Below are 72089 nucleotides of genomic sequence, written 5' to 3' on the forward strand. Positions count from 1 at the left end.
ATTTAACCTCCTATCGTTTCTTAGGCAGGGTTATTACATTTGATCTAATGCACCAGTTCAGCTTGGAATCAAAAAGGCGTTACTTGCGTTTGGGTTTCGCGTGTCGTCTGACAAGGGGGATTCCCTTCTCCTGGCTGGACAGGGATTTTCCCGGATCTTTGATTCGCTGAAGGTCTGGTCGACGTCTGGGGAGGCCGAACACGTGGGGTGTTGGCGGCTGGATGAAAGTCTTGTGGGCGTTGTTTGAAGTTGGAGCGCGCTGTTAGAAACTCGTTGTTGAGAGACTTTTACGGCGAAACTTTAACAGACCCGAGACTTAGCGGAAATAAAATAAACTTTAAGTAAAAGAAAGGAAAGTGAGAGAAAAGCAGATGGCCTGAATGAAATCGTTGTTAACCCATTTTCTCTGATGTTGGTCTGTCACGATCGTCAGATCGTCTCCTGGGAACTCCGTTCCGAACTCTCTCTGGTCATACTGCTAGGACTGAGCTCATCTCTGAACTGCGAACAGGCCGCGAACCAGCTCGAACCGAACTGGAACCGAACTTGAGCTGAACTCTGCACTGCTTCTGGTCTGAACTGTACAGAACTGTAGAGAACAGAACTGTGAACAGAACTGAGAACTGAACTTGAGAACAGAACTTGAGAACAGAACTTGAGAACAGAACTGAGAACTGAACTTGAGAACAGAACTGAGAACTGAACTTGAGAACAGAACTGAGAACTGAACTTGAGAACAGAACTGAACTTTTCGTTCGTGTTCTGAGACTAAACTCAAACATTTGCCCATCCCCTGGATGGGTTCTGGCCAATTAGGCTTCAGGGGTGACTGTGTCTCCACCCCTCCCACAAAATTAGGTTATCTCTAGAATTTAGTTTCCTGCTCTTAAGCAGAGAGTAAATTTAGACCTAATTTCTTACTATAAGGACATGATCAATTCTATAAAGATTTCATTCAGCTCATCTGTTGGATTATACCCATACGAACGCACCGGTACCAAACACGATGCTTTTTCATCCACTCATTCAATAGTTACATAATTGCATGAATTGTGAGTAATATACATGCATGATAGTCATGTGTATTAGTTGTAAACACACTAACAAGTTATGTCGAAGGCTATTTGAATGAAAGTCCAATAATCAGTTATTTGATGTACTCCATAAGCTAACAGTTTCTGTGAGCTTACTCTGAGTTTTAGCTGTCACGTGGAGTTCATTTGCTGGTCATGCAAAGACAGAGGTCTGGTTGTTTCTTTGTCTTGTGACAACCACGAGCCTTTTGTCCTCTTTTAACTGAGTTTGGTGGCGAGTCCATAGGAAGTCAGAACTAGTAGCTCCGGGCAGAAACAAACCCCCCATCTCACTCGTGATGATGATGGTTTCCTGGAGCTGCATTGTGCTTTGTTGAAAAGGATGTTAATTTGATCGAATCATTGGAAGATTAACTCATCTATATGTCTGCGTCCATAATTGCTACATTGCCCTGACGGCCAGCTGTGACCAGTGCATCCGTGCCGAGGGTGCCCTCGGTCAGGGAATAATACAGGGAGCAATGGGAAGAGTCCTGGGAGGCAAACAGATCTACCTGTGCGTCGCCGAACCGTTCCCATATCAGCTGGATCGTCTGGGGGTGGAGTCTCCACTCTCCGGGGAGAGGCTGAAACCGTGAGAGCTCGTCGGCTGCACAGTTCAGGTCTCCAGGGATGTGGACAGCACGAAGGGACCTCAGGCGCTTCTGACTCCACAAAACGAGATGGCGGGCGAGTTGAGACATACGGTGGGAGCGTAGACCGCCCTGGTGGTTGATGTACGCTACTACGGCCGTGTTGTCTGTCCTGACTAGCACATGTTGACCCCTCAGCAACGCTCGGAAGCGGTGCAGGGCGAACCGTACTGCCAGTAACTCGAGGCAATTGACATGCAGAAGGCGCTGGGGTCCTGTCCAGGAGCCCGCGGCTGCTTGTCCATTGCACATGGCACCCCAGCCCGTGGATGATGCATCTGTTGTCACAACAACATGCCTGGAAGCTCGTTCTAAGGACACTCCGGTCCATAGAAAACTGAGGTTCGACCACGGGGTGAGTGTCTGTAAGCAGGCCCGAGTCACTTGTACCCGGAGCGTGCCAGACCGCCATGCCCATCTCGGGACTCGATCGCGTAGCCAGTGCTGAAGCGGTCTCATATGAAGCAATCCGAGCGGCGTTACCGCGGCTGCAGATGCCATATGCCCCAGGAGCCTCTGAAAGTGTTTCAGTGGAACCGCACTCTTGCCCTCGAGTTGTCGAAGGGAAGTCAGCAGAGACTGCGCGCGCTCGTTCGAAAGCTGCGCGCACATGGCGACCGAGTCAATATCCATACCGAGAAAAGAGATCCTCTGCGCGGGGCAAAGTTTGCTCTTCTCCCAGTTGACCCGAAGGCCCAGACGGGCTAGGTGATGGAGCACCAAATCTCTGTGTCCGCAAACCTGCTCTCGAGAGTGACCCAGTATGAGCCAGTCGTCGAGGTAGTTCAGGATGCGAACCCCGTGCTGCCGAAGGGGCGCAAGGGCTGCCTCGGCAATCTTCATAAAGACGCGAGGGGACAGAGATAGCCCGAATGGTAGAACTGCGTACTGATATGCCCGCCCCTCGAAAGCAAACCGTAGGAACGGTCTGTGTCGAGGCAAAATGGAGACATGGAAGTAGGCGTCCTTCAGGTCGATCGCTGCAAACCAATCGTGTGGACGAACGCATTCGAAAAGGCGTTTCGCTGTCAACATCTTGAACGGAAACCGGTGAAGGTAACGGTTCAAGACGCGCAGGTCCAGGATTGGCCGTAGCCCACCGGTCTTTTTGGGTACAATGAAGTACGGGCTGTAAAACCCGCAATTCATCTCGGCTGGAGGGACAGGTTCGATCGCACCCTTCGCCAGTAGGGTGGCAATCTCCGCTCGCATGACGGGGGCGTTGGCCCCGATCATGGTGGAACGGACTCCCCGGAAGCAGGGAGGAACCTGCGCGAACTGAATCGCGTAGCCGCGCCTGACGGTCCGCTCGACCCAGCGGGACAGCCCTGGAAGCTGAAGCCAGACATCCAGAAACTGCACCAGCGGGGTCATACGGTGTACAGACGTACCCGGTGTGGGCTTGCAGCGATGCAGCGTCACCGGCCCGGACATGGGAGGCTGTGGGGCGTCCCGGTGCGGGGGCACGGTTGACAGCTGCGTCCTGACAGAGGAGACCAGGGAAGGACGCACGTTCCACTGGGGTCTGCTCTGCCAGGAGGCTGGCGACAGAGTGGGATGCGAGTGGCGGGACCCGTGGGTGGCGCGCACCGTCATCACCGGACTCTGTGGGCTCAGGGATGGGAGTGTTAATTCTTTCTTTGACCAACATAGGGTGCTGCTGACCCGGGGGCCAGCAGCTGAACAAAGGATTCTCCCCCGGCCCTCCACCGGGGGAAGGAGTGGTCCTGCTACCATCTCCTGGAAAGAATTTCCCATCCCTGAGCCGTCCGTCTCAGGAGCGCCGCTTGGCCTGGCGTTTAGCGGGGCGCAGGGCGGCCTGAGGGGACTTGGACGCCTTCCTACGGCTTCCTCCGCGACCCGGCCCGGGTGAAGGCTGCTGCTTGGACCGGGTGGGAGGGGCGGGAGCCTTAGGAGGGCGTCCTCGGCGTGGAGCAGACTGAGGCGACTGTGCCGGCGGCTGGGTGGAGGCAGCAGCTGGCCGCCGGGGCAGTACATGTTTGATAGCCTCAGTCTGCTTCTGGGCGATTGAGAACTGTTGGGCGAAGTCCTCAACCGCCCCGCCGAAGAGGCCGGCCTGGGATATGGGGGCATCGAGGAACCGGGTCCGCTCGGTGTCCCGCATATCGGCCAGGTTCAGCCACAGGTGACGCTCCTGGACCACATTTGTGGACATCACTTGACCCAGGGAGCGTGCGGTCACCTTCGTCGCCCGGAGAGCGAGGTCGGTGGCGGCACGCAGCTCATTTAAGAGCCCCGGATCAACTCCACCCTCGTGCATGTCCTTGAGGATCCTGGCCTGGTAGACCTGGAGGATCGCCATGGCATGCAGCGAAGCGGCAGCCTGCCCCGCGGCTCTGTGCGATTTCGACACCAAGGTTGATGTGAACCGACAGGCTTTGGAGGGGTGCTTAGGATCACCACGCCAGGTTGAAGCGCTCTGAGGACACAGTTGCATCGCAACAGAACGTTTAACTGGAGGGATCCCAGTGTACCCTTTAGCTGCCGCCCCATCGAGGACGGAGAAGGCGGAGGAAGCCACCGAACGGTCGCGGGAAGACAACGGGGACTTCCAGGACCGCGTGAGTTCCTCATGCAGCTCGGGAAAGAAAGGTATTGAGGGCAAGGACTGACGGGTGTCAGCGCGAGCCCCCAAAAACCAATCATCGAGCCTTGAGCGTTCGGGACAGGGTGGAGGGTTCCACTCGATCCCTAAACTCGCGGCTGCCCGAGACAACATGGCTGTCAGCTCTGGATCTGACTCGGGCAATGCTGGCACGCCCGAGGGCGGCAGCACAGCCGAGTCATCATCTCCAGAGGACTCGAGCCCACCTTGTGATGCGGTGATCGACATCGCATCCTCCTCCAGAGCGCCAAACGAGATGCGCGGGGGGGCCGGAGCCGGCCCCGCGATCTGCATCTGAACGCTCGCGGGTTGCAATGTGCAAGACGGGGGTGTGGCCCGAGGCATGAGCGTCGGGGCTTTGTTCCACACCGTAACCGTCAAGTCACCCTGACCACCAGCCGAAGTACTGGGCCTCTGGGACTCAGTAGATCGGGGTGTGGTAGAGGGGACTCTCACTTCAGTACGAAGGTCATGGAGTCTTGACCGCAACACTGCGATGGTCATGTTCCCGCAGTGAGAACATGACTCATCCACGAACGCTGTCTGAGCATGCTGAAAGCCCAAACATACCAGACAGTGTTCGTGCCCATCAGAGGAGGAAAGCAACCGACCACACCCAGAAGTACACGGACGAGACATCCTGAAAAGGACGCGTCACGTGTAAGCTCTTTTATGAGAGGAAAGCCTCACAGAGAACGCCGAAGCGCCCAGGGACCACACACCAGCTGTCTAGCGGACCACTGCGCAGATCAGCAGGCAGGCAGTATGATGATCACTGGAACGCGCCGTAACACCAACGCCTCTGGAAAGCTGCTCGTCTAGAAAAGCTGTCGAAGACTCAGATCAGGCTTGTAGGAGTGAAGAGATCCTCTTGGCTCCAAAGCAGAAACATAATGCGATGTTGCCAGCGTACTTCCTGATATACCCACGAGGTGGGGCGGAGTTACGCATGCAAATTCCGCATGCCCATGGCATTGGCACTGCCATTGGGCGCTGTTGAATACGAAGAAGATGATTGGCTTCTAAGCGAAACCCCCATTCGTTAGTCACTAACGTACGTCGTAGTGACTGAACGAAAGGGAAATGCTTTTATAGTCACTCCAACACTTAATCAAGAAAATTAAGACTTAAAGGATCAACTGGAATAAATTGGTCATACACAAATGCTAGAAAGAATGTTCAAGGATATTTACCAAATATTAACTCCATAAACTGTGCAAAAACTCTCTTAAGCACCTGTAAAGACACTTAAGCAAATTATGACCCATAAACTGGATTAACTATACCCTCTACAAACAAAAGTGCTATTATTGATACACTGAACTTACCACTACAAAATTAAAATATATAAGTTCTTGTAGCTCTATCCCTATCTTAAATAATAAAAGATGAACAGTTGTTTCTGGCATTTCTATTCACCTTCAAAATTGACGCAGCATTAAAATTTGGCACGTCTGGATTTCCTTATTGTCAGTGAAATGCGTAGTAATATGTAGATAACTAGCTAGCTAGTGATAGCTTGGTAACAGCAATAAAACGTCCAATGCCGTCCAATATTAGTTGATAATATCGATAATACGAAGTACATTTATTTCGTTTGACACCTTTATGGCTGAGATGAGAAGACTTACCTCTATACTGGGCTTTCTTTTGATCATCTGCCTTTCTCTTTTTCCGTCCCTGTGCACTCGAGGGTTTAGACCGCTTCATTTTTGAAGAACGCGCCAGTGATGAACACTTGCCTGACCTAACGTCTGAACGCCTGTGCTCGACAATACTCTCCATCAATTCAATCTAATAATCAGGTTAAGTAATTAAACGTGCGGCTGAGGGGGCGCCCAAGGATGATCATGTTTAATAAACAATATGTTTTATTTCGCTTGTTTTAATTCTATGCTTAATGGGAAGTAAATTTAAGGGCGCCACTAGAGGGCGCCTGGCTGCGCCCCCAACACATTTGTCGCCCTAGGCAACCGCCTAGCTCGCCTATAGCAAACGCCGGCCCTGCTTGTATTGGTCACTTGCTTCTGGGTAAACTCTGATCTCTATTCTTCTGCCAGTAAGTGACAGGATATGCTCTAATTGATGTAGGAAATCCTCCTCACAAGGAAAAGCTCTCTGATCTCCCATCTTCATCTGGGAGAGGTATCCTGCTATATTCCCACAAAAAAAAAAAAAGAGTAATAACCCTAATTTCAACTACAGTTATACAAAACATTTCAACAATATATTATAACAATCTTAAAAAAAAATAAAAAAATAAGATTTAACTGTTGCATTAAAACTAAAGAAAACTAAGGTGAGGACTCAAGTGCAGGAAGGGATAGAATTTATCAACAAAATAACAATCAAAAACAAAAACCCACAAGGGGGAAAACATAAAACTCAACTTCAAAACAAACATACCAAAAGGTCACGGAGAAGGGAGCGGATCACAGGAAAGGGAGACGTTAAACAACGTACCGACAAAGACTGAGAACTTTTAAAGGGGAAGAAATCAGGAGGGAACAGGTGGGAGAAATCAAACACTAATCAGATAACAAGGGGCTCCACAAGACAGGACAGGCATGTGACACTTTTTATGTTACATTTTCTCTCTGCAGCTCCCATTGCATAAAAGACTTATGGGAGACTGAAATAATGTATCAGTATTGAACTACAGAGAGCCACAATGAAACAGTATTTCTAATGTACAGTAATTCTAATGTATTTCTAATGTTCTAATTAATCAGATGCCTCAGGCTCGTGATTAAAGTACAATTTTAAAACCACAACAGTAAAAAAAACCCCATGTGAAATTAATAACTCAACAAGAAAGAACACGAGCTGTGTGTTGATTTTGGAAAATACAACCAAATCTTTCTGACACGTAGTTTTGAAAGCAGAAGTATCTTTATAGAAAATATTAGAAAGAGAAAACTAGAAAGATTAGAAATGAGAAAAAACACCCCAAAATAATTGTAATAATAACAACCCCAAGTTAATGCAACTTATATACACACATATACACGTATGATGTTTGTTTAATCCTGTTTTAATAATGCAGAAGAAGAAAAAAAAAATCAGCTAACAAATTACTTTATTATTCTTTGGATTTCTTTAAAAACTGATTAATTTTTTTTTGTACACTCTATTCAAATAATAGATTTGTAAAAAGTTCTTAAGGATATCACAAACATATAACCTGTAATTGCTGAAATGATCCATTAATGACCTAATTTATAATTTCCAAAGCAAAGCTCTCAAAATTTAATTAATTAAAGTATTGAAGGTAATAGTGAAGCTGTCTTCAAACACTGTGAAGCCTTGATCAATCATCCTACTTCTTTCACCTGAGCCAGGTAAAATACTTTCATTTGCCTTGTTGTGTATTTTTGTTTCCATTAGGCATGTTGTCACAATGGGAACTTAAACCGCATACTTTTGAAAAGATGTAAATAGTAAAAAACACAAAACTTTTCAAGAAAAAAGCAAATCTATCAAACTAGGGCTGCACGATTATGACAAAAATCATAATTGTCGATTATTCCCTTGAAATTGTAATTGCGATTATTAATTATGACTATCACAATTTACATTGAATGATGTTTTGAATAGCTTTATGCCATTGTTTGAAGCGACTACATGCCATATTTTTATATCAAAATAAACAAGCTGAAAACACAACGTTTATTGTGAAAGTGAATCTTTTTTTTTTGAACGATTACATAATTGTGGAATCTGTAATATTAATCACGATTACAAATTTGATTAAATGTGCAACCCTATATCAAACCACAGCTTTGGTCAACAAAAATAGTAATTATGGAAACTGTAACATTAAATGGAAGTGACAACTTGCCACAGTATACTGTAAATTTGACAACCTGACATATGTTCTGAGAACACATATCCAGCTTAGTTGATCCTTGTCTTAATATTTATACAATGTTGCTTATTTCAATTATAATACCTTCAAGGAAATGTTTGAGAAAGTGAATTAAAGAAATAAAGAAAGGTAGTTTGTGATATAACCATACAATTGTCTTTTTTCCAATGGGACCAAAAAAACACATTTACGTTTTTTTATGGATGTCATGACTGATATTCCTATTACTATAATAGTTGCACTTTATTTTACAGAACACACACTTTTGTGCACTAACAATGTACTTAAAGGGGGGGGGGGGGGGGTGTGAAACACTAAGTTTCAGCCAATCTCATGTCAATCTTGAGTGCCTATAGAGTAGTACTGCATCCTTCATATCTCCGAAAAGTCTTTAGTTTTATTATATTTATAAAAGAAAGATACGCTGTACTGAGTCTTTCCGGAAAAAAACGAGCGGCTGGAGGCATATCAATCGGATCAATCGGATTTAGCCATACATATATGATCCAGAATCAGATCTAGAGGCTGAAATTGAACAGGAGAAGCAGCAATGATGACTACACCAGGACGTCTCTATGGTATGTACTGTAAAACGTATAATTTACAATGGTACCTGCTTATAGCGGCTTGTCATGCGCGAGTTTTGCAACATTTGTGTGTTTACTCGTGGTTTATGAGGACATAATTTGATTTATGGAGTATATGCGATTTAATGTTAGCAGTAGCAAGCGGAACGGTTTTGCAAGTCAGACTAGTGCGTGTTTACATAGAAAAACAATGGAATAGTCGCGCATTTGAATGAACGAGTCAATAGCTAATGTAGAGGAAAATTCTACGTCCAATTGTCCCCAATTCAGCACTTGAAGAAAAATATCTCAGAGTCGAAGTTACAGGTCTCAGGAAATGTTAACTTTATTGTGGAAACAACAAAGTGAGATGCCGGCCGAACATCTGACCAGCTTAACATCTTATACTGTTCTCTTATCGTTCTGCAGCTAGACTCCTCACAGTTTTGCCACAATTGTATGCAAACTCTATCATTTTTCAGAGCAGCTGAGTAATATTGTGCCCATTTACATACGCAAAGTCACTGGATTGATGTCAATGGTGACTGGATTGGCACAAACTGGGACATTCTAAATAGTGGAAAAATCCCAAACTTCACAGTTCATGACAAGTACAATTTTCCTGTTATTTTCCATACTTTGATGGACAACAAACCTTGTTGCCTAGTTCTACTTTAATGAATTTCTTCAACACTAACAACACAAAGACATTTGAAGCTTTACTCACCGCCTGCTTCCAACCTTAATCGATGGAACCGCTCCATCTTTCAGCGTTAGACGAGCTACAAATCCGGAGTTGAACTGGGCCTTGTTTATAAAACGATCGTCGCTGAAATGCAGGGATCCCATTAACGCTGGGTTCTTTGGGAAGCTGTACAGGGTTGTCTTGGGTTTCCCGGACAACCAAAAACACACATCTTTTATTGACATTGTTGATTTCGTGACATCCTATGACTGCAGCGCAGCCGGCTTCCCTAAAGCCGAGCACAGCGTTATAATGGGCGCGCATTTGCTCTCTCGCTCTGGTCGCGCGCGCCTTATCGAGAGAAGAGCCCGTACGGCCCGTACAAGGACATTCTTCCCCGTCTGATGTCACATATACCCATACTCTAAAAAAACTTTCCGAAACCGGAAGGAGTATTTTTGGCACAGAAATACTCCATCAAACGTCCAACTTTTATTTTTTTTTAACTTTGCCCATGTTTAGCATGGGAATCCAAATCTTTAACAGTGTAAAAAGCTCACTATGCATGAAACAGCATTTCACCCCCCCTTTAAGAAATTACTGTTTAATGTGAGGTAACTACATGGGCGTGCTGAAACTGCTGATGCACATTAAAATTGTATGCATACTGAGATTTTTACACTGTTAAAGACTTGGATTATCATCCTAAACATGGACAAAGTCCAAGTTAAAAAAATTAAGTTGGACGTTTGATGGAGTATTTCTGTGCCAAACATACTCCTCGCTCCTTCACAAGTTTCGGAAAGTTTTTTTCGAGTATGGGTCTGTGTGATGTCAAATGGGGCGGAATTTCCTTATACGGGTCCTAAGGGCACTTCTCCCGGAAGGGCGTGCGTGCGCACCCGTAGACCAGAGCGAGAGAGCGAAAGAAGTACGCCCATCAACGCGCTTTGCTCGGCTGCGCTGCAGTCACAGGACTTCACGACATCAACAATGTCACCAAAGAAGTGTGTTTTTGGTTGTCAGGGCAAGACAACCCTGTACAGCTTTCCAAAGAACCCAGCGTTAATGGGACAGTGGATGGAGTTTGGTTTTCCGGAGCAGCAGCGGAGTTGTGCAAGTGCTTTGTTTGTTCCCTGCATTTTGCGACGATTGTTTTATAAACAAGGCCCAGTTCGACGCCGGATTTGTAGCTCGTCTAATGCTGAAAGATGGAGCGGTTCCAGCGATTAAGGTTCACGGTCGTGACTTGAGTTTTGGAAGCAGGCGGTGAGTAAAACTGCTTCAAATGTCTGTGTGTTGTTAGCTATCAACTCGTTCATTCAAATGCGCAACTATTCCATTGTTTTTCTATGTAAACACGCACTAGTCTGACGTGAAAAACCGTTACGCTTGCTACTGCTAACATTAAATCACATATAGTCCATAAAACAAATTATATCCTCATAAACCATGAGTAAACGCACACAAATATTGTAAAGTTCGCGCATGACAAGTCGCGAAGCACATATAAGTGACAGTAAGTTACATATCATTGAGACATCCTGCTGCAGTCGTTGCTGCTTCTCCTGTTCAATTTCAGCCTCTAGATCTGATTCTGGATCATATATGTATGGCTAAATCTGATTGATAGTCATAGTTTATTTAGGATAACGTTTTCTTCCTCACGTTTAAGGATGTCACGGCTTTCAGATGCTCTCAACGCAATAGCTGCGTGCACTCGTGACTCTTTAGCCCCGCCCCCGCCCACACGATACGCCTCCAGCCCCCCCTTTTTTATTTCGGAAAGACTCTGTACAGCGTATCTTTCTTTAATAAATATATTAAAACGAAAGACTTTTCGGAGATACGAAGGATGCAATAGGCTACTACTCTATAGGTACTCAAGATTGACTGAAACTGAGTGTTTCACCCCCGCTTTAAAAAGGAGAAGCAGCTTGACCAGACACCACTTGAACCACTAGAGGTTATGGCTTAACCAGCAAAGAAGATACAGTATTAGATTGCAGTCAGGGTGTCGGATGTCAAGTACCCTGCCAGAGATTCCTTCAGTGCTTTTGTTGGGTTAGTTAGAGGATGAGCCACTCACCTAGCCTGGGAAAACCCAGACAACTTCCGGCAAATTTAGATTTGCTCTGCAAGTAGTCTGGCAAAGAGCCAATTCAAACCAATTTCTAAGCCCTAGAAATCGAGGCACCAATCAGAAACGTTGAGGCGGGCTTTACACGATGACGACAGCGCAGCGACAGTGAAGCAGATTCTGTACACTGACTACAAAGATGGATGCAGCAGTGGAACATCACTATCAGCTATCGCGGCTGTTTTAAGCGATTTAAACTTTTCCATTCCGTTAAAACCAGAGCAAAGAACAACACTAGAAGCCTTCATATCTAAAAAAGATGTTATCGCTGTCTTACCGACTGGATTCGGCAAAAGTCTGATATACCAGCTTGCTTGTCTTAGCGAGAGCCCTCTGGTAGTGTTAATGTTTCACAAAATATAGTTTTAAGTCCTTTTCAGGCGAGAATGTAGTTGTTTTTAAAGCTCAAATCTGTGGTTTATTTATAAAGAGAGCGCCTTTTTGAAAATTTGATCTGCCGTTTTCGGAGTTGTGAGCTACAGTGGACCAGCGGCGCTCAATTGCTCAACCCCACCGCGAGGCGCCTTTCCTCGGCCAGTCCTTCTGCCGTCTGCCGCTGGCTCTGATGTGAAGATATGATTCGTCTTGTGTAGATCTAACGGCTGATCTTTGCGCTCATTAATCTATAATTTGTTTCCTGACAGATCGTTTTGTCTGAGGGCAAAGTGAAGTTTCATAACATTATATTTGTAAGCTATTAAACTTTATCGTTGTAGTCTCCTAGCGCTGACTTTCTTTGACTGAATTGCTTTATGTATTGTATAGCTTCTTATACCTTTTACTTATTCTTTTAAAATGGATATTGATCACGCATTAAACTAACATTTAACAAAAAGAGACTGGGTTTTGTTTTGTGTCATATCTCATTGTATTACAATGATAATCATAGCCTATATTATGCACACATATTACATGTTTTTATTTTTTAATGTAAACGAAAAGAGGCCGTTTTTTTTTTTATATTTCGTTTTGTTATATACATGCATTGAAGATAATATGCATTGCCTTAATGCCTTCACTACATTTGTGTGGCTATACCGTCATCGGGAGTTCATTCTCCGGAGTCAAACTTGGTAAGTCACGGACGCAAGTCAGAAGTTCGCGTACAAAATATGTCATAAAACACCACTGCCTCATTTCATAAAAAAAATTAAAAAAAATAACTTAAACATATTAGCCACACACATGTGGTTCAGGCAATGCGTAGTTAGGCCTACATTCATTATCTTATATATTTATAATAAAACGAAATATAAAACACCCTGCCTCTTTTCGTTTACATTTTAAATATAATTAAACATTAATATGTTGTTTAGGTAAGGTGACCAGATTTCTGAAATGGAAACCGGGGACATTTCCTATTTGAGAACACAAGCGCAGACCATAGACAGTGGTACAGACAAGAACGCATATTGAGAAACGGCCAGAGTAGATGTTTCTCCGTCGCTCTGCATACGTCATCTCCCTCATCGCTCTGATTGGTTTTAGGTCTATCCAATTGCGCCCAGAGGCATTTGAGCGACGCCCGTTGGTGACGCCCCTTTGGAAATGATTTGTCTATGAAGCTTTGCCAGACCATAACTCAGTTACTACGGAGAATGGTCTGGTTTTAACCAGGCTACCACTCACCTAAATGGCATGCAACTAGGCCACAGGAAAATCCCTGTATCCTAAGCAGTGAAATCAAGGTGACAGACGGGGGAACAACATTTCTTTTTCATTGGGAGCCTTAAAAAAAGAATTAGGGATGAATAAAAAAGTTAACTACAAGATAATGCAATATTACCAATACATGTTTCTTGGGGGGAGGGGTGGAGATTTCATCAGAACATATGGCTACTTTTAAAAGGCTGTCAGTGAAGCAAGATGTTTTGTAGATCCAGAGTGTGCAGTTACACCAGCAGGGGGAACCATGTTAACCAGCCACATCCTAACCTTGTGGGGGTTTTATATATTTCATCATTTGGTTATTTCTGTTGTTTCAGCATAGCAGAATAGTTTATTGTATATGCTGTATACTGTTCATGGGTTTTTGTTTTGTTTTGATCAGCATATTAGCATGTGGGTTTTTTTTTTACGTTCACATAGATTATCCGACTTTGGTTCTGTTTATTTTTTAGAGTGCAGAGATTTTACGAATCTAACATTTATGAGTCTGTGGGTAAACAGATGAAGAGACTACTGGAACAGATGATCGAACTGAAATATCATTATGCCCTGCTATTTCACTCCCCAATGGATGGGGTGCGGAGCTGCTTTCATAAAGTCTTCAATATTTTATGGTGTTGGCTCATGGCCCTCTACTTGTGAGGATCTGATAAATAACCTTCAGTTTGTCAGCCATAAGCATAAATCATACCATGGGGAATTTATGCTTTAGTATTGAAATCATGATGAAAGAGAGGAAGTGAGGACTGAAAAAAAGACTTGACAAAACGTGTTTTGAAAGGTTACTGACCTCATAAGTGAAGTGAACTGGTTTTCATCAACTTCTATGTGGCACGCATGGGAAAAGCTTTGGAATAGTGATATTAGTTAAAGATATTACATTTTACATTTATTCTTTTGGCAGATGCTTTTATCCTAAGCGACTTACAACTGAGGAATACAGGAAGCGATCTCTCATGAAGAGACACTTCTTACCTCACTCTTTCAACATTAAAGGGTTAGTTCACCCAAAAATTTAAATTATGTGATTTATTACTCACCCTCATGCCGTTCCACACCCATAAGACCTCCGTTCATCTTCGGAACACAAATGAAGATATTTTTGTTGAAATCTGAAGGCTCAGTGAGGCCTGCATAGGCAGCAATGAAATTTACACTCTCAAGAGCCACTGTACACTGTACTCAAGATGTACTAAAAACATATTTAAATCAGTCCATGTGAGTAGAGTGGTTCAATATTACTATAACAAACCAACGAGAATATTTTTTGTGTGCCAAGAAAAACGAAATAACGACTTTTAAAGTGATAATCGATATCAAAACACTGCTTCATGAAGCTTCTGAGCACATCGATTCAGCGAGTCGAATCATGATTTGGATCGCGTGTCAAACCGCCAAACTGCTGAAATCACGTGACTTTGGTGCTCCGAACCTCTGATTCGATGTGCTCCGAAGCTTCATGAAGCAGTGTTTTGAAATCGGTTATCACTATACAAGTCGTTATTTAGGGTTTTTTTGGCGCACAAAAAATATTCTCGTCACTTTATAAAATTAATGTTGATCCACTGAACTCACATGGAGTGATTTAAAAAGGTTTTTAGTACATTAATGGATCTTGAGTGTAAATTTTTGCTGCCTATGCAGGCCTCACTGAGCCATCGGATTTCAACAAAAATATCTTAATGTGTGTTCCGAAGATGAACGGAGGTCTTGCGGGTGTGGAACGGCATGAGGGTGAGTAATAAATGACATTATTTCCATTTTTGGGTGAACTAACCCTTTAAGTTCACGCACTGCTTCTGTGAACAGTAAACCCTGCACACTTTGATTTGATTGGCCACCTCAAACATTGTGAAGATGTTTAAAGCGTACCTTTTAAACCTTTTTGTCATCCTTACAACATAAAGAGCACTGCAGTGCACCAGTCTATGGGCTGCTAAAATAAAACACGAATCAAAAACGGCTTGGCTTTTCATAAATACATTTAGTTAGCACATCACATTTACTGTACATTGATTAGTTTCACTAAACAATGTTTATATTGGTAACAATACCAAGAGATGTAAAACAGTCACAACTTTGTTATATTTGCATAATAGACTACTAGAGCCTAAATAGAAATCGTTGTCTAAAATCAGCAGTCAAACTTTTGTAATGTTATTTTAAAACGACTTTTCAACAAGTCAAACAAAAGCGATATAAGCTACTTACCTGCTCATAAGACACATTTTTCGTATACTTTGTATTTATTAATTAATTTGGACTTGGGAGTTTGATGTCGTTAGTGACATTTGCACCGATACGACGATCATTATCATCACCTGTGCTCTCAAGCCAGCCAACTCAGCAGATTCATCCGCGCAGAACAACGGAGCCGAAGCACAACTCGCGTCATTACCAAAACAATGTTCCTCCGCAAGTGACATGCAGTTTTATGCCTCACCCGCTAGAGGGCCAAAAATGACTGTCCAAGTTTTAAATCCAGAAGTTCATTTTCAAATAACTGTGTGGCTATGTGTGTTTAAGAACATCAATTTGCGTTATAGTGCACTGATGTGTTGTTTATAGGATGTTGGAAGGATGTTGTTCTCAACATTCACAACACATTTCTGTATTTCTGAGTGAAACAAGACATCAGTTTAACCGGACCTGAATGTGAGCTTTTAATTGTATGAGGCATCTAGAAATATCACATTATCATGCCAAAAAGCCAATGGCATTTTTTAAAAACAATGCAAACAACAATGTCATCCTCAATTATACCGAATTCAACATGATAATAGAGAAACACATTACCAAATCATCTTGTTAGAATACAAGACTGGAATTATTCACAAAGGCTCCTGGAGACATTCCTTATTGCTCAATAAACATTCTCTTATTGATCAAACAGTGTAATCATTAATTCCAAATCAAATGAAGTACATTTCTTTGGATTATCTGTCTGGCATGATGAAGGACAGACATGAGACGGTTGTAGCAGGCAGACAGCCTGTGTTATCTGCTGCTTGAATCTCATTAAACAGAGCATGCTCTTTATTCCCAGCTTTCCCAGTCTTCGCTTTCAGCTCTGCCAGTTTCTGTAGTATAATATGCCTTTCCCTGCTGCCTCTTTTAATTCCTCGGAAGAACAGCACAGCTGAGAGATGACTCTTTCTGCAATGGTTGAAACATTTGTTGAATCAAAGTAAAAGTGTGTTAAATTGTAAAGGTTATCTGTAGCACATAATATGACTCGCACCTGATGTCTGGATAGTTTTCAACCAGTGGCTTTAACTTTTCCTTTATATCTCTTTTTCCGCACCCAATGATTGTGCTCAGCTGGTCCCCGACTGGATGGAGCCATTCTGAGGTAGAATTCTATACAGAGAATGATGCAGTAAGGAATATATTAGCATGCTTTAAAGACCCCCTGAGGTGAAAATCAAGTTTTTAATGTTGTTTATATGTCTATGTGGAGTTCCCATTCAGTCGGTCACGTTCGACGTACGTCGGACGTACCGACGAATTGGGATCACTTCTGGGAGCCCCTATCAGCTTCGAGCTATCTAGAACCGGCCAATGAACAATTGGCGTGCGAGATTTGCATCTCGCGCTCCGCCCCGCGCCGCGGGTATAAACAGGAAGCGAGAGCGAATGCACGCTGTCATTCACTTCGGAGCCACACGGCAGATGAAGAGGACTCTCAACGCTACACTGCTTGAGTTTATCGCTGCTATCAGCAAGTTATTTAGAAGACCGGAGAATCCAGGAAACGCGTGTTGGAGAGACGGCACATTCCAGCGGGATCCGCGCTGACTCATCGGCTGCCTCTGCAAGCAGAGAAAAACTGCTGTTTTAACAGCAACAGCAAATCCTGTTGGTCTGGTTGGGCGTTTTTCCTGCTGAGTACAGGCACGGGCTGCACAACAATCCCGTGCGCTGTCGCGTTTCCCCCTGAGTGCTTCAGCACAAGAGCGTTTCCTCACAAAAAGAGTTCACGGGTGACGTGCCGTCCTTTTCAGGATGTCTTACCACCCGTGCGTTTCTGGATGTGGTCGTTCCCTGTCCCCTGCTGACGGTCACAATCGCTGTCTCACGTGTTTGGGCATACAGCACGTTGAGGCGGCGTTTGTGGATAGTTCATGTTCCCACTGCGGGAACATGACTATCGCGGAGCTTAGATCGAGACTCTCCTACCTCCGGGCTGGGGGAGTCCCCTTACCCATCCCACGAACCAGGGCTGCCCCTAACCCGGGTGGACCTGCTTCTTTGGATGGCCAGGGTGATCTGAGGATCACGTTTAGGGCAAACCCGCCGAGTCAATCTCCGCAGGCCCCTATTCCCTCTGCTCCGCAGCCGGTAGAGCCTCCAGGAGAACCCGCTGGACCCTCCCACGGGAGACCAGTGGTGACTTTTGGAGCTCCAGCAGATGAACAGATGTCAATCGCTGCATCGGAGGGGGAGTTTCAGTCCTCGGGGGATGAAGGTTCAGTTGTACTGCCTCCCTCTGGGAGAGTGGCAACGGCTGCACCGGACCCTGAGATGGCTGCTATGCTTTCCCGGGCCGCCGAAAGGGTTGGGCTCGAGTGGAACCCTCCACCGTGTCCCGAACCCTCTAGGTTGGACGATTGGTTCCTCGGGGTGGGTCGCGCTGGTTCTCAGCGTCCCGCCCCGACACCTTTCTTCCCGGAGGTGCATGAGGAGCTCACGAGGTCGTGGAAGGCACCTTTTTCTGCCAGAAACCGGCCGAGTGACTCCTCCCCCCTCACTACTCTCGACGGCGGACCAGCCAAGGGTTACGTGGGGATCCCGCCAGTGGAGCGCGCCGTCGCGATGCAACTGTGTCCGGCGACCGCCTCTAACTGGCGCGGTGACCCGCGTCTCCCGTCCCGGGCCTGTAAGTTCTCTTCCAGTCTGACTGGGAAGGCTTACAAGGCCTGCGGGCAGGCTGCGTCCGCCTTGCATGGCATGGCGCTGCTTCAGGTCCACCAGGCCCAAGCGCTCCTTGACATGCACGAGGGTAGGCCTGACCCAGAGCTCCTCCGGGAGCTCCGGACGGCGACGGACCTCGCCCTCCGGGCGACGAAAGTCACCGCCCGTTCCATCGGTCAGGCGATGTCCACGCTTGTGGTCCAGGAGCGTCATCTCTGGCTCAACCTGGCTGATATGAGGGAGACCGATAAATATCGGTTCCTGGACTCCCCCATCTCGTCAGCTGGGTTGTTCGGCGACGCGGTCGAGAGCTTCGCCCAGCAGTTCTCGGCCGCCCAGAAGCAGACGGAGGCGATCAAGCACATCCTGCCCCGGCGGCCCGCTGCTGCCTCCACCCCGCCGCCGGCGGCAGCGCCTCCGACTACTCGTCGCCGAGGACGTCCACCCGCCGCCGCCTCCGCCCCCGCCAAGGCACCGCAGCAGCCTTCCACCAGCCGACGGCGTGGGGCCGGCCGTGGGAAGGATGTCCAGCCCGCTCAGGCCGCTGCCAAGCCAGGTGGCAAGCGTCGTCGCAAGCGACCCTGAGACGGGCCACCCAGAGATGGAGGAAACTGCTCGGAGGGAGATGGCTGCAGCACCACTCCTTCCCCCGGAGGAGGGCCGGGGGAGAATCTTTTGTTTGTCTGTTCCGCCGCTGGCCCCAGTGCCAGCGGCACCCAAAACATCAATAAAAGAGCAGTTTCCAATATCTCTGGGTGCCAAGAGAGCGCGCTTGGCGGTGGTCGACGCTCCCATGCCTCGCCACCCTCAAGTACCTCTCCCTTCGCCAGCAGGGGACGCCGGCTGTCGGGACGCACACAAGCGGCCTCCCCACACTCGCACGTCCCCTCCGCGGATGCAGGTAAGTGTTGCACAGCACACTCAGATCCCGCTTCGGGCCGCTCCCATGCCGTCCGTGCCGGATCCCTGCGTTCCGCCTCGCTGCCCCGCTGCGGGTACGTCTGTGGTGCCGATGGTCCCCCTTGCTCGGAGTCTGGGAGCCTGGCTAGCGCTTCCCAGCCCGTCTCGGTGGCTCATCCGTACCATCAGACTCGGCTATGCGATTCAGTTCGCCCGGCGTCCCCCCAAGTTCAGGGGCGTTCACTTCACGACTGTAGTGGAGGCGAACGCCCCCGTGCTCAGGGCGGAGATCGCTGTCCTACTGGCGAAGGACGCGATAGAGCCGGTCCCTCAAGCCGATATGAGGTCCGGGTTCTACAGCCCCTACTTCATTGTACCCAAGAAAGGCGGCGGGTTACGACCGATCTTGGATCTGCGATTCCTGAACCGGTCCCTTCACAGGCTGCCGTTCACGATGTTAACGCAGAGGCGCATCTTCAGGTGCATCCGTCCCCGAGATTGGTTTGCAGCGATAGACCTGAAGGACGCGTACTTTCATGTCTCGATTCTTCCTCGACACCGGCCCTTTCTGCGCTTCGCGTTCGAGGGACGGGCATATCAGTACCGCGTCTTACCCTTCGGCCTGTCCCTGTCGCCCCGCGTCTTTACGAAGGTTGCGGAGGCGGCCATTGCTCCCATGAGAGAGCATGGCGTTCGCATCCTCAACTATCTCGACGACTGGCTGATCCTTGCCCAGTCGCGAGAGCAGTTGTGCGAACACAGGGACAAGGTGCTCAGTCACCTCAGCCAGTTGGGACTTCGGGTCAACTGGGAGAAGAGCAAACTCTGCCCCACGCAGAGGATCTCTTTTCTCGGTATGGAGATAGACTCGGTCGCCATGACTGCGCGCCTCACCGAGGAGCGCGTCCAGTCGGTGTTGAACTGCCTGGATTCGTTCAGAGGCAGGACAGCGGTTCCACTGAAACATTTTCAGAGGCTCCTGGGGCATATGGCATCCGCAGCCGCAGTAACGCCGCTCGGATTGCTTCATATGAGACCGCTTCAACGCTGGCTACACGATCGAGTCCCGAGATGGGCGTGGCACAGCGGTTCCCTCCGCGTCCAAGTGACTCCGAGGTGCCGCCAAACCTTCGGCCCGTGGTCGGACCCTCTGTTTCTCCGGGCGGGAGTACCCCTAGAACAAGTGTCCAGGCACTCCGTTGTCTCCACGGATGCCTCATCCACGGGTTGGGGTGCCACGTACAACGGGCTTGCAGTTTCGGGTCTGTGGACGGGGCCTCAACTGCAATGGCATATCAATTGCCTCGAGTTGTTAGCAGTTCGTCTTGCACTCAGCCGCTTCAAAGTTCCGCTCAGAGGCAAGCACGTTCTGGTCCGGACGGACAACACTGCGGCCGTAGCGTACATCAACAAACAGGGTGGTCTACGCTCCCGTCGCATGTCGCAACTCGCCCGCCATCTCCTCTTATGGAGTCAGAAGCATCTGAGGTCGCTTCGTGCCGTTCACATTCCGGGCCTGCTCAATCGTGCGGCCGACGAGCTGTCACGTCAGCAGGTACTTCCGGGAGAATGGCGACTCCATCCCCAGGCGGTCCAGCTAATCTGGAGTCGTTTCGGGGCCGCACAGGTAGACCTGTTTGCCTCCCCAGAGACGACCCACTGTCAGCGGTTTTATTCCTTGACCGAGGGGACCCTCGGGTCGGATGCCCTGGCCCACAGCTGGCCCCGGGAAGAACGCAAGTATGCGTTTTCCCCAGTGAGCCTTCTTGCGCAGCACTGTGCAAAGTCAGGGAGGACGAGGAGCAGGTCCTGTTGGTCGCTCCGTATTGGCCCAACCGGACTTGGTTCCCGGAACTAGTGCTCCTCGCGACAGCACCTCCCTGGCCCATTCCTCTGAGACAGGACCTCCTGACTCAGAGACGGGGCACCCTATGGCACCCGCGTCCGGACCTCTGGAAACTCCATGTTTGGTCCCTGGACGGGACGCGGAGGTTCTAGGTGACCTACCGCAAGCGGTAGTTGACACCATCACTTCCGCTAGAGCCCCCTCTACGAGGCGCCTCTATGCGTTGAAGTGGAACCTGTTCGTCGACTGGTGCTCTTCTCGCCGAGAAGACCCCCGAAGATGTTCGATCGTTTCTGTGCTTACCTTTCTACAGGATGGGTTGGAGCGAAGGCTGTCTCCCTCCACCCTCAAGGTCTATGTCGCCGCTATCGCCGCTAATCATGAGCTCGTAGATGGAAAATCTCTAGGTAAGCACGATCTGATCGTCAGGTTCCTTAGGGGAGCAAGGAGATTAAATCCTCCTCGTCCTCCCTCTATACCCTCTTGGGACTTAGCTCTGGTGCTAACTGCACTACAGAGAGAACCCTTTGAGCCTCTGCAGTCAGCTGAGTTGAAAATACTGTCGTTAAAGACTATACTCCTGATTGCGTTGGCCTCCATCAAGAGGGTAGGGGACCTGCAGGCATTTTCGGTCGACGAATCGTGCCTGGAATTCGGGCCCGGTAACTCTCATGTGATCATGAGACCCCGGCCTGGATATGTGCCCAAGGTTCCCACTACTCCCTTCCGGGACCAAGTGGTGAGCCTGCAAGCGCTGCCTTCGGAGGAGGCAGACCCAGCCCTAGCTTTTCTCTGTCCCGTCCGTGCTCTCCGGACTTACGTGGATAGAACGCAAAGCTTCAGGACCTCAGAGCAGCTCTTCGTCTGTTACGGAGGACAGCAGAAGGGAAAGGCTGTCTCCAAGCAGAGGATGGCCCACTGGATAGTGGATGCCATCGTCTTGGCTTATCAGTCCCAAGACGTGCCCTGCCCGCTCGGGTTAAGAGCCCACTCCACTAGGGGTGTTGCCTCTTCCTGGGCGCTGGCTCGTGGCGCCTCGCTGACAGATATCTGTAGAGCTGCGGGCTGGGCGACACCTAACACGTTCGCTAGATTCTATAGCCTCCGTGTAGAGCCGGTGTCTTCCTGTGTGCTCACTTCCCATAGTCAGTAACACCGAAGTACCCGTTCTAGTGTCGGCTTGCTGCGCCATTCCCTCCCCTATGGTAGACGGATGCGTGCGCTTTTCCGCTCCAGTCGAGTTCCCCGGAACGGCGAACCCTGTTGAGTCCTCCGCAACCCGCGGCAGTCGGACGTGGCGGAGCGTTCGACGCCAGGTCTAACACTCGTATGCATTGGTGGAACTTGTGTTAGGCTGGGTTCCGTATGTAGTGACCCCCACGGCGGTCCCATATGTGTATTCTTCCACGGTACGGCTCCCTACGGCGAGCCCGTGTCTTTCCCTCGGCAGAGCTCCTCTGCCGTCTCAGGTACGTGTTGTCTCCCTCCTAATTGGCCGGGGCCACCCCTGAGACTTCCGTATGTTGTGCTGCCCACGGCCAGCCCATACGTGTATTCTCCACATGTTAACTCCCTCTGGGCATGATGTGGCTTCCGCAGCTGCCTTCACAGGCACGCTTTCCCAGCGTTATCCAATACAGTCAGCTGAGTGGGTCTTGCGGAACAGCAGCTTTGACTCTCCCTGCGTGAACCTACCCGCCCGCATCAGATCGGGGTCTGTGGGGCTCATCGCTGGGCGCTGGAAGTGGTAGTAACTATGGCGTTTTCCATAGGGGATCCCAATTCGTCGGTACGTCCGACGTACGTCGAACGTGACCGACTGAATGGGAACGTCTCGGTTACGTATGGTAACCCTCGTTCCCTGAAGGAGGGAACGGAGACGTACGTCCCGTCGCCACAGTTGCTGTACCATCACTGCAGGTCGAGCCACTACGTGTGGCTCCTCAGTGAAAAACAGCGTGCATTCGCTCTCGCTTCCTGTTTATACCCGCGGCGCGGGGCGGAGCGCGAGATGCAAATCTCGCACGCCAATTGTTCATTGGCCGGTTCTAGATAGCTCGAAGCTGATAGGGGCTCCCAGAAGTGATCCCAATTCGTCGGTACGTCCGACGTACGTCTCCGTTCCCTCCTTCAGGGAACGAGGGTTACCATACGTAACCGAGACGTTTTTAATATGGTTTAAGACAAACCATGTGTGCAAATTTATCAGTCAACAACACCATTGCTATTTTCTCCTTAAAACGGTAGTTTACCAAAGACACGGAATCACCCTTGTTCTCTACATCACAAGCATGTCGTAACCAATCACATCAACTGCGGGCGGGCTTTAACATATCATTACTATGCTGCAAAGCAGGGGCATCTCAAGAGAAGCCAGGTTATCACAGCATATTTTTAGGTTGATATGAAAAATCAGGTACATTTAGTAATATAGTGGGTGAATTATGTATATGATGTATATTACGATGTTATGTATGGAGGACAAGAAATGACTTAAGTATAAATAAATAGATAAATGAATAAATACGTAAATGCAGAAATAAATGTAGAAATACATAAATAAATGAATTAATAAATAAATATATGAAGAAATACATATAGAAATACATAAATGAATTAATAAATAAATTAATAAATAAATTAAATGCTGAAATAAATAAATAAATGTATAAACAAATAATTAAATGCTGAAATAAATGTATAGATAAATAAATGAATAAATAAATAATGAAATGCTTAAATAAATGTATAAATAAATAATTAAATGCTGGAATAAATGTATAAATAAATAATTAAATGCTGAAATAAATAAATAAATGTGTAGATAAATAACTGAATAAATAAATAATTAAATGCTGAAATAAATAAATACATGCATAAATAAATAAATGAATAAATAAATAATTACATGCTGAAATAAATAAATAAATGTATAAATAAATAAATAAATAATTAAATGCTGAAATAAATAAATAAATGTATAAATAAATGAATAAATAAATAATTAAATGCTGAAATAAATAAATAAATATATGAAGAAATAAATATTGAAATACATAAATAAATGAATAAATAATTAAATACTCAAATAAATAAATGCAGAAACAAATGAATGAATAAATAAATAAATAATTTTGTCAAAAGTATAATTTTGAATTGAGCCATTTTTGTATCATTTGTGGTATACTATAATTTTTCTACATTTATTTTTGTATTTCTACATTTATGTATTTAATTCTGCATTTACGTATTTATTCATTTATTTATTTATTTATTTATACTTAAGTCATTTCTCATCATCCATAGTTAGGACCGGCTACCGTATTAACATACGTACATATAAATAAATGTAGAAATGCATAAATAAATGTAGAAATGCATAAATAAATGTAAAAATAAATAAATATAGAAAAACTATAGTATAACACAAATGATACAAAAATAGCACAATTCAAAATGATACTTTTGACAAAATTATTTATTTATTTATTCATTCATTTATTTCTGCATTTATTTATTTATTTGAGCATTTAATTATTTATTTATGTATTTCTATATTTATTTATTTATACATTTATTTATTTCAACATTTAATTATTTATTTATACATTTATTTATTTATTTCAGCATTTAATTATTTATTTATTTATTCATTTATTTATACATTTATTTATTTATTTCACCATTTAATTATTTATTTATTTATGACTTAAGTCATTTCTCGTCCTCCATAGTTATGATGAACTATATGCCTTTCTCTACTGATGTTCTAAGTTGTTCAAAGCGTTTCTAAGGATGCTGATTTTAGAAGGCAAACTGAGATGGCGAACGGGAACATAGTTTGTGTAACATTAGCAACACATGTTCGACAGCTGTTTGATAACGTCGTCAAGCAAAAGGCTAATCATATTAATTACAGTTATGTGTCCGATGTAGAGAGCAATACATAAAACGCATTACCATTCTGATACATTGACTTATAGACACGCTTGTATAATTCACTGATCTACTTCTTTTTTCTGAATCAGTTTATGGTTTAAACCAAGCGGCATGCCGCACACGTCCAGAAAAGTCTCGATCGCCCCCAGGTGATTGGTCCCAGTATAGCTCATAACCCCCCTGTCACTGAGGCACCAATGGACTTTTTTTGGGAGGAGATCGGAGCTTTAGCTTTAATTTCTACATTTCCATAACCGTTTATTTCACACCGACATAATGAATTGTTCTGCATCTGCAAGAGTGTGGGCGGGCATTTGATATCACGGCTCTACTTCCTGCTCTCTACCCGTGTTTACTACTGCACAGACTCGGGTCCCAAATCAGCGCAAGATGTCAGCGCCATATTCGGACATTGGTGGCTTCACTTTTCTTCAGTGGAAGGTAGTGATCCCACTTGCCATTGTGCAGCGCTTACTACAGTAAAGTTGACTGAGTAGATCAGGTATTTGAGCTGGTGTGAGTGAGGGGAGGCAGAGCTAATTTGCATATTCATGTATCCACATATACTAAATGAAGCAAAAGTGTAGAGTTACATTCAAGCTATTTTAAGGCATGAATAAAATATTTTCACAGGGGAATTTTTTTTTAAATATGCCATTTTGGTGATCAGAGATTAGTTTTAAGGGATACAATTATTGATTACAGGAGGAATTTAATAAAAAAAACACTAGTGTTCAAAATTGCATTATGGAGATTATACCATTTCTTGGAAAATCTCTTTCACTTCCTCCCACTGATTTGTGATCTTAGTGGCAGCAGTCTCATTCTTCCTGTTTTTGCATGAGTAGTTATTCTTCATCAGCTGAGAAACATATTCCTTCACCACAAAAAAGTGAGCTTCATTCACAAAGGCCTAAAGATGCAGAAACAGGAGAAAGCAGAGAAAAGAGAGAGATTTTACAAATAGTATATGAAGAAGTTTGAAATTGATGGGCAGTGTAAACCGTTCACTAACAGATGTGACTTGAGAGCTGGTCGTAGTCTCACCTGTTTATTTTTTGGGCTCATGTATATGGTCTGTTCAGAAAGAGTCTTAGTTCTGCTGATCAGCTGTGAAAAGTCTTCATCAAATGAAAACCATTTTCCTGTCATTTGTCTCCTGAGGAAAGGCTACAAACAGAAGCTCTTAATATTCACTCACTCCACTATCAAACTTATGCATTCAATGAATTATTCAATTCCAAATGCATTTTCACACACATTCCCCCGGTTTCACAGACAAGGCTTAAGATTGTCCCAGACTAAAATGCATGTTTGAGCTGTTTTAACTGAAAGCAACTTGCACGAGCATATCTTAAAATATGTCAGTGCCATTGTTTTGTCTCAAGATGCACACCAGTGATGTTTTTTTTTTCTAAGGCAAGTTTATAACATGTATTCATATATAAAACATATATAAAAGCTACTTAAATGCCCTAATTGAACTAAGGCATAATCCCTACCCTTACGAAAAAGAAGTATACTTCAAGTTCATTTTATGAAGTAATGCTCAAGTATATTTAGGTATACTTCATGTAGTAAGTATACTAATATCAATGTGTAATAGTAGTAAACTAGTAAGTGTACTGTTTCTATACTGCTTGGGACTAAATTGGCCCACTTTTAGCATATAAAAGTATACGTTTAAGTGTACTATAAGTGTAACAGTAGTAAACTTTAAGTGTATATGATATATCTACATTTCACTTGGTAACATTAGGCAGTTCTGATTTACATGCCGTTTAATGTTTGATGATCGCAATATTTTACATTTGCGCAAGCAATCTTCCATCACTTGTTTCAGCTTCTTCTCCTGTGTTTTGATCTGGAGATTCTGTACTACAAGATGTGTCATAGCGCCCCCTACCGTATAACAGTGAAAACATGGATAGCTGGAAATTTCAGTCAATGGTGGGGAAAGAGTAAAGTAGATTTTAAGTAAATTCCTATTATATGTACACTACCAGTGGACTAGCCTACACGAAAATTCAGATACGCAGGAACATATCTGTTTTTATACTTTCTTATTTTTTTTGTTTAAAAGAAGTCAACTAATAGAACACTTGAATAAACTTCTTTTTCGTAAGGGTAATCTAAGCCCTGTCTGTGAAACCGGGCCATTATGGCTGAATTCAGTGATTTATTGACTTTTAGAATTCTGCACAATATCGTGTTTTATATTAGTTTTGCATTAAAATAAACAAGTAGTTCTAGTTCATAAAAGGTCAACATCAGGTCAGTTTACCTGTGACTATCTTTTTCTGGTGTGTCTCTCAAACTATTGTGATTGTTTAACAATTAATGTTAGAAATGAATGTTTAAGAAGCTCACACCTTGACATCTGTTTTGTAGTGCTCCATCACAGATTGACTCAATTTGGTGGTAAATCCATCTATTTCCTTTTGAACCAGCTCTACTGGAATCGGGCAGCTGTTCTTAAAGCTCTCCATGTGCTCTCTGGAGAAAAAAAAAATTAAATGATTGAGATTATAATTGCTTTACAGCACGTTGTTTAAAAATTTTTTTTTTTTTCTGTATGCAGTTTGTATTATAAAATATTATTAAAATATTTTGTTTAAAACTCACTACTTTTACACAATTTTTTGTTTGTTTTTTGTTAAGCAATGCTACATTAGCTATGTTTCCATCCAAAGTTATGAATTTAACTTGTGCACAAAATTGGAATACAGCATAAATCATTTGTGAATAAAGCAGCGTTTCCATCCCATGTTTTCAAGAAAACAATCGTGGTGGAAAGCATCTGTATTACAAATTGAAGTTGCTAAAATCTATTTTTTCTATTTTTTCCTGCATCATAAAGTGAGACACTTCTGGTAAGTCATTATCCCAAATCATTCTGATGACAGGCTTTGGCTCAGGCAGAGATGCTGTGCAATGAAACTGATCTGCTGTTTTGTTCAGTCATCCAATAACACTATAGAGGCAGTCACATAAGTTCCCTGTGGCACATCGAGGGATTTATTCAGTAAATGTGTTTCCATCTTAGTTTATGCGCATGTCTTCTTATTGGATAAAAATGTATCTGCCTCAGAGCGTATAAGTATTTTATGTGCATTTTTAGAATTTATGCACATCTTGGCGTTTCCATCCAGGATTTTTAATGCAATATCCCATAATGCACGTAAAATAGGTGTATGGAATCATAACTAGTGATTTAGGCTCAGAAAATATAGTGCATAAAAATCACAATAGTTTAATAGCATAATAGTAAGATCAATGCTTGCCTTTGAAATCATTTAGTTCACATACATTAAATACATACAAATACATCAAACCAGAAATAATTATTGACTTGTGCGTGTGTGCGCTGATATACACTATTGCTCAAAAGTTTGGGGTCTGTGAGATTTTGTAGCTTTTGAAGTCTCTTATGCTCATCAAGGTTGCATTTAAAATACAGTAATATTGTAAATTATTATTAGAACTTTGAATAACTGTTTTATATATTAATATATTTTAAATTTTTTATAATTTATTCCTGTGATGGCAAAGATAATTTTTTAGCATCATTACTCCAGTCACATGATCCTTCAGAAATCATTCTAATATGCTTCTTATAGTCTTTGCTGGATACAAAGTCCAACAGAAAAGCATTTATTTGAAACAGCACATTTTGGTAATAATGTTAACGTCTTTACTGTTACTTTTGATCAATTTCATGCATCCTTGCTAAATATAAGTATTTAATGTAAATACTTAATGACCCTGAACTTTTGAACTGCAATGTATCACATTTGCCAAATGTATTGGGTTACAGCTAATAAGCTTAAGGGTTTCTGGTTCCATTTTCAGCTAAAAACAAAGCTGAAATGTATTTATAAAGGATGAATTTATGTCATAATAATGAACACCTTAATACAGTATTTCTGCTTTGTAATATTTAAGAAATCATCAATAATGGAACTTAACTTTAGTTAAGTTTTAGCGACACACATCTAGGAGTTTCCATCGCATTAACATTCCCCAGTGGTAGGGACTTCCCCTGCCAGCTGCCTGACTGCCTCTACACAGCATGAATTCCTGGAAATCACGTGACGGATTGTTAGTGTTGAGTGTGTTTTTTTTATTCATGGCTTTGTGGCATTTAAGGTGATTGGCTTAAATCAGCTGGTTTCTGAATTGAGTGATGTTTAGAAGCTCAACTGAACATTCTGCCATTGAGATGAATGTGAAAGTCAACAAATAGCTTTCTCCACCTCTTGGCTTTGTACTCACATGCTCTTTCTGAATGGATGCTCATGAGATAATATTGATTTTAGAACTAGACTTATAAAGTTATTATTATTTCTACTCCTCCCGAACACGAGTGTAAAAATTATAATATACTTTTAGGCCGTGTGATGTCTTACTTCAGGGCACTAAAGCTGTTGATGTAGCAGATGTGATACTCTGTCCAGAGAGAGGAGTTAGAGAGAGGACTGCTCCACTCAACAAACGCTGACTCAAACCTTCAGAGACAGATAACGACAGTCAGAGAAAAAAGGAGTATCTTTATAAGATCACATGATTTGTCAGATATTGTTGAGGGGGAATAAATATGGCAATGCTTTTAATGGGATGTGGTTTTAATCAAGTCTATGAGAAAGGTCTACCACCTGAATAGTTTGGAGGGAGAAAACTGAAAATGATGTGCGTCATTCATGTTGTCATGATCCTAGCCTGTGTTCCCCTGTCGTGTGTGAGGACTTTTGTTATTTCCCGTCTTGTGCAATGTTTTGTGGTTCTTTGTAGTTTTTCATTATGATTAGTTTTTCCCAGGTGTTGCCTTTTAGCCACTCCCTCAATCTTGAAGTCAATCTTGTGAACCTTGTTTCCCTTTGTGTATATATACCCCAGTGCTTCATTTGTTGTTGGTTGGTTGTTCGGTCACGTGTGAGCAGGGATGAAGCAGAGTGGGAATCCAAATGCAGCATGAACAATTTAATAACAAACAACATAAACAGATATTCCAAGAACACGAATATCCGCAAACAGGCAGGAGCGCAACGACCGACAAACAACAACTGAAGCACTAGGGTATATATACACTACGGATGCCACAATTCTCAATATAATATTGAACCGTTTGGTATGGCATTCACGGTTCAATACGAGCTTGTGAATTGCGTTTTTTCCGTTTTGCATTGAATTAATTATTTTTCTACAAATTCTATCATTTGCCTCCATCCCAATATAGGCCTACTGAACAACGCGACATACATTCACATCACACATTAGTGGTAGAGTTATACTCACGGAACACTATAGTTATTCACAATCACGAAAGTTCATTATTTGCATGCGTTTTAAAGCCTTGCCGGTTAAACATTTAATTTGCGTGCTTATGCACGGTTTTAACATTCGCTTTTGAGAGCGTGCGCACTAAACACCTGTCAAACACGGGATTACTGGACTAAGTAGTCGTCTTACAGCGCTAATACTGTCAAATACACACAAGGTTTACATAAACACAGTCGGTTATGTCTAAAGTCAAAGTAAAATCGGCGTGTGTCTGTATATTAGATGCACGCAGGTTTTAAATTGACAGCAGCGCAGCCTAGTGAACACGCTGTCCTTAAAGGGACAGTTCACCTCTAAAATTGTCATTATTTACTCACCCTAATATTGTTCCAAACCTGTATTCATTTCTCGATGACAGAATTTTCATTTGAGTGAACTAAAGACAAAGAGAAAATTACTCACTGCTCTTGACTGAAAAACTTTAATACAGTAGCTTTAATAAGAATCAATGTATATTTTATAGTGAAGTCTATGTAGTGTTTTATTTTTACATTTAGGCTATTCATTCAATTTCATACTTAATTGCTGCTGTACAGCTCTGAGCTGCCAGTGTAAATCTTTATATATATTTATTTTATATTATACAATACACTAGGAATGTGTACAAGGGTTTTTTTTAAGTAAAGTTTTAAGTTTAAGTAAGGGTTTTCAAGTCTTTTAAGTAAAATAAAGAAAGAGTATTGCAATAAAATTATCCTTAACCTCTTGCTGTTCCTGGCAAAAAACTGATGTGACAAGCCATAAGAACCGAACCAAAAACCGAGGTATGTGTTGAACCGTGGACTAATTGTATTGTTGCATCCCTAATATACACAAAGGGTAACAAGATAACAAGGGGGAGCACCTGACTAATAGGCAACACCTGGGGAAAACGAATCATAGTGAAAAACTACAAAGAACTACAAAACATGGCACTAGACAGGAAATAACAAAAGTCCGCACACAAGACAGGGGAACACAGGCTAGGATCATGACGCATGTAAAAATTCAATACAATTTCAGAAACTTCCCCAGCTTAAATTATTGATTTTGTTCTTTTTTTTTCTTTTCTTTTTCAGAAGAAAGACGAACATAAACCGTGATGAAAGCCAAAATAACAGATGTCATGGATGTATATTTACTGAGTAATCCACTATTTTGTGGAAGGGTGTCAAAATGAAAATTTTCACCTGAGATTACAGGGGTAAAAATGACTATAGAAAGATGACAGCATCATTATTTTATTTTTACACAGAGATTGGTATGTCTATAAGTTAAATCTGTTGACTGTTGTCATCTTTGTTGCATTATATGCCAATGGTGACAGTTCACAAATTGGAAAAGGCACTTTTTGTGTTTTTTTGCCCAAAGTTTGCATGCCTGTAACTCAAGAAGTCAAATCAAGTCACCTTCATTTATAAAGCACTTTTTACAATACAGATTGTAAATAAGTATTAAATATCTCTTAATATAACTTTATATATTTTTTGGTATCCATATTTTTGAGGCCCTATATGGTTCAATTCCAGAGATATTAGGATCTCAATATGGAGTAAATTATACATACATTTTCAAAAACCAAATGTGGGTCACTTTTCATACAGCCGATTCTTTTTTCCTTCAAAGTGGAACAGCTGAAGAACAAATAATGTTGAAACTAGAAAGGTATTTATTTGTTTATCAAAACATACCTGTCTGAGTGCCAAAAATCCACTGAAATGGTCAAGTTGAGGCACATTAACCTGCTCTCAAAAGTGTTTTATAAGAACTATATTTGAATCAGTTTCAGGAATATTTGGAAAAAGGAATTTTAGTTCATTTTAAAAGCTTTTGAAGATACCAAGAGTTCAAATGCACAGTATCGCAACTACATGCTGCCATATTGACATCCCAATATCTCTGGGATTGAACCATATAGGGCCTATAGGAACCATATAAAAATGAAGATTCCAATAGAAAAGTTTCATATGAACAAGAATCTAAAATGATATTAAGAGTTACAGACATGCAAACTAGGGGATTGAACCAAATAGAGCCTTAAAGGATTACAAAAGAAAAGTTTATTAAGAATGACAATCTAAGATATTTTTAATACTTTTAGAGTTACGGGCATGCAAACTTTGAAAAAAATAAATATTTATGGCACTCAGACAGGAATGTTCTATGCAACTGTGTTGACAGAATTCCTCTTTAAAAGAAAAAAAGTATCAGCTGTTCCAAAAGTGACCCAGATTTAGTTTTTGACCACTTAAATTGTGCATTATATGTGTATTTAATAATTTACTCATGGAGCCACATTGAAATCCCAATATCTCTGGAAACGAACCTAAAGATACTATATAAGATATAAGACACTAAAATTAAAATTTGTTAAGAACCAGAATATTAAAGGATATTAAGAGATCTTTAATAATCCTTGAGTTACAGGCATGAAATCTTTTGGCAAAAAAAACAAAACGTTCTTGTTCCCATTTTTGAACTGTCACCGTTGGCATATAATGCAACAAAGCTGGCTACAGTCAACAGGTTTTAATAATAGACCTACCAATATATGTGTAAAAATAAAATAATGATGCTGCCATCTTATAGTAATTTTTACCCCCCTGTAATCTGGCTCCCAATTTTACCCCGCACTAAAAAAATAATGGACTACTCCGTAAATATACATCCATGACATTTAATATTTTGGCTTTCTTTGTTTAGCTAGGGACCTCTGGTTGCTTTGACACGAGTAACCTTTTTTTACTCCAATAATAACTGTCAAATCAGCAAATAAAAAAATCTGCTAAGTAGAAAAAAAAAATCTCTGCACAAGCTTTCAGAGCTGTTAAATCACACAAATTACTTCCAGTTAGCATGTTAGTTCTTTATCACAAACCTTTTCGGAAAGGTTTTCAGTTCCTCCAAACACGTTCGGATAACCTTCTGCTCAAGGGTTACATCGATTCTTCCAGATCCTTGTACATGCCCTTTAATATTCTGGGAAAGAAAACAACATAAATGTGTTTTTGTTCCCTTGTGCCGTTTTATAATTACAGTGAGCCCAAAAACATTTGGACACTTAAACCACTTAAAAATGTCAGAATGTCACTGAACTAGAAAAATAAAATAAACCAAGTGGCATTTGCAAACAAATTATGCTCGAATTTATACAAAATGTACAATTTATATATTAAATAACGTTTAATATGTAGCATAGTTCAGCACATTAAGTAGTTCACTCAAATAGTTCAATCAAAAATGAAAATTCTTTCATTATTTACTCAATCTAATGGTTTAAAAGACTTTATAAGTTTAATGTTTTTCTGTCCCTCCACTGAAAGTACTTTTATAGGCTTTTATAAATGTGCCTTAGGGGGGAAAAAAAACATTACTGGTGTGCATCTTGAGAAAAAATAATGGCACTGACATATTTTAAGATATGCCAGTGCAAGTTGCTTAGAGGTAAAACAGCTCAATAATGAATTTTAGTCAAGGGACTAGTCTTAAACCTTGTCTGTGAAACCGGCAGTATAAATTAAGAAAAAGGTCCTATACTGCCCTCTATTGGTAAACAAATTCCATCGTGACTGTGGTCATATAAATGGGAAACACTCATTTGACTTCCATTTAAAACTGAGGTAAGGTGAGCTAATTATGAAAGTGCAGTCTCACCGTCCAGATGTCCATGTCAATGTGTGAGCTGTAGATTCCCTCATCAATGTTTGGCTTTGTCCTTTCTTTCCACATTTCCTCATTCTCCAACTCAATAATTCTGTCAAGTGATGTTCTCATGTCAGCCTGTTAAAAGTACAAGAGTGGACACTGAATACTGAATTCAGGATCTTAGTTAATCATACCGTCAGTACGGTCTCGCTACTAGAGTTATCTCAGATGGCAGAAGTGCTGTGTCAGGGGCGTAAATTTCATCTAACAGTTGGGGGGGACGATAAACATGAAATTTCCCAAGAGCAATTTTTGAAGGGGACACAAATAATACAGCCAAAATCGTACTTGTAAGGATATGTGTACCACAAAAAAAAAAAAATAATAATTAAAAAAAAACATTTTGTGCTTATTTGGCGTTTTGGTGCACTGAAAAATTATCTAATGTCCGTTTTTCTGTTCTCTGTCATTTTATCTGACCAACAACACAAAGCGATAGTTGTTTAAATATGAGTAAGGTTCCCCACACAGTCATATTATAATTATTAAATTATCTTGTATCCTACACATAGTATTTTATACTACGATATTCAGATCTTTAGATATTCAACTGCAGCAAGCCCAACACAGATCTGGCGGAGCGGCCGTCCGCATATACTTTAGATTTAGAATTAGCGCCAATTCGAGGGCGGGTTCGGGTTGCTTGAATTATGGGTTCATTAGCCTATTATTCTTAATGAAAAACACAGCAAGAAAACAGTACAATGATACACTCCCTTAAATAGGCAGTTTTACATTTCGCTTTGAAACCAAATGTTCCGCGATCATCTTGTCTGTCAGCTGTTTGCTAGTGATGAATGAAATCTGACTCTCGTTCGGCTCGTGCTGTATTGCGCAGACACGTTCAGTTTTTAATTGTTGTGTCTGTTCTCTAACTAAACAAAATTATTTTATTAGCCTACTATAAAAATGAAAACGACGGTGGCCCGGGGCGGTGCGGTGGGCAAGTGATGTTAACAGTGTTTTGCCTAATCTGTATTACACAGAAAATAGTCAGAAAGAGTTAATCTGATGTTTAAAGTGAATAAAATAGTATTGACAGCTTACTGGAGTTTCATAACTGCTGTCTGAAGGGCTTGTTGTCTCCCAAAACTTGTGTTGTAGTTTTTTTACGTTCTATGGGTAACGTTAAGTTAGTTGAGGTGCGCGGTGGATCAAACCACTGTGGGGCAAGGGGGGAGGGGGGAACTCAACATTTTTCTAAACTTAAACGCATTTTTTTTGTTCTGTTTGCTTTTGTATTGTTTTAATACTTACACATGTATTTTAAGTATATATCATTATATTATTTACAATACTCAGCATGGTTTTTAGGGGGGGGCAGCCCTCAGATTGGGGGGGTCCTGTCCCCCCCGTCCCCCCCGTGATTTACGCCCCTGTGCTGTGTGCTACCTGTAAGCGATTGCAGTATTTGACTTTAATCTGATTAAGGAAGTCTTTGTCCAGCGAAAGCCCTCTTTGATCTTCCTTCAGCTCTGGCTGCAGAGAGCTGCTTCCCATTATCTTCTCACTATGGAAACAGCAGTTGAATACAGTTGTAGTTATAGTCATATCATGACCCTTAAAACAATACTGTTTTGTACTGTCTGTCATAATACACGTGACTCTCAACTCTCAAGTCACATCTTTTAAATGTATGGTTCTGTGCTTTATTGTCAGTACGTTTACATGGACAACAATACTCCGATATTAATCTGATTAAGACCATACTCTGATTAAGAAACTACCATGTAAACAGCGATTTCTAATTACCTTAATACTCGAATTAAACAAAAATCGAATTAAGACATGTGGAGTATGCCTGTTTTAGTCGCATTATCTAAGTGCATTGTAGACATGTACACACCTTAATCTAACTATTAACGTCGTGAAGGAGTTTCCGCCGCGTTTTGTGACAGGTCACACACACACACACACACACACACACACACACACACACACACACACACACACACACACACACACACACACACACACACACACCAGGCAAGTGCAAAGGGGAGGGCTTTGGGGGCTCGTATCAAAAGTATATAAAGTGCCCCTCTAAACAATCATCAATAATATTGTGACAAATAAAACAGAATTTGAATTATAATTAATATAACCGCACGTACAAAACAATGCGCTTAAATTCCCGTTTATCTTTTACGTATCTTTCAGTCTGAAATGTCGTTGCCATGACGTGTTGCTATGGTGCGTGACTGCGTGTCTTGCTCATAGACCGTAAAAACTCTGCTCACTCGGACACGGCCTCCTCTATATTTTTTTTCTTTGTGTTGCAATAATGCTCATTTTAAAAGTAAAATACGATCATTTTGTATCTGTAATCCCAGATTCATATTTGTCTGCTTACAACAGCGGTCGGGAACCTCTAGGCTTGCGAGCCATATGCCATTCAGTGAACGCTTGTGGCTCGATGGCAGAAAAAAAACAATCCAAACAATCACGATTTTGAAACCTTTTCATCACATTTTCATCATTTATCAAAACTATTATTCGAAATGTAGGCTGTCAAGAAGGAGGCAAGATGGGCAGTGTCTCTTAAAAAAACCTGAAAGACAATATTTAATATTACACAAAATAAAACTATAGTATATTCATGCTATATATATATATATATATATATATATATATATATATATATATATATATATATATATATATATATATATATATATATATATATATATATAATATATATATATAATATATATATATATAATATATATATATATATATATAATATATATATATATATATATATATATATATATATATATATATATATATATATATATAATATATATATATATATATATATATATATTATATATATATATATATATATATATAATCATCATATCATAAAAAAAGTATAAAAATCACTCGTTTTTATAAAGTCACACTGTCCAACACCAACAGCGACACCCGCAGGTAAAGTTACAGTGGGTTGCCTGAGCCCATTGATTTGAACACACCCACGAAAGTCGCGCTATGATTGGACCCCGGACAGCGTAGCGTGGCATGGGGACGTAATGACGTACCATTAATCAAACTATGTTCTGTAACATGTAAAACGGGAACATGAACGTAATATTCTAAAAGCAACTCATGTAAACACCTTAATCAGATTATTGCCTTATTCAGAGTAAGGTCAATAATTAGATTACTGCTGTCCATGTAAACGTAGTGACTGAAACCAACTTTAAAATGAATCTCAGCAAGTGGTTCAAACACGAGTATTCATATAAGCTCTGAAGAGGACTGGAATAAATCATGATGAGAAATGTATCAAACTGAAGCTTTGGGTCATTTAAAAACACATTGAGACCACTAGACCTTTCACGATTTGAGAAGTGGATGTTTGGAGCTCTGGACGTTCATATCAAGAGCCTCTGTTTGACACAGTATATCAGTATTTTGATTGGCTTATGTGAATGAGTTATGTGAATCCATTTTTGAAAATATGTGTCAATAACATCATGATTGTTTGATTAAATGCCACTGATGTCAATCCTGATGTGGTGTTCCAGTGAACAATGACTAAAAATGGTTATACAAATCTACTGCAAAGCTTCAGAAGACCTTGAATACACTACCATTCAAAGGTTTTATTATCAGCACGATTCTGTTTCAGAATTAAATTAATACTAAGCAAGGACCCATTTTGGTCAATTGACCAAATGTGATAGTAAAGACATTTATAATGTTACAAAAGATTTTCTATTTCAAATAATTGATGTTCTTTTGAGCAGCACAACTGTTTTCATAATTGATAATAATAAAAATTATATAAATTTCATGAGCACAAATCAGCATATTAGCATGTAACACTGAAGAGTGGAGAAATGATGCTGAAAATTCAGCATTTCCATCACAAGGAATTATTACATTTTAAACAGAATTAAAATAAAAAGTTATTTTAAATTGTAATATTTCATAATATTACAGTTTTAACTATTTTTGATCAAATAAACACAGCCTTGTTGAGCACAAGAGACTTCTTTCAAAAACATTAAAAAAAATGCTACTGACCCCAAATAATTTTAGTTTTGAATGTTAGTGTACTGTAGGTCATATGAATCACTTTTATGATACATATATGGTGCATTTTTGTAATTTGGAGACTTCAGCTTGACTTTCCCATTAACTTTCATTATATGGTACAAACGGCCAGGATATTCTTGGAAAAAAAAACTTTTGTGTGTGTCAAAAATGTAATTAATGCAGGAATTGGAACAGCATGCATTTCTTCTTCAATGACAACAACAACAGATATTTTTAAGTGATCTTTACCAGCTGTATTTACTCAAACAAAATCTAATTGTAGGAACACCTACCTTGGGTAGCGATGAATAATGAAATCTAGAAGAGCGTAGTAATCTTTCAGCTCTGTCACCTTTTCCAGAAGTCTCTTTAAATGCTCTCCTACAGCCTCATGATGGCAGGACACATAGGTTTCAAACACTTTAAAGTCTGCTGGATATGAGCTCAGAAGTTCAGTCTTCACTCTCTCCAAATCCTCCACCACAGCTTTACCAAGAAGCCCCAGATGCACTGCCAACCAGGAAGCTTTCTGCTCGCGGCTGTCCAGATGAACTTTCTTCAGAGTATCCCGAGCCCCGTCTCGTACCGCGTCCCTCCATGCTTCCCTCCATCCCGGCATCGCTCCTGGATCTCCCTGTCTCTTCTCTTCCTCCAGGATAATTTGTGCTACATACACCAGCAGCTCTTGGTTGTGTGAGGGCTGAGCACTGGAGTTGCGTATAATGGCAGACATTTTGTTTCTTAGTGTACCATAGAGCAGACTGAGGTCTTTCTCTTTATGGACTAGTTCGATGGGACAGTCTTCTTGATCTAGAGCTTGACGGTCCCGCTGAAGCTCCAAACGAAGAGACAGTAAATTCACATAGGCCTCCTCTAAAACTTCCATGTCTATCAGTTTGTTAATCTCCATTACTGCCGCAAATAACATGGTACAGAGGGAGAATAGAGGAGGGAAAAAAGCAAAATATTAGTAAATGGACGACTGCATGAGTTGTGTCATTATACAGGAGCTACAACACGCTTGCATCAACAGCTATTATATTTCAATCAGGAATGATCCTCTGTCTTCATCAAAACATGATGAGCTTTCCAAAATGTCACATTCATGCTGTTTACCATAGATTAGCAATTGAAGGGATTCTGATTATAATCTTATGACATATTCTGGGTAATGTTGGCATATGTAAAGTCCTTTACAGATAAACATATATACTAACTTTCAATGAGTCCTCTTTAAAGGGATGGTTCACCCTGAAATTAAAATAAAGCCATCTTTTACTCTGCTGTTGTTCCAATGCCCTATGTCCTTCTATCTTTTTCAGACCTCAAAAGCAGAAATGTTAAAAATAGTCCTGCATGCGCTCCTTCCTATAATGGCAGTGAACAGCAACCAGCAGGGGCGTTTCTAGGATTTTCATTTTAGGGGGGCTCAGCCCCCAGTGAGAATATGATAAAAAATATTTAAAAAAATAGGTAAGACTTTAGTTTAGGGTCCAATTCTCACTATTAACTAGTAGCTTATTAGTATGCATATTAGGATATTGTCTGTTTATTATTTCTTATACCTATAAAGCAAATATTAATGCCTCATTCTGCATGACTATATTGTACATCCCTTAATCATACAATGTAGGCAGGTTTATAAATCACTGAGATCCCAAATGTGGGGTTGTGGGGCATGGCCCCTCGAGAAAATTTTGATTTCTATGATCTACATATGTGCATTTTAAAATGTTCTGAATGCCAAAAAAACAAGTTAACAATAGCTTGAAAACCATGTCAGTGGGCAGATATGACTGATAAAGTTTTTTCCATTTTTGTCAGTGAAGAAAGTAAACATATGTTTAACTGATATTTATATGTTTTATGAATCATTTTTGTAGACATGTTAATTTACTGAAGGCTAACAGGAAAGCTAAATAAATTTATTAAATTAATTCACAATATGCACACATTCATTACCAATCTTATGCCCAATACCGGCTGAAGTTGAGCTTTTTTATTTACTGAGAGCTACACATGGAATTATTCAATTTACAATATGCACACATTTATTACTAATATTACTTTGTTAATATTTCTTGTTTGTTAATTAAATTATAAATTACATTACATAGGCCTATTTCAAATCAAAATGGCAAAATTAGAAAGAAGTTTATTAATTTGCATGTTTAGCTACTTACATATATCTCTAATAAAATTCGCAGCTTGTGTGTGAGCATAAAGCCCGCCTACTCTGATTTGATTGGTTTTCTCAAATATTTTGATATTGAAGAGCGGTGACAGACCAATGAGGCTCAGATCAACGCACACACCTCTGCTTCCGATGTGCGCTCTATTCGACGCTGCTGCGGATTGAAGAACACGCGGATTAACGCCGATTAAAAGATGGGATGAAGCCGAAGCCTTCCGCCAGTTTCATATGTTTCAAAGGTTAATCACACATTTTTTTTAGGGGGGCTGGACAGAAGTTTAGGGGGGGCTGAAGCCCCCCTGAATAGGGCCTAGTGACGCTCATGGCGACCAGGCTAAAACATTACAAAAAATATACAAAAGTATCACGTAATGATACAGTGAGACGCGTGCCATATATGGAAAGTGTTCAGGAGGAATACTATAAGGTTTTGCGAGAAAGAAACCGTATTATTCAGTCAAAATACTGAGCTCGGTGTGCGTTCCTGTGATGAGTGCGAGCCGTCAGAACCGGTACACAATATTCACTTCAGGAGGTTTTATTATTAGCATTATTGTATTATTTCTTATCATATACCTTATAGAAAAGACGAGAGTCGCGTTTGTTTCTATTTAGCCTGTTTTCTCAAAACGGTGTGTGTTTGCGTGTTTGTGTCTGCTTATCCTGGGTACCATGACAACAGTGCGAGTTATGGTAGGCATGAGCACCGGCACGTGCTGACGGCTCGCACTCTCACAGGAACGCGCACAGAGTAACGGCTAATAATACGATTTCTTTGTCGCAAAACCTTATAGTGTGCCTCCTGAACACTTTCCGTATATGCCGCGCGTCTCACTGTATCATTACGTGATACTTTTATATCATTTTTTGTTTTGTTTTAGCCTGGTCGCTATTCACTGCCATTATAGGAAGGAGCGCGTGCAGGACTATTTTTAAAATTTCTGCATTTGAGGTCCGAAAAAGATAGAAGGACATAGGGCATAACAACAACATCAGGTTGAGTAAAAGATTACTTTATTTTCATTTCAGGGTGAACTATCCCTTTAAGACAGATTTACACATGAACAGATGTGCTAAAAAGCAGGAATAAAACATCTAGTCCCAGTACTATATATGTGCCATATATGTACTAGTGGGTTTTTTTTCCCATTAAAATTACGCAAGTTTGGGGTCAGTAATATTGTTTAATCTCTTTGAAAGAAGTCTCTTTATGCTCAATAAGGCTGCATTTATTTGATCAATACCAAAATACAGTAAAAATTTTGAAATATTTTGGAATATATTTTAAAATGTAATTTATTACTGTGATGGTAAAGCTGAAACATTACTCCAGTCTTCAGTTTCACATGACACTTCAGAAATCATTTAAGAAACATTTTATTATCATCAATGTTGAAAACGGTTGTGCTGCTTAATATTTTAATGGAAACTGACACATTTTGTTGTTCAAAAGAACAGCATTTATTTGAAATAAAAAACTTTTGTAACATTATGTCTTTACTGTAACTTTTGATCAATTTAAATGTGTCCATGCTGAATAAAAGTTGTTTTTAAATATCCCAAACCTTTCAACAGTAGTGTACAGTATATGTAATATAAGATTAGTAAATCTATACGATTATTTTAAACAGCTTTTTAGAATTCCTTTTTGTTGGTGTTATTGCGTGCCTGTTTTATCACCTGTCATCAGTTCAAAGAAGATTTATTTCTTGAATTCATAGGAACGTAGACAAAATGATAAGGGTGGCCCCCAGCCCCCATCCAGTGCAAGTACCACCATTGTAGGGCCAAGAACAAATTTTTAGATGATATTGACTTTACCTACTATATGTTAGCAAATGAAATATACATTTAGTAAAGCAAGACCTAAGAGTTGTTAACCAGTCACAATGTCAAAAACTTTCATCTCAAAACATATTGAAACATTCTTTGTCAACTACCTAGAGATGGGACATACAATATTTGTGCGATAAACACTCACCTGACAAAGGCAAAGGTGGTATCTCAGGCAGAGTATAGGTGTCTCTGAGCTCCAACACTCTGTCTATGCTTGCCACACTATCTGATATCAACTCTTTAGATGAAGACATGGCCTCTGTGACAGGTTGAAGTGGTTCCTGTTTGTGTTTTTTAGTACTCAGACCCAAACTCTGCCTTATTGATGTGCCCCTTTTTGCCAATGCACCTGTTATTCCAACTGCAGAATCTGAGAATAAAATGAACAGTTACTGGAGATGAGTCATGTCATTATGTGCAACATTAAAAGGCACAATATGTAAGATTTTTAGATTAAAATATCCAAAGACCACTAGAACAATGTTATATATTTTGTGACCTGTGTGCTTACATTATCCCAAATGTTTCCAACAATGTTTGAATCCAGATAAATCAGCTATTTTAACCAGTGTTATGGACCGTGTCCTTGTGTCGCCTGTCAATGACGTCATATGTGCGCTATCCTTGATTTCCGTAGAAACCATGGAAACGCCAATCAAAGTCAATTTAATATATTATGTATTTTATTAGACAGACGAGCAACTGTTTGGATATACATTTATCAACAGAAAACAAATCATTGTGAAACAACGCAACACAGTTAGTCTTGTTGTTTGAACCACTTGTTTTCCTGATTCAGCGTTCAGAAGGGAAAAAAAACTTTGTTTTTACCATGCAGCAGAAACAACATTATTAAGAGGCTGACATAGCATAATCAGAGAGAGCTTTCTTCATCATACAATATATTTTAAAATTAATTGCATGTCATTTAGCAACATTCATTTAGTCATTCTGTTTTTATTAATATGTTATTCTGGTAACACTTTACAATAAGGTTCATTAGTTAACTACATTAGTTAACATGAACGAACACTTAAAAAGCATTTATTTATCTTCGTTAATGTTAATTTCAACATTTACTAATACATTATTAAAATCTTGTTAACATTAGTTAATGCACTGTGAACTTACATGAACAAACCATGAACAGCTGTATTTTTATTAACTTTAACGTTAAATATTAACTAATGCTGAACAATGCTGTTCATGGTTAGTTCATGCTAACTAATGCATTAACTAATGTTAACTAATACAACCTTATTGTAAAGTGTTACCAATATTCTAATATCGATTAAGATTACTGAAAAGGGCAATAAGTTCCTCATACCAGCCACTGAGAAAATGCACAGAGTAACGTTATAACATAACTTTTAACACACTCAAATGGATTTAGTATGATTGTTTTCACCATGTAAAACAGCACTGCATTACCCCATGCCCATAGCCTGACAAGCCAGATCCACATCAAGATGTTGGGCATCAAGAACACACCATTGGCAGGGCTCAATCCGAGGGGCAGGATAAACGATTGTCTATCAAATTCCCTCTGCACGCAATAGGATAGCGCTAGAACCAACCAGAGCAACGAAGAAGGTGAAGCGGAGCTAGTTAATAGATTGCCGTATCCGGTCAGCAAAACTCAAAATACATATTTCTTTTTTAAGAATGACTTCAGTGCCGTTCCTTGTTCTTTTCTCAAAGAAAAGCTTAACTCCAAGTCTTCCAGAGTCGCGGGCAAAGCCGATTCGAAAGACCGCTGTTCGCCAGCTTCTTTGTTTTCAAGTAGTACGCGGAACTGCCGCAACTCTGCCGTCATTATTTTAAGCCCGCCCGCCGACTCTATACACGATGTGATTGGCCTGACTAGAGTTTGTTTTTTCCAGCTCACACCCTAGCTGCAAATTACATTTGCTGCCGCTAGGGTACGTCCAGATTTCTAGGCTACCACGCCCACATACGCAATGAAAAGAACGGAAGCAGCGACTGCAGCATAAGCATAATAAAAGCTCAGAAACCTGTGTTTCACGGAGGTCTCTCTCATTAGCACTCGCTCACAAGGACTCTCGGCGCATCCTGCTTCATACCACCGTAACGTTAATAATTTGTTTATACATTTGCTCATTCATGAACATAATTTCTGCCCAAGTCGGTCAGATTCTTTTCCATCGGGTGTGAAGTTAAAGAGTCAAGACTAAAACTCCCATGATTCCACACACTCTAAAAAAAAAAAGGTTCTATATTGCACCAAAAATGGTTCTTGGCTCGTAATCATAGGGGAACCTTTTTTAGTGCTATATAGCACCAATTTTGGTGCTTCAGTGGTTCTTCAGCGGTTCTTCAGAGGTTCTTCAGCGGTTCTTCAGAGGTTCTTCACCGGTTCTTTGACTAAGGTGCTATATAGCACCTCTGAAGAACCGCTGAAGAACCACTGAAGCACCAAAATTGGTGCTATATAGCACTAAAAAAGGTTCCCCTATGATTACGAGCCTTTTTTTTTAGAGTGCACTCATTCACAGCGTCATCAAGCTACACCTTTGTTTTGAATAAGCAACCTCTAGCAGCGAAACTTACATACTGTGCCTTTAATTGATCAAATGTTCTCAAACAAACAAACAAAAAAAATTACCATGTAATATGAAAACTCATTTTACCTTAAATTTGACCCTTTTAATAAATAAAAATGTATGGTTCAAAGAAAACATCTATCCGAACAATCCAATATCTCAAATGATGTCTTTGTGTGCCTTATGCATCTTAATAAACCTTAATTATAGAACAAATAGGATATAGAAATATTTTTGTTCATGTGACTGTTCTATTAATTTTAGGAATAAACATAATTGTTAAGGGTAGATCTCCCAAAAGGTTTAAACATTTAAGTAATCAACCTTTCTGCATTGTTTGCTACATTTACTATCAACACATCCTGTCATGATGGCTTAAAGCATATTTCACTTGTCTAGAGGTGAGTCTAGTGACATGCAAAGATCAGTCACCTGACATAGTTCTGGTAACGGAAGCTTTTTCTGCCTTGGGACTCCGAAATGAAGATTGTGAAGGAGATCCTCTGCTCAAGCCTGTAAAGAGGGGCATGCAAAGAGTTTTAGCAAATCCAAAGTAAATAAAAAAAGTATTATATGTAACTACTGTACCATCTGTTAATAATATGGCTAATATGGTTCCTTAAGATTAGGATTTGCTAGACAATGCTGCTTTTGTCTACCAGAAGTTAAGTAAGTTAAACCAGCACTGTTTACAATACTTTATAAGTACCATATCTTCTGCTTTACCTCTTACAACTTTGACCTTGGGAAGCCACTGTCACTAAAAAACAACAACACTTTTTCTTCACTTTATGCATGTACACTTACTTGGAGAGGACTGTGGTCGTAACGGAGAATTTGAGGCCTGGCTTTGGTCGCTGTCGGTGTTCTCTGACCTTTTGTTTTTCAATGTCATAGGACTGACTGCTTTCAGACTCGCTCTGAACGTCTTCATAAGTCCAAGATTCTTCTCCTTGACTGGACTCTCCATCTGTTTTCCACCATTTTTCAAATCCTTTGTTGCGTCCTCACCCCATTCTGGTGGGTCATTAACCTCATTTCCCCCGCCTACTTCTTCTTTTCCAGTTTCTGCCATTTTGCCATGCGTCGGTCGGATCAAGGCTTGCAAAAAATATATAAAGAACTTTAAAGAAATGTTGAAATACTGTGTCAAAAGACAATGCAAAGTTTGATGGTGTTGACCACTGAAGCCGAGTGAGAGAATTAACTGTTGAATCTACCCTTATCAGCAGGTACATCATGATCGTGTTTTTTTTTTGTTTTTTTTGTTTACTGACAACATGACATTTTTTTCACTGGAGTGGAATCATGTAGAAGGCGTGCATGTTGTCATGACAACAGAAAGACATGAACTTGTACAGTATATAAACTCATTTCAAATAATCACAATACAGGTCCCAAACGTAATAGATTAACCACCACACATAGGGTGAATAAAGTATAGGAAACGTTAAGAAATTGTACTTTTCCTTGCAGTTTTAATTAGGATCTGAATGCCATTTAACCTGACATTACACCTTTATGGAAAGCTTCGGATGTATCTTACCTTAGTTAAAAGCAAGAACAAGCAATACACAAATATTGGGAAGAAAGAACATTCAAAGCCCAGATTTTTGAGACAAAAGTGCTTTAGGCTACTTATCGTCTGACACTTAATTTTTCTGTCCATGTAAATTTTTTTAAAACATAATTTTTTTTTAAATAGCCCTACACAATATTAAGTCATCATCATACCTGCCTTCATTTTGGACATTGGATTCTGCACTTATTTACACTGTACTACTGTAACTGTGTATACAATGCGCTCCATTGCCATTTAAATATTTTTATTGGTGTACAGGTTAATAATAAACTCATAACTGATTTGATATGCTGTGCCAATTTAAATGTGTAACATTTCTCAAAGTAAATGGTCGCATGTTAGCCTGGTTAAAATGTGACGGAAGAAATGTCTCCTTTATAATACCAAAAGCAACACCATTAGTGGCTAACTGGTGTTTTGAGGAAATTACACCATGATAGATGTGTTTGTAAGTGATGGAAGAGCTGTAGAGAGCGAAAATACAGAAACAGACCACGCTTTCTTTCTAAACTAGACTTATTGACCCTTTCCATATGTTTCACGGACCACAGCTCGGCATTATCTCAACGGAATCCCGTTAAAACTACACATTACATCAATGTAACATCAGTTTTAATCTTTTATTAGCCTACACTAAACTATCTGACGCTGTTGAACGCATTTCACGTAGGCTACGTATTTCAACCCGGGATTAAAGGTTGCGGAAGATAGATGTAGGCTATTTTAAAGGTCAGTTAAAAACGCATTTAAATACAAACGCAGCAGTTATTAGCCTATTTTATATGAATGTAGCCTATGTATGTACGTACGTAAACATCGCACTGTAAAACAATGCCGTCCCTCACTCACCTTAGATCCGAGTTTCTTGTCAAAGTGTGCCAATGTCAAATTTGACTAAATCTGTTGTAAAACAATTGGCAAACGCACTGCACCGACAGGTTCAACCGCCAAACTGAAAAAATGAAGTTCCCTTACGTGTAGAGCTGCAAAAACCCCTGGTGTCCTCTCACCGCAGATTTCTGGGATTCACCTTGAAACGTCACTGAATAGGTGCATTGTTAATTATTAAGAGCCCGCATGAGCTGATACAGGAACTACCGTCAGATTCAAAAGAGTTCAGATAAAATGAGTGTGCCAGAGGAATCAATGTATTCAATGACTTGAGTGTTTTTGAAAAATGATTACACTTCTTTTTCAGATTCTAATGAAATACACAATTGTGCCTACAACTGAGGAAAAAGAAAATAGGCTAGTGGTTATGCAAATCATCACGTGTTTCCTTTAAGCAAAATATAGCATAGTCACAATACTGCAAATTGCTTTATAAATGGTTAGTTGCCTATATCTTCTACTCCTCTGCTTTAGCAAAACAGGATCAATCTCTTTCTGTTAATTAGTAACTAAATGTAAACATTTATGTTGAATTTGTTTTGGCTGCATGTTTTTGTGTGGTCCATTGCCTCTTACTCCCCCTGAATTAGAGAAAATGTAGATGTTCATGTTGTTAGAGACATTTATTATTATTCCCTAATCAAAGAACCTATTCTTCCATTGATAAAAGCCTTACTCTGGCTTTCATTGGTGTATGCGTGTCTTTTCTAGATGAAAGTGAAAGTAAGTTCCCTGCGTGGCTTAGTCTTTAGCTCCTCTGGGAAGAAAAGGTCATTCCCTGAAAAGGTTTCAGGTAAGAGCAACACATTATTTACTTCTCATGTTTTGTCCTTTTTTAGAGACAATACTAAAAACTATTTTGTTCATTTGTCATTGAGATTGATATTTCTGATACCATTTAAAAGAACAGACAACCCATATTTTTCATTTATGGTTTTCCTGTTTACTGTGTGCTCTCATAATTCTTCTATTCACTACTACTGTACTATATTTTTTTTATCATTCGTCTTTTGAAAGTTTAGTTACACACTAGGTTAGTAACTAGGAAGAGTGTTTATTTTTGCAGGTGGAAAGTTGTTCTTGTTGTTTTCCTATGAGTGTATGACGTCCCACTATCTGCATGATAATCGTAGCTTATAAGATAAAGCACCATATTAAAAATGCCTTGAACGACTGATGTTGCGTAGTATATTACTTTCATAAGATATTCTGACTTCTTTTCTCTAAAACAGGATTGTTTAATAGCCGTTTGGATTAAGTGTAAAAATGGCAAAATCTCCCACTTCTGGTAAGTATTTCAATGTCAGTTACATGAAATTGAATAGAATTGAATAAATACAAGTAAAGAATGTTTTATTGCCACATGGCTGGGCCAGTGGAAATTGTTGTAGGTACGATACAAAATACAAGGAACAATTTGTAAAAGTGCAGGTGTGTGATTGTAATATAGGTTCTAATTATTAATATGTGCTATCCACTTTTTTTCTGAATAATTGATAATTGACATGCTGGGTTAACTCAAAAAACTAGGGAGAGCTGGATCCATACACAAAGAATTTAATAACAAAATACACATAATAACAAAACCACAACAGAGACCAGAGAACAATGGAACAGACAACAATACTAGAGGGGGTAATACGCAAACTGTCACAAACTCGGCCCCTGTGGCTCCCTCCGATCGCCACCAGAGGGCTCCCTCACCTGAATACTGATCTTGCTTGACTACACTTCCCATCAGCCTTCACTCGAGCTCATCACACACACACACACCTGTTTCCCATTACCCGGACTATTTAGGCCAGTGCTCATAAACGCTCATCGCGAAGTCTTGTTTTGCCACGGCTGACATCTCTGAGCATTCTCCCTGTTTATTGTTACTATCGTGTTCTGGACCTTGGACTGTTTTCGACTATTGTGAGTGTTTTCTGCCTGCCCTGAACTCTTGCCTGTTTCTTGGATTACTCTGCCTTGTCTGCTGCCTGTCCTGACCCATTGCCTGTTCCTGTTCACGATCTGCCTTGCCCTTGATACTGTCGTTGCTGGTGTTTGACCCTTGCCTGTATTATTACGGTTACTTCTTAATAAAGCTGCTGATGGATCCCACTGAGTCTCCCGCCTCGTCACACAAACAAGGCACACCTGGCAATGGTCATAGAACTAATCTACTAGAAAAACTAAAGGACTACAAAAACGGTGCTCATGACAGGAAACAAGAACAGAAACAGGGAAATGGGAAATAAAAATCCAATTAACAAACAAAATACAAATCCAGGGAACATCTGCTATTAATATATAAAGACAACAGACACAGCACAATTGTGGTCTGCTCTCCTGTTTTTCTCCCATATCCTCACATGATGCTTTAAAACATACACTATATTGGCAAAAGTATTGGGACACCCCTCCGAATCATTGAAATCAGGTGTTCCAATCACTTCCACTGCCTCAGATGTTTAAAATCAAGCACCTAGGCATGCATACGCTTCTACAAACATTTGTGAAAGAATGGGTCGCACTCAGGAGCTCAGTGAATTCAAGCGTGGTTCCGTGATAGGCTGACACCTGTCCATTGGTGAAATTCTGTGAATATACTAAATATTCCCCAGTCAACTTTTAGTGGTATTATAACAAGCATTTCGGAACAACAGCAAATCAGCCATGAAGACGTAAAATCACAGAGCAGGGTCAGCGCATGCTGAGGTGCACAGTGCACAGAAGTCGCCAACTTTCTGCAGAGTCAATATCTACAAACCTCCAAACTTTGTGTGGCCTTCAGATTAGCTCAAGAACAGTGCATAGAGAGCTTCATGGAATGGGTTTCCATGGCCGAGCAGCTCATCCAAGCCTTACATCACCAAGTACAATGCAAAGCGTCTGGACTGACACTGGACTCTAGAGCAGTGAAGACGTGTTCTCTGGAGTGACGATCACCATCACAATCCGATGGACGAATCTGGGTTTGACGGTTGCCAGGAGAACGGTACTTGCCTGACTGCATTGTGCCAAGTTTGGTGGAGGGGGGATTATGTGTGATTGTTTTTCAGGGGTTGGGCATGGCCCCTTAGTTCCAGTAAAAGGAACTCTTAATGCTTCAGCATACCAAGACATTTTGGGGATTGCCACTTCCTGTTCCAACATGACTGCACCAGTGCACAAAGCAAGGTCCATAAAGACATGGATGAGCGAGTTTGGTGTGGAGGAACTTGACTGGCCTGCACAGAGTCCTAACCTCAACCCAATAGAACACCTTCGGCCAATACCTTTGGCCTTCTCGTCCAATATCAGTGCCTGACCTCATATATGCGTTTCTAGAAGAATGGTCAAAAATTACCCTAAACACACTCCTAAACCTTGTGGGAAGCCTTCCCAGAAGAGTTGGAGCTGTTGTAGCTGCAGAGGGTGGGCCAACTCCATATTAAACCCGTTAAAGTCGTTAAAGTTCATGTGCATGTAAAGGCAGGTGTCCCAAAACCTTTGGTAATATAGTGTAGTTTTCTCTCCTTTTTTACTTCTAATCTCTATCAGCAGTGTTTACTGGAATATTTCTAAAGCTGAGGGAACGCATTTTGAAATATCAATCACTGTTAAAATGATGTAACATACTTACATATTAAAGTATCCTATTTAACACGCCCATAATATTGCTGCTAAATGACTCATTTGAGCTTTTGGGGTTATTCATAGTCTGCTGATAGTAATTTGTTAATACTTAAGTTTTCTTTTGATATTCAATGGTTGAGAAGGGAGGGGAATAATGCTGTCTTATTGTAACATTAAGTGCCACTAATATTGTTTTAACACATCTAAGGTCATTTTGAGAAGGAAACGTATTGTTGATTTTGTAGTGTATAATATGTTCTATGTTTGCACAGTGAAAGACATCTTTCGCAGGTTTTCCTCAATCAGAAGAAGCAAAAAGAAGAAATTGCAAATCAACAACACAGAAATCCCTATAAATCCATGCACAGGTACATATCTAGTCCATTTTTTTGTGGTGGTAGTGCTCTATATAATATTATTCATATCAACACTCTCTCATTGCTGCTTTGTTTTCACAACAGTTTTGCAGATCACAGATTATATAGAAAGAGATATGCTGAAGGAGGCCTATCTGAACCTGCTCTCCATGCGTTTGGAGCTCCAGAAAGAATTGAAAGCTGTGGGGGAAGGAGCTCCTCCTGCAAATCTAGTTAATAAAGAGACGGATGTCAATGATCTACTTGGGACTCTACGGAACAAAATGTCTGCCATTGTACGTAACTCCAATGCTCTGCCCTCATGCAATAAAGAGCTGCTGGTGTATGTAGTACATATTATCCTGGAGGAAGAGAAGAGACAGGGAGAACCAGGAGCGATACAGGGATGGAGGGAAGCATGGAGGGACGCGGTACGAGACGGGGTTCGGGATACTCTGAAGAAAGTTCACCTGGACAACCGCGAGCAGAACGCTTCCAGGTTGGAAGTGCATCTGGGGCTTCTGGGAAAAGCTGTGGTGGAGGATTTGGAGAGAGTGAAGACTGAACTTCTGAGCTCATATCCAGCAGACTTTAAAGTGTTTGAAACCTATGTGTCCTGCCATCATGAGGCTGTAGGAGAGCATTTAAAGAGACTTCTGGAAAAGGTGACAGAGCTGAAAGATTACTACGCTCTTCTAGATTTCATTATTCATCGCTACCCAAGGTGAGCTTTTAGAAACCGATCACACAAATATCTGAATGGCACTTCATTGCTTAACTCGGTTTCAATTAAATGGTATCTCATTGGTCTTCCACAGTGATCTGAAAGACAATCTTATAATGGAAGAAGACTTGCTAAATAAAATAAAGACCTCTTACTGTCATTGTCAAAAGGTGAGCTACTGCAAGGAAAACATTTAGAGCATTCTAGATTAAAGGTACACTATATGTAACCTTTGACCCTCTAGTGGTTAAAAAATCAAAACTGCATGCATTTTACGGACGAACATTGATTTGGTTGTGCTTGGTCTCTGCGTGACTGTGCACATGAATATGTTTCCCTCTCATAACAAAAAAATGTGAGGGAGATTATCCTACTGCTCATAAAACATTCACTATAGACTTAGGAAATATAACCAGGTTAAAAGATCTCAAGCTGACTAGCTGAAGACATAGCTATACCCATTGTAGACATGAAAACAAATTGACCTTCATAATAGATAATGCTATTAACTCTGTTAGAGTGCTACAAATGGACATTTATCTGTTCAATTAAATACCTTACTCACCTGTTGAGCAACAAAAACGGCAACTCAGTGTCGCTTTTAAAGCATTTCAAATCCCCTCAGTTCCCATCTCCCATCAGCTAAGTCAGTGTTTATTCTCCTTTTATTACGAGCTCTGTCGCATTCTGCTTTTGCCAACAGACTCTCCTCCCCTCTGCATTTTTTTTTTTTAAAAACAAGTGATTCCCCCGGAGGTTGGAGATTTAGCTGCTCCATGTCAACCTTTCTCACTCATTGTGACAACTAATGCCACTCGCACACCATATGCACGTCAAAGTAGCCGGAGCAAATTTTCTCTATTTACAGATAATACAGATTATAGACACACGGGTGAGTGAAGTATGCACACAATTTCCAGCGAAAACCACCCTGACAGGTCTAAAAAAACACTTACAATAGGCTTACTATATTGTATCAGGGTAAGACAAAAAAATTTACTCATTATTTCAATTTTGTTAATTTTGAACAAAAAAGGTTACATAGTGTACCTTTTAGCAAATACACCACATAGCCTATTTAGGATTTGTTTACATGTATTTGTTTTACTGTGATACCATATTTGATATCAGGATGACTTTAAATCTGCAATGGAGAATATGATCACAAGTGAAAAAGAAGTGTGGACGATGAAGAAATCTCCTGATAGAACAGATGATGGATTCCTCACTTCAAAAACGTACATGGCTACTTGTCAGGTCAGAACATAAACATGTCACTATAAAGGGTGATCAAATGTTTTATTATTATTATATTTGATTTTTGTTTGATTTTCACCTCTGGATTTGTCTTGTTAGCTGATAGCGAGTTATGCTGGAAATCTTGAGAAGATCGATGAAAATATGGTAGAGTCAGTGGTACGGTTTTGTTTAGAGGAGCTCAATCAATTTCATACAAGGTTTGTGTCACAGTATATTACAGATTAACTTGAGATCACTTCTGCATCTTTCCTTCTTTGACAGTTTCCTTCTCTTTTAGATTTGAAGAAGAGTTTTTGCAACACACCCACTCTCTGTTGACCTCTGACCTGCTGGACTGCTGTCTATGGATAGAATATCACATCAGCTACATCAACAGTTTTAATTCACTCAAGTAAGTCCATCATGAAAGGAACACTACCCTTGTGAAAAAGAGTACTTATTACAGAAATAATATTCTTTAAAAGAATATACTTAAGTGTGAACTGAATGTAATGTTTTTGGACACTTAATTGGCTTATTCATTCAAAATTAATTATCGTTCAAATTAATATTAAATGCAATTAGCTGAACTTTAGAGTGTTTTTGACCCACTTAAGTATAGGAATTAAGTCAATCTTAATGCAATTTCAGAATTACTGACAAGCATTTATGGTAAACTAAACTATTCTTTAATTTCATTATTGATTTGTATGTCATGTATTGAAATATGTTTGTAATTTACACATTTGTAATAACGAAGTTGCAATTTTAAAATATATTGATTTAATATTGAATAACACACTACACTTCAAGTATTTTACATGTGCTTTAGTGTTAGTCAACATATCAAAAACATAATGATCATATTAAACATATTAAAACATAATAATCTAAGAGTACTTTAAAATAAAACTTGTTTCATTATTACAAAGTGCACTTTTTAAAAGTTTAAGTGTGTTAAAAAATCACGAAAGTGTACTCTCTTTATTAATATTATATTATCTGCTAGTATATTTTTTAAATATATATATTTTTAAAATTTGAAGTACACTACAAGTGAAAATTAAACACAATTAAGTACACTTTTAACAAGACTGATGTGTCCAGGAGTGTTAGATGTACCAATGAAAAGTTAGAAAAGTAAAACATAAACTTTTCATAATCTTTTTTCAAGGCTTTTTTAACTTTAACTTTAAAAAAAAAGTAATTTACATACTCAATCTGCTCGCAATCACATAATTCTAGAGGGCACATATGATTGGTTTCTGCTTTATCAGTAGCCAATGAGCTCGCTGCTAAACCTTCAAATACTGGGCTGCATTCAGCCCCTGACATTTAAAAAAAAAAAGGAAACAGTGGTGCGTTGAACACCTTGTTCTGATGACGCAAAAGTTGCAACTATGGCAGCTGAGAAGGCCATTCTTTGTGTTCTTTTTGAAGAATTTTCGGAGCCTGATGAAATCGGTATAAATATGTGTTTAATACTGCAAAATACACTCGATGTTACAGTCACTGCCCTTGCCGTCCAGAATAAAAGAGAACATCCCAATCGTGTGAAGGAATTTGTGGAAACTGTTTCCTCATTATTGTGATCCAACATTTGCCTCGAATTTCAGGATAAAAAGACAAACAAGTGTTCTAATGTCTTCAGTTGTTGCATATACCGAGCTGCAGCAGACACATTTGTAAACGACTTTACTTGGACCCATTGTGCGAGCTGTCTCTTTAATACTGCGTGGTTTATATAGGCTACATGTTGCTGCTTATTCGGCTGATATTTTTGACACACCCACCAAACAAGAGTCAACATTTCTCAAACCCTGTTGCACACCATTGCACACCTTTTCTAGGAAACATGTCGTTCAACCTGCAAACCGTAGCAAAACATTGTGCTACGGTTTGAGCTTGAGCGTGCATTCAGAAACCCTCCACCTTCCAACAGCAGCACCTTAGCAGATCTATTCCGCCAAGACCAAACATGTATCAACATTGTCATATCCATTCCCATGCCAAACACTCGAGAGCTGTCATGACAGAAATCTGTTAAATCTCAATCTTCTGTGAGTACCTTTGTGAGTCTTTTGAGCTACAGTCAAAGTTTTTTTTTTATGTCACTGCTGTTGTTACAGAGATAATGTGCAGTGCTATAGGGAGAACTGTTCATCTCAGGTGGAGCAGCTGGAGAAAGAGGTGGATGGACTGATTCAAAGACTAAGCCAGACCCTGATAAAACATTTTAAAACTGATGTCAAGGTGGGCCTTACTGCGGATATATAAAAAGGCACAATATGTAAGATTTTTGGATTAAAATATCCAAAAACCACTAGAACAATGTTATATATTTTGATGATTTGTGTACTTACTGTACATCATCCCAAATGTTTACAACAATGTTTAAATTCAGAGAAATAAGCATTTTTAACCAGGACACGGACCGTGTTCGTGCGTCGCCTATCAATTACATCATAGCCGCGTTACCCTCGATTTCCGTTTTATTTTGTAGAAACCATGGAAACACCAAAGACTCTTTAGTTTATAATGCGTTTTATTGGGCAGGTGAGCAACTGTTTGGATACATTCATCGGCAGAAGACTAATCGTTGTAGCTCAACACAGTCTTATTGTTTAAATCTCGTTTTCTTGATTTACTGCGAGTACCATGCTTTACCATGCCTAATATCGATCTAGCTCACTGCAACTAGAGATGTTCCGATACCCTTTTTCCCTTCCCGATACCGATTCCGATACCTGGGCTCAGGGTATTGGCCGATACCGAGTACTGATCCGATACCTGGGTGTGTATGTATATACAGCTGTATATATTACTAGCCCTTTATGAATTGCTAGAATTATTTTATGGTGTGCTTCAGACTTAGCCCTTAACATGAACAAATACATACAGTGAACTACTGTATTTATTACAGTATTTTTATTATCTGACATGCATTTGACAGTAATATTATTTATTTTTCTTAAGCGAAAAAGAACTTCAAATGGAGCCACAAATCTAACACTGCAAACTGAAAAAGGTATTTTAGTTTTACAATATAACTGTATAAAAAACAGTGCAACAAATAGTAGGGATATAAAAAATTAGATATTAATCAGAAAATAATCTTTTTACAACCTTCTAGGCATAATTATTATTATCAGTAGAGACGTATTATTATTACATAGAGACGTAGCAAAATCTACTGTAGGCTACAACAGTAACCTAATATATTCTGAAAATGTCTTCACGTTAAACCAAACTTTTATTTTGACGGGTTGCCGTGAACACGTTTGAGTGTCTGTGTTCATTATATGACACAGTAAGTTCTCATGAAGTGACGGTTTATGCGTTCGTGTCCTCATACTGTATAGTGACCGTAGACTGTAAAAACGCACGTAGAGGTAGGGAAACTGTGGGAGGACAAAGACAAGCGAGCGTGTGTGTGTGTGTGTGTGTGTGTGTGTGGGTGCCCGCCATCCACACAGAGACGAAATACTGCTAAACGTACTGCTAACTCTTTTTCATTTCTTCTTCGCTGCTCTAAACAGTGGTTGCTTGTGGCAACACAGCACAACGTCCTGTGTTTGCAATGCATTCTGAGCAGCGAAGAAGAACCGTGCTGCAGTTAGGCAAAGCTGGTGGTCATAATAACTAGGTCTTGTTTAAGAAAATGGTATCGGATCAGTACATGGGTTCAAGTACTCACCGATACCAGAATTTGTTGTGGTGTCGGTGATATTTCCGATACTAGTATCGGAATCGGAACAACTCTAACTGCAACCAGTGTCTCGTAGCTGCTGAGCGAACGCAGTATTATAGCGTTATAGGTGCATTATAACATAACTTTCAACACACTCAAATGTATCTAATATGATGAAACAGCGCTGCGTTACTCCACATACACATGACCGGAAGAAGTGGAAGCGTTCGACTGTGGCATAATAAAAGCTCCACTGCTCATTAGCAATCGCTCCAGCAGTTAATAAATCTTTATTACAGTAGCTCATCCATGAATATGGTTTCTGTCCGAGTCCTGTCGGATTCTTTTCCACCGGCTGTAGAGGTAAAGACAACAACTCCCATGATTTCACGAAATCCAGCCGTCATCAAGCTACGCCTTTGTTTTGAATAAGTGACCTCTAGCGGCGGAAATTACAAGTTGTGCCTTTAAGCATATTACACTTTTTTTTATAGATGAAGATGAATATTACTAACTGCAATGCTATTTTCCTCAAAGCCTTACATGGATGGTATGATGACAAAAAAATGGCTGAAAACAAATGAAGATTTTAAAGAAGTTACCTCTAGAATAGAGAATTATCGTGGGCTGTGTAAATCCATGAGAGCTCCATCAGCTCAAGTGAGTCCTCTCTTCTGCTCAGAGATGCTCTCTAACGGCTGCAGGGCACTACTTTTAACACGGTGTCTGTATTTGCAGGTTTTCGTAAATGATGTGCACTATAACATAGCCAGAGAATATGTCTCCCAGCTAATGAAGAAAAAATATTCATGCAAAAAAACTAAGAATGAAGATGCTGCCATAAAACTGAGAGAACAATGGGATGAACTCAAAAAACTATTTGAGGACATGGTAAGATCTGAATAATCAAATAATGTGAATGCGAACTGGATTTTTCATGCATTGACAATATTATTCTCTACACAGGGATCATCCTTAAACTGGCTTTATCCTTTGGGAGATCACCTTAGTGACATTATTGGAATGGAAAATGAGAAAAAGATAAAAGATCTGTTAATTCCATTAGTTACTAATTACCCAGACATCAGGTAATGGTTATAATAACTTTGAATATGTTGCTATTTTAAAACAATACATTGTTTTGTTCACTTGTTTGATTACATGTAACCACTTACTTGACTGTCTCTTATTTAACTTCTCATTTTTAGCAAGAAGCAGTTGTCAGCTGTTCTGTACTTCAGAGACAATGGTTTTAGCTTGGAGAGGCACAGTGTTATTAATCAGTTTACTGTGCTTAAACGGGATGCCGGGAACACAAATCATGACCACTCCTTCTTCACTGACATTGAGGTAGGCTACTTTCCTGAAATACAATATTTGTAGATTCTTTGATGCACTACATTTTCAGATAGTGAATGAAATATCAAAATATTGTTTCATTTAAATAAGTTAATAAAATAAATACATTATTTAAAAATAAAATTTAAATAAACAAGTGACAAATATTGGTAAAGATGACTGATCATATAACTGTATTGCCTGAAATAACTAAAAAAAATGCACATGTTCATATAGGCATGTACTGTATATTCTCATGAAGTCACATACTTTTATCTTTTACAGTGAGATTTCTCTTGGCCATGCTGGAGTTTCAAAAACCTTCAGATTTAGAAATAAGAAAGGCAATATATGGGGGGGGGGGGGATTAATTGCATTACTTTTGACAATGTTGTTCAAAAACCTGTAGGCCTACCGTACATTTTATCATTAAGAGCTGCACGATTAATCACATGTGCTCTCTCTGCACTGCTAAAAAAGCACTCATGATCTGAAAACACGGACAAACAGTATATGAAGGAGTTTATTAATCTCCACTACCATATTCTACTCAAATGAAAGTGTAATACAGCAGTCTGTGCTCTTCACGTGGCTGCATGTGCTGTTTGCTGCAATGCTAATCTGCATGCTAACCTTATCAGTGACGAATTGTTATCTCGACTACTATGTGGTTTGCGATTGCAGTTGCTGAATAAATGTACAACCTCTGTGCTTTGTTGTTTAATGTTTAAAAACATCAACATAATTTGGAATTACTAGAATTATTAGAATTTGTACTGTTTTAGCTTCTGAGAGAAGCTTCTTAATGAGTTTACCCGTTTTCATAATGTAGAGAGTGTGTTCATGTCAATTATAAATTAAATCAGGAAACTATGAGGTAGGCTAAAATAAATCTTGCATGTAAGTGGACGTTCTCTTGCTTTGTACTTATGGGAAAGTGCAATAATTCTGATTAAATGTATAAAAAAAATCTCAAATTAGACCAGTCATGATTATGAATTTGAGCAAAATTATTGTGATGAGCAGTTTATCGTGCAGCCCTAATACAGCGTGTGTTTTGGTTGTTTGTCCTTATATTTGCCAATAGAGGGAGACATTAAACTATAAACAAAAGATTTGCATTATCTCCATATTGCGTAATCATGCAAAAAGAGACTTGATGGACTCTGTTTATCTACTGTGATATAAATTATGAAAATGTGATGTGTAAAACACAATGTTGGACAAAACAGATTGTGTGCTGCACAATATTTACTCCAGGTGGACCCAGCTATTGAAACAAATGCTATTGGTTGGTTAGTTATATTTTGAAATTATGATTTTTTTTTATTTTTATGTAAGGCTAATCTTTAACCTAAGCCTAATATACTTTCTGTTCAATGAACAAAACATGAAGATGAAAAATAATTCCCCCTGTAACTACAGTGTGTTATTGAGAGGATTTTGCTGTCTTATAATCTTTTGGGGACATTTATAGAGATGCCACTTTTGCTTATGTTTGGTTTTGTAATTTTTGTCTCCCTTAACCATATGAGGGGATGGACCTAAATATGAATAAATGACAATTTTTATATCTTTCCATGTGCAAATCGTGTATAGTAGTTGTGTGTCTGCATGAGAGAGTGTGTTATTTCAGGACAGGCTGGCTTGTATCCAGATGTCCTGAGGATTACAATCTTATCCACAATCTGTAGAGTTAGATGTCATGAAATGGTATAGGGGATTTTAAAGATATTTGTACTTCAGAGATTGAATGCTATAGGTCTCTTGCTCATCCATAAGTCCTCTTCAGCCTAAATGACATTTTGCTCACCTTCTCTCACCTCCACATAACACAATAACATATCTTTGCTTCCTACAAATCCATAATCCCTCTTTTTCACCAACTTGCCCTACTTAACGTGTTCACGGGTCTGAATATTTACCTTTTTTCTCCTCTCTCTCAAGAGGATACAGCTTATTCAAATATCTTCTCGACTGATTTGTATACAGAGACCAGAGGCAGCTGACGACTTCCTGGGTGCCATGTCATTGTGAACTGTGTGTGTGTGTGTGTGTGTGTGTGTGTGTGTGTGTGTGTGTGTGTGTGTGTGTGTGTGTGTGTGTGTGTGTGTGTGTGTGTGTGTGTGTGTGTGTGTGTGTGTGTGTGTGTGTGTGTGTGTGTGTGTGTGTGTGTGTGTGTGTGTGTGTGTGTGTGTGTGTGTGTTTGTATGAAAATACATGTCAGTGGTGCTGCCTCTGGTGCTCAGTAAGTATTATATTTAGCTCATCACAGCATTCCTTATGTCAGAAGTGTTCCAGCACTCTCTCACCCTGCCTTACCTTTATCGTTCAGAGTAGGCGATACAACACACACACACACACACACACACACACACACACACACACACACACACACACACACACACACACACACACACACACACACACACACACACACAATCAATACATCAGTCATGATAAATACTAACAGGTTTAATGAGGTTCTCAAGACTTCTTATAAATCTTCATCATTGAAGGGTTATGAGGCTAACATTAAAGTTGCAGGATATAGTGCTGACTTTGTGCGAATAGAAAAAAAAGATACATGCAAACTTGGGTAGGCTACAACATATGCAGATTGTACGATGATGACACCTATGAAATCGTAGAAGAATAAAACGTAATCAGCATGTGCTAGTGGTAATCAAATGGAGCAAGATTAATCGCATTTTGGTTTTTTGGCAATTGTGTTTTGTATGTGCAATGAAAAAAAGAGGAGGAAACGAAAGAGGAGAATATGGACGCAGTCATGGGAAAAGAGGCCAGTTTGGGCTGCCAATCTTGCAAATGGAGCTTAAGGTAAGTATAGATTTAAGTTTTAGCGCCATGTCACGTTGATCAATACGCCATTTCATGTTGCAGTTTTATTGGCTATAGTCAGAGGTCATAGCCGCAAACATACTGTGAGACGGAATGCTACATTTCTGAAAATTATCGCAGGCTATCTTTGGTCACAAGAAAGACCGTCACACAACGGCCGATTTTGAACCTCTCTCCCTGTACGACATAGGACCACCGTTTAGGATTGGTCAGCGTTCATCTGGGACAGCCCAAAATCGTGCAATTAAGCCAGAACAGAGTTGTGAAAGATGAACATATATATTTTGAAAGAAATGTTAAGGTCACTCCTTCATATTCTTACATATGCTTCAAATGGAGGTCCAGTTTCTTCTCAGATATAAGAGTTTTGGTTACTATTAAACTGCAAAGAATCAGGGATTTTCAGGGATCTCTAACATCCCTAAACTTTTCTGCATAACTTGCACTATGCATAACATTCACCATAGTAACCACGTTTAATGCTACAGACTTAAATCAACCTAGCAACCACCTAGTAATCCCATAGAAACCATCAAAACACCCCAGAAGACACCTTGCTAAACCACCTACCAATGCCACTGCAACCACATAGAACCACAGATTTACATAATAAAGGCTAGATGTCTTACGGCGGAGTCTCTAACGTCATCACCGTTGGCCATCTTGTCACAGGCAAGCTTTCTGGTGGGCGCTGTGGTACCTGATGTAAGGCGAGTGATCTGCACGAACTCAAATACTCTTATCTCGCTGAAATCTTGACGGATTTACAAATGGTTTGGTTTGGTTACAAACGTCATTAACGTGGCTATAATTCTGGATGCTTGAACAAATTATGAATAATTATTCATAAGTATGCAGTGTCATAACAACATCTCTGACATTTATAACAAAGCAAACAGTTTGAAAATCGGTAGAAAATTGAGCAAGTTATGGTTATTTAAAAAGTATCTGACGTCAGCAAGGGCGGAATGTCCGGATACGGTCCCTGTCCCGTAGGGGCTCTTCTCCTGGAAGGGCGCGCGCACGCGACTAGAGCGAGAGAGCAAATGCACGTCCATTAACACGCTTTTCTCAACTTTAGGGGAGCAGCTGCAGTCACAGGACTTCAAGGACACGAAATCAACAATGTCACCAAAGAAGTGTGTTTTTGGTTGTCAGGGCAAGACAACCCTGCACAGCTTCCCAAAAAACCCAGCGTTAATGGAACAGTGGATGGAGTTTGTTTTTCTGGAGCAGCAACGGAGTTGTGCAAGTATCTTTGTTTGTTCCCTGCATTTCGGCGACGATTGTTTTATAAACAAGGCCCGGTTCAAAAGTGTAGTAACCACACTTTTTTTTTACTTTAAATGTTTTGTTTGTGCTTGAAAATAACTCTTAGCTAATAACTCTATCTTTAATTGGTCTTGTTATTTTGCATTTTAGGCTTATTTTAAGCATGTGTTTAAGTATGTGTATTCTGCACATGTATTTGTTGCAAGTGTAATTGTTTAGGTTTTTTATAGTTCAGATGTGTGGTAATCACTGCGTTGTAACTGAGGAACTTTTGGGGACAAAACAATCCCGCATCCTGTTGGGGCCCTGTTATAAAGCACATGCAAACAGTATTACTTAATTTAATATGAATAGTTAGTATGTTACTACCTTGAAAGGGATAACAAAGGATTATTTTGATATTTTACGATAATGGCGCTCTTCTCTCGGTTACGTTCTTCATGAAGGCGCGTGCGCAACCAAGTAGAGTCAGCGTATCTCACAGCGCCATCTGCTGGTGAAAATAATTTGCTCCTATAACCAGATATAGGTTCATAACCAGATGCGGGTTGTTTTGAACGAACTGTAAAACGGGGACATTTCCAGGGACAGCTCCAGTCAGGGACAGAACCAAAAAAACAGGACTGTCCCCGGAAAACGGGAACATCTGGTCACCCTACTTTACACAGGTATGCACCACTCAGATTTTCTCCAAGTATATGTAAAATATATATTTTGTTTTGAAGTCTTTTAAAACATTTAATGGGTGACGAGGGCTGAGTACTGGTCCAAATGCTGATTATTGCTTCACTAAAATAAGAGAGGACTGCCCTAGTTTTCTATTCTCGTTTCTAGAAACTTCAAAAGGAATCTGAGTTCAGCTGTAACACTGCCAATCATCTGTTCATCAGTTCTAAGTTTCAGAAACTTTGGTAACTAGGGTGTTCTCTTTGTATCCCGAACATACTGCATAAAAAACATGAATTTCAGAATGCGTAAAGTTTTTTAAAGCTTTTTAATCTTGAATTTCTTTTGCTCAGGGATGTCTATACACATAGGTTATATTTTCTTGCCTTACACCATTACGCTTCTTCATTAAAGCAAACAACCTTTAACCTGTCTTTAGACACTAATTGAGTACTGTCTGTATTTATTGTTATCTCTATGAAAGGTAGGGTAGGCCATTTTTTTTATAAACACTTTTTGTTATACTGGTTGAAACTCTCTTCACATCCTAACAGCAATCAATAATAGAAGTGGTATAAATATTGAAAAAAATTACATATATCTTCTGTGGAAGTCTCAGGACCCCACTTTTTTTTTTTGTCCAATTATTGGATGTGGTCCGAATGCAATGATACAATATCCTATCTGTCTGTCAATATGTATTTCCATACCTCTGCACACCCTGCTCGCGCGGACATCACACGTCATCAGCGCGTTCCATGAGGCGTAGACAGCCACTCTTTTACACCTTTTTTCTGCGTTCACACCATGTCATAACCTTTATAACAAGATGGCAACCCATGGCGTTCTACCCAGAGCTGATCACATCCTCAGACTCAGATTTTAGCATTTCTATGTCAACACTATGAAAGCCAAAATGAATCTGCAACAGTCAGGTGGTACAAGTAAGAGCTCATAAGTTTATGTTCATTGTTATTGTAATGTTATGTGCTTTGAGACACAAGGTAATTTAATGGCGTCTCTCGTCTTTGGACGAGACTTTGGATATCCTCTGATGTGAGGGTGGGATCTTATGCTTTCAAAGCTAGCTGGGTATTTCTAGCCTCTCTGAAATTGCCAAATTGACTAAACGACAAATTAACTCGAGAACGCAATTCCAAAAAGGCACAGATGGGAGTGGAAGTTCTGCATGTTAAATACTCTCCCCCCATATATTTTGTGTCTGAAAGCAACTCCTACAAATGCATATGCAATAAGGTCAGCTGCAAAAATAACCCTGTCCACACCTTTTCATGGCTAATTTTTCACTGTGTGCCTTTAGTAAATCCTGACAGTAGGTTTTTAACAGCAAAAGAGGGTTTGCGCTGGTGCAAGCTGTTAGTAAATCTGACCCTAAGTGTTGTATTTATAGCCTTTATAGCCATCTACTTGTGTTGTTTGTTAATTGTTGGCCTTGTAAAGACCTGTCATACATTAAACATGGTCTGCATTGTGGCTGCAGAGACGCTGTATTTTGCTTCTTTCCTCGCCACGCAGATGAGAAATGACATGACTAACTTAACCAACAAACATTTGTCTCAGACACACAGGGAAACTTTTGCTTGCGAGAAGCTAATTTTGTTGATGCAAATGTACAGCTTTGCATACACAAGTCGACAGCCAGACGCAAAACAAAGGACTAAAGGGAAATGAGCACAATTTCACAAACAACCATGGCTGACATGAACAGGGATGCATTTAATGATTTTCTTGCATGTAATCCTACATTTGTTGACCATGAAACAACCTTTCTCTCTTTCTTTCTCACTCCATTACAGATGTGCTCTTTTGCTCAAATGTGCTCTTGTCGGGGATGAAATCAAAAACGAGCTCGTGTCACTCCCTGTGCTGTCAGCAATGGTTTCTGAGAGAGGAAGATCGTGACTGAGAGTAACCATTGAGAGCTGAACGGCATCATGGGTAAGAACAAACAGAATCGGTAACAAAGGCAAAAGTGTAGCTCTCGAATCCCAGTGCGCCTCATTTGATTCTGTTTTATCTTGATGGTGTAGTTTTAAAAATCAATAAGAACATGAGAAGTTGAATTTATCCAAAGCAGGCAGATTCACACTTCATGACTTGCTTTCAATTCAGAGACCCAGGGGCAGTATCTTCTGAGTTGGGTTTTTATGTCGCTGGATCACTTTCAAGTAATATAAATAACTTAGGGAATGTTGTTTGGATGATGCATATTCCCATATGCTCCCTAAATGAAAAGAAACTAAAAAGGGGAGGCACCACATGGACTAACACTGCTGATCTTTTTGTCATTGTGTAAGCTGACCTAAGCCTCACCCTCAGTTCAGTTCGACGGGCTTATAATAGAGATCTCATGAATGCTGTCTTCACAAACAAGCACTGACAGACAAGTGACAAGCTCTTCATGATCCATCTGTCACCTGAGCCAAACCTGCCTGAGTAGGTGTAAAAGACTACACAAATAAGCATACACGCACTGTCACACAGTGAGAGAACACAGAGAGGTGTGTAGTGAGGTCACGAGATCAGGATGACATTTAGGAAAGACCCTAGAGTTCTGTTAGATTAATTAATAGATTTCATGTGACGTCAACCCTTATAGGAACACCACCTGGAGGGCAAAACAAGGCTTCCCCTAGCTATTTTAAACAGGTTTGTACTAAGTAATATTGAAACACCAAAGCATACATCTTATTAATAAAACATGCTATGCACAGGCGAGCAGCTGAACCCAGAATATTTATATATTCTAGATATCACCTGAGCGGTGAACTAAATATTCATGGTTTGAAACGTATGGATAATTGAGAGGCCTGTGCTGAAGTTCTATGGATGTTTTGACCTCCAGGTCTCCATGCTAGTCATGTGCCTGGAGACTATGAATATATAGAGGAAGGAAATTTGACTTTTTTATGGTCTCAAAATGTATGTATTTCTTTTATATAAGCAATGTCACACAAGCACAAGTATTCAGTTGTGTGTTGCGGCTGGTCCTTGTGCCACAGATCTGCCGATATTTTGGGAAAAAACAGTACAGTTGCGACTGTGATATTTGCTTGCAAATCAGTGGATCTTTATGAAATAGGGTAGACATCTCTTCTGTGCATATAGCCAATGATCTTATTTATGACCAGCTCAGTCATAAACTAGATGTTCGAGATGGTGCAGACTGATCCGTTACATGGAATCTGCTATCAATCACATTTTTTACTATACGTCACAAGCTGATTCTGCAGCCAATGAGCTTGCTTTCTCAACATTTAAATAGTCTGGTTCAGTGTTTGCTATAAACTGGTCCTGATCAGAGTTCCTCTGAAGCCTAGATGTAGATCTGCAGCCGGATACATGCCTATTTGCAAAAGCAGCATGTCAACAGCATGTCTGTTTAACGTAATGACAGTACGTCTCCATACTTGCTCTGCAGCAGCAGCGTGTATAGCAGATCTAGAGTGAAATAAGTATATTAATGGGGTTTTAAACGAATTAACAGGGGACATCAAACCGGACCAGGCTAACTGCGGCATACTGATTCAAAAAAGGCATGAGATGACACATAGGGGCTTGAAACTGTGATATTTTCCTAATCTGTTCATTTAACCTTTTGAACAAACCAATTCACCAGTGGGCTATTACCGGTTCACTAGAATGAATATGACTCTCCAATGCTATGAGAGGTAGATTTAAGACGAACGCATTCGATAGAATGGCTACACAAGAGCCAACAGTGGTTGTTTACCTCCACTTGCCCCACATGGAAAGAACCTATATAAACATATATGTTTTAATATAGGTTTTGATATAGGTTTTTAATATATGTGGCATATATAAAATTAGCCGTTTTCCTATATTATATGTACATATATGCACAGTACATATATGCACGTATATATGTGTGCATATACAGTATGCACATATATGTTCACCTAAATGTGCACCAGCTATATGTTCATCTAGAAACCGCATTAAAGGTCCTGTTCTTCGTGATCCCATTTTTCAAACTTTAGTTAGTGTGTAATGTTGCTGTTAGAGCATAAATAATACCTGTAAAATTATAAAGCTCAAAGTTCAATGCCAAGCGAGATATTTCATTTAACAGAAGTTCCCTTTCAAAGCCTACAGCGAACGGCCGGTTTGGACTACATCCTGGTATTTCCTGCTTTAATTACGTCAGTAGAACAGTTTGTTGACTAACCTCCGCCCACAAGAATACGCGAAAAAGGGGGCGTGGTCTTGTTGCTCCCTCGTGGAGAAGAGGGAGTGTTGCGTTCGGTTCGGTTCGGTTGCGTTTGTCGCCATCAGACGCTGTTATTTTCATCCCGGAGTCAAATCACCTTTGTTTGGCCTTCAGGGGCTGTAGTTTGAGCGCGTTCATCTCCCCGTTATGGTAAGAGGCATGACCTTCTCGGGCAACGTACGCTATGCTGCTGTCGAATCACAACACGGGAACCACTGGCACAATCAGAACTCGTTACGTATTTCTGAAGGAGGGACTTCATAGAACGAGGAAATTCTCAGGCCGTTTTGAGGACAGTGAAAACAGCAGTATACAGATAAGTAAATTGTGTGAAAAATACACATGAAACATGAACACATGTTATATTGCACACTGTAAACACAATCAAAGCTTCAAAAAAACACGAAAAACGGGACCTTTAAGACCATACAGAAAACTTTGCATTACATTTTGTGGATGTAACGTGAATGTGTGGATGTGTATGAGCTGTAATGTGAATCTGGAAGTGACTTGAAATTGGAAAAAAGGCTTGATTGACAAAATTAAAAAAAACACAAACTATTTTGTTATACATTTCATTCTTTTCCACTATCTTCATACAAGAAAGAATCAACCTTGTAAATGTTTCTGGAAAACGTGTAGACATAGCTTTCCATCTCCTCTCACCTAATTACCATAGTTAAATTCCATAACATGCCAATTACATGGGATACCAATTTCATGCACATACATAAGTTCTTGCATAATTTTTTTTTGTTAGTTCTTAGTTATTGCATTGATAATAGATAATATGAGCTAGGCATCATGTATGACAGTTGCCAAAGTGATGAGCTACAAAATGACCAGATCCTGCCATGAGCTATATAGGAGACATATCTTGTAAATATAGGGCTTATATGTGGATATAAAGAAGCAATACAGGAGACCTATATGCACATATATGCACCTCAATTTTGCCTATATGTTGCATATATATGCATATATGCAGCATATATACGCATATATGCGGCATATACGCATACATGCGGCATATGTACGCATATATGTAGCATATATATTATCATATACAGTATGTGCATATATGCTGTATATATGTGCATATAGGTTTCATATATGTGCATTTATCCTCATATAGGTTCTTTCAATGAAGGGAGCTCGGCAGTTAAGTCATACCAATTATAGACATTAAAACATGGATTGTTGCATAACACAACTTTCTGCATGCTGTATTCATGTAAATAGCGATCACTACTATTGAAAGTCAAGCAGATCTGTTACGGGGGGGATTCAGGGTGATTGGGACACTTTTTGCGATTGAAATTACTTGGAAAAAGTGTCCCAATCATCCTGAATTCACCCTACGTATACTTATTTGTAATATATGTATAATATATTTATTAAAATAATATATGCATTTTTTCCAAACTATTTACTCAACAGATGGTTAATTTTCAGTTTCGCTTTATTTCCATGCTATTAGTATATTCTGGTAGCTTTGATTGGGTGGACAGTCATCAGTCTTGGAGGCCCAGTGTCACTCTGGCCCTTGTGATGCAACAGTAAATAAAAAATCAATAAATATAGAGTAACTTACAGAATATTGTTAGTTACTTCTTCTGTTTTAGCTTCTCCAACAATGAATATACCTCCAAAGGAGAACAGTTGTATGTCTCCGAGCAACACAGTAGTGGTTTTCCATTCCTGAAAGAATCAGTGATTTTCAATGAATAGGCTGAGTAAATGATTCAATGACTCATTCATAAAGTCAGTCACTTGTTGGTTCATGAATAAATCAGAGGGTTTGAACAAATCAGTTGAATTAATGACTCACTCATAAAGACAGGAATTTGTCGACACCTACACTGTAATGATGTAAACTGCAGAAAGGGTCAGTAAATGATTCATCACCACTATACACTAACTTACTGACAGTCTGTCTTGAACACGCAGAGTGAAAGAATCGATAGGGGGTACTCTGGGTTCGGGCCAAATTCCGAGCTCGAAACCCTCCCCCCGGACAGCACGCCAAATAAGGCATTTAAATTTACTCTCCATAAATTATATGTAAGTGTGAACTTGTGAAATATACAATATGTGATAATTTTAGGGATTCTCATTAGCTACATGAATCTCCAACCTATTCCATTATTATTAATTTAGTGTAATATTAAGATACATACAGATGCCTGTAACAGGAAGATAGGAAAATAGTACTTTTAAATGCATGAATAAGCCTATTTAATTGCTATGAGTCTACTAAAGTAGATTTAGAAACATTTACTCATTAAACTACACAAACACACATACTTGAATGAAAATCACTGTTAATGCAAGCACAAATACACACAAACAATCTTTAACAGCATGTGTCCACAATTAATGGATGGCTTTAGTGGGAATTTGATTGAGAATACATGTAGCAGGTCTGCCAAGAAGTTAATGGAGGAAAAAAATAGTATTCATCTGAGAAAGAAAGAGATAGACAAACAGAACATAAAAGAACAAACAGCATACATTTTCTTTTGGTTAACTATCAAGTATCTACAATAAGTTAAAAACACAGACTGCGTGGTCACACTTTTCAACACTCATAAGAGGGTGTTATATGAAAACTAATCAAAGAGATAATAAGAATGCTCATTACTGAGTGTTATTTTTAGCAATACAAATGTGACACATTGACCCATAAAAAGGAATTGAATTTAAAGGAATATTTCACCCAAAAATGAAAATCTTGATGTCTGCTCTAGATTTAGATGTAGCAATATCCGATTTGTGAACGTATTAATCAGATATTTTCACTCAATCAAATGATACACACTATTATGATTCATTCACGATTCTGACTGATCAAATTCTCCATTTCAACTCACTCAATGATCCATTGACAATGATAGCAGTTTTCAAGCTGGAGAGGACAATTATTAGTACATTTCAATTTCAATCTGCTCATAAATTCACCAAACATATAGTGACAATATTTTTCAGGTATTATGGAATGGCATTAGCCTGACGTCGTCATACTCAGATTCTAGTCAGAATATGAGTCTGATACTGCTCTGACAATTTGATTGGTCTGAACAGCTCTGGTTCGAGCATAGTTGCTCAACAACGGACCAAGTCCAGACCGAACTTCCCAACCTCAAATGTTGTGCTTATAAATGTATATTTTATTAAGTGATATTATGGTACTGATTTAGTACCAAAATCTGCTTTGAAATCTGCTGATAACCACCATATTAGGTGGTAAAGCAGAAAATTACACGATGAAACCGAATTCCTCCAAGCATGGCTAATACTTGTATGGTTATCTTTTAAATAATATAAAAGAGTCAAATAGACTACTGTATATCTCACCAAATGGCATGAACAAACAAAGATGTAAGATTGGGATTACAGCTATAATGATGATGATGAGGAGGAGCATGCAGCTGATAGCTGTGTTGCTAATCAGGCTCCTGCTGAACTAGGTCAAGTGCCACTATCCATGTCTGATGTAACCAAACCCCTACATTGAACCATCTCCATAGTTACCCAGCGCAAGCACAGAGGGGTTTTGACTGAAGTGGAAAAAAGATAAAAAGGAAAACAATGACATTAACTGAGGACGGGCAATGCAATTCTAGAAATGGTTTATTCGTGTGTCTACAATAGTCACTTTATTCAGGACTTAAAATCATAAAATAAACAGGTTGGATTTCATGTTCATACTTGGCAAGTGAAATACTTTGGTTTCGGACAGTGACATTAATACTGAAGTGCAAGATAAAATCAGTGAAAGTAGAGTGCATGTCAAAGTTGTTAGGAGATTTCTGGATCAGTGGGCTTGCGATGCCCGTCACATGCTGTAGACTGAACTCCAGTCATCAGGGTCGCGTTAATCACAGAAAGGTCATCGAGCTCCGTGGACAACTTAATCTCCTCAATCCCCCTTTCTGTTTAGGTCCCAATGCTGCTAAACACAAGGAAACTCTCATCAGTCTCATACTGAACTCACTCATTCATAATCATCTTATTTTTGGAATGATTGTGATTTTCACTTAAAATACCAATACCCTCTAAAGTGCTCCTGCACATGCCTTGTTTCCTGTATGTATTTTGCACTGAACATAATTTGACCCATGTTTTATTAAATCTGTTTTACTTATTTAAAAACTTATACTTACTTAAATCTGTTTTTCTTAATCTTAAATCATTTGCAGTTCACTTAGAAACAAAACGCTCAACATGAAGCTCAGGTGTACTTAAAGGATTAGTTCACTTCAAAAGGAAAATGTCCTTATATTTTACTCACCCTTATCTCATCCAAGATGTTCATGTCTTTCTTTCTTCAGTCGAAAAGAAATTACGTTTTTTGAGGAAAACATTCCAGGATTTTTCTCTACACTATTGACTTCCATGGCAACCAAAATGTTGAAGGTCCAAATCAATGCAGTTTCAAAGGGCTTCAGAGTAGAGGGCTGCATTGGGATTGAGTCCCGCCGGGTCCCACGGGACCCAACGTAAATCTCGCGGGAGCAGGCGGTTTGAATTTTGCTGCGGGCGGGAATGGGCGGCTAAAAAAAACACAGCGGGAATCGGCGGGATAGGGAGGTTGCCTTACGACATGATGGAGAAGATGTCAATAGAGGATGTAGAAAAGAACCTCAAACGAGGTATTTACAGCACAAAAGCTAAGCAAGGAAAGTCTGACATTTGGAGAAGTTTCTCAATTGTTTTGGTAAGCAAAATCATGCGGTATAACGTTATATGTATCCACATATTGCGCAGCTGGCAAATACATAGATACTTGATCATACCTCACCAAAAACGCTCAGCACTCCCTGCAGGTCAAGTTGACTGTTTGGTGTTTTTGACAAACAATACATAGAAGTTTAGTGAGTGGAAATGGATTGTTTCTAAATGTCCGTTTGCTATTTTGTGTTCACATTACGTTCTGTTGAAGCATGTTTTCTCAGGTTCCCTTTCAGTCGGTCACATTCGACGTACGTCGGAACTGACCGACGAATTGGGATGTTTTTTGTTTCTCAATCTGTTTTTCTGTTTTCTGTTTTGCAAAGCAGTCTATTT

The 72089-nt window shown here is 40.2% G+C and overlaps 2 protein-coding genes across 4 annotated transcripts; one reads left to right on the top strand and one right to left on the bottom strand.

Annotated features, from left to right (window-relative positions):
• Positions 1-15245: 15245 nt before the first annotated feature.
• Positions 15246-47285, bottom strand: exoc3l4 (exocyst complex component 3-like 4). Of its 3 annotated transcripts, none has more exons than XM_079842748.1 (14): positions 47101-47285; positions 45351-45644; positions 44976-45056; positions 42125-42349; positions 38243-38861; positions 35295-35412; positions 33852-33977; positions 33076-33176; positions 29288-29386; positions 27251-27374; positions 25926-26048; positions 25639-25791; positions 16521-16639; positions 15246-16435 (listed from the first exon to the last, which is right to left on the bottom strand). In XM_079842748.1, exons 2-14 carry the CDS (start codon positions 45616-45618, stop codon positions 16216-16218), a joined length of 2376 nt encoding a protein of 791 aa, XP_079698874.1. In that variant the 5' UTR covers positions 45619-45644; positions 47101-47285; the 3' UTR covers positions 15246-16215. The 3 variants fall into 3 exon arrangements, with proteins under 3 accessions (XP_079698874.1, XP_079698873.1, XP_079698875.1); XM_079842747.1 differs by having other exon boundaries at positions 46975-47166; XM_079842749.1 differs by lacking the exon at positions 29288-29386 and having other exon boundaries at positions 46975-47133.
• Positions 47286-47604: 319 nt separating this feature from the next.
• LOC307142151 (exocyst complex component 3) lies at positions 47605-59553 on the top strand. The gene is made up of 14 exons (XM_079842750.1): positions 47605-47809; positions 48249-48304; positions 50892-50987; positions 51081-51699; positions 51794-51869; positions 52831-52956; positions 53056-53156; positions 53237-53350; positions 55068-55191; positions 57167-57289; positions 57368-57520; positions 57596-57717; positions 57838-57979; positions 58253-59553. Exons 2-14 carry the CDS (start codon positions 48283-48285, stop codon positions 58253-58255), a joined length of 1821 nt encoding a protein of 606 aa, XP_079698876.1. The 5' UTR covers positions 47605-47809; positions 48249-48282; the 3' UTR covers positions 58256-59553.
• Positions 59554-72089: the final 12536 nt, after the last annotated feature.

Source organism: Gobio gobio, assembly GCF_949357685.1.
Source record: "Gobio gobio genome assembly, chromosome: 18".
NCBI classification, from domain to species: domain Eukaryota; kingdom Metazoa; phylum Chordata; class Actinopteri; order Cypriniformes; family Gobionidae; genus Gobio; species Gobio gobio.

Excerpts from the sequence above, each read along its gene's own strand:
- LOC307142151 (XM_079842750.1), top strand. The coding sequence starts at position 48,283 with ATGGCAAAATCTCCCACTTCTG. Across the intron at positions 53,351-55,067 it reads AACAGTTTTAATTCACTCAA|AGATAATGTGCAGTGCTATA; the intron begins GTAAGTCCATCA and ends CTGTTGTTACAG. Across the intron at positions 57,521-57,595 it reads AAAAACTATTTGAGGACATG|GGATCATCCTTAAACTGGCT; the intron begins GTAAGATCTGAA and ends TTCTCTACACAG.
- exoc3l4 (XM_079842748.1), bottom strand. The coding sequence starts at position 45,618 with ATGGCAGAAACTGGAAAAGAAGAAGTAGGCGGGGGAAATGAGGTTAAT. Across the intron at positions 42,350-44,975 it reads CGTTACCAGAACTATGTCAG|ATTCTGCAGTTGGAATAACA; the intron begins GTGACTGATCTT and ends TTTTATTCTCAG. Across the intron at positions 16,640-25,638 it reads AAGAGATTTTCCAAGAAATG|AATTCTACCTCAGAATGGCT; the intron begins GTATAATCTCCA and ends TTCTCTGTATAG.